The sequence below is a fragment of the Chanodichthys erythropterus genome, chromosome 18, assembly GCF_024489055.1.
Source record: "Chanodichthys erythropterus isolate Z2021 chromosome 18, ASM2448905v1, whole genome shotgun sequence".
In the NCBI taxonomy this organism is placed as follows: Eukaryota; Metazoa; Chordata; class Actinopteri; order Cypriniformes; family Xenocyprididae; genus Chanodichthys; species Chanodichthys erythropterus.
This window is the reverse complement of record NC_090238.1, coordinates 29,777,853-29,849,941: the sequence shown is the minus strand read 5'-3', so window position 1 is coordinate 29,849,941 and position 72,089 is coordinate 29,777,853. Positions and strand designations below refer to the sequence as shown.

General features: G+C 37.9%; 1 protein-coding gene across 3 annotated transcripts; it reads right to left on the bottom strand.

Annotated features, from left to right (window-relative positions):
• Window positions 1-27,058: 27,058 nt before the first annotated feature.
• tmem260 (transmembrane protein 260) lies at window positions 27,059-65,924 on the bottom strand. Of its 3 annotated transcripts, XM_067367731.1 has the most exons (16): window positions 65,473-65,924; window positions 59,887-59,918; window positions 56,867-57,018; window positions 44,432-44,609; window positions 43,910-44,023; window positions 43,167-43,346; window positions 42,055-42,095; window positions 40,545-40,631; window positions 39,008-39,116; window positions 38,756-38,928; window positions 35,312-35,483; window positions 35,081-35,220; window positions 34,059-34,235; window positions 29,408-29,461; window positions 29,201-29,285; window positions 27,059-27,810 (listed from the first exon to the last, which is right to left on the bottom strand). In XM_067367731.1, exons 1-16 carry the CDS (start codon window positions 65,576-65,578, stop codon window positions 27,556-27,558), a joined length of 2,055 nt encoding a protein of 684 aa, XP_067223832.1. In that variant the 5' UTR covers window positions 65,579-65,924; the 3' UTR covers window positions 27,059-27,555. The 3 variants fall into 3 exon arrangements, with proteins under 3 accessions (XP_067223832.1, XP_067223833.1, XP_067223834.1); XM_067367732.1 differs by lacking the exons at window positions 59,887-59,918; window positions 65,473-65,924 and adding an exon at window positions 57,126-57,304; XM_067367733.1 differs by lacking the exons at window positions 34,059-34,235; window positions 35,081-35,220; window positions 35,312-35,483.
• Window positions 65,925-72,089: the final 6,165 nt, after the last annotated feature.

Here is a 72,089-nt window from a genome sequence, read left to right as displayed (position 1 = left end):
CAATTATCGTCCTTGACATTGCCAAATAATCTCCTTTTTCATTCACATCCTCTCTAAAGACAATTTAAAGAATGGTGCGAAAAGATCAAACCTTTTTTAGGAATTTTAGACCGTTTTCAAATGAAATTGGGAATAAATGAAGCTCACTAAATGATTGATATATGTTCGAAGTTTTAGTTTTCTTAATTCTTTTTTTTCTCTCTTCATTTCGTAAAAAAAAAAAAAAAAAAAACCTTAGGCTGTTTTTTACACAGGGTGTCAAACAGCGCGAATTACAAACAGAAAAATGTATATGCACCTGAGGCGTTACACACAACATTGTATATCGATGTGACTAGTCAAACAAATAAACACTAAACAGCGACAAAACGAAGAAAACATCATAGCACGGTGTAAAAAAAACAAAACAAAACAAAAAACTATGCGTTAAAAATTACTATGAAATATCGTTGCCCGTCTGAATGACTAACTATCTTGCAGACTCTTCGTTAGGAAAAACGGTGTTTTTTACAAACACGTTTTGGAAGGATTTTAATAAAACATCATTAATTCACTGACTTATTCATTAATTATTAATGATATATATACATAGATTTAAATAGATATATTTGTATTTTCTTCTAATATAATATATCATATCATATTTAACTATTTTTGTAGAAAAATTATTTGAAGCAGCTTCCTTTTCATACGAACTTTAAAAACTCAACCAAGAGAAATTGATTTTTTACATTAATTTTCTTCGTTTTACCCCCTAACGAATAGAGGCCAAAGTGTTTTTTTTTTTGTTTGTTTGTTTTTTGTTTTGTTTTGTTTTTTGTTTTTGTTTTTAGTCTTTCTTTTTTTTTCTGTTTGATTGTTTATTTTCTCCTCTTTCTGGAACACCGAGGAATACAAGCGCTGGTGTTATCCAGGTTGTCCAGGTGTTTTCCCAAAATAATTAAATAATTAATTATTTTTGACTTCTAAACCAACCTTTACAGATCATCGAGTCCAGTATATTTCTAACACGTGTTAGTCGTCCGTGTTGTTTGAACTTTACAAGATTCACCGTCCAAGACAGTCGATGAACACAGAAGATGATGCAGATATGTGTTTGTTAGCCACGAGAAAATCCTGTCTCTAACTATAGTCTATAATGAAACTTTCTTGAAGATAAAAGATGAAGATGTTAATGGTCAAGTAAACTGACGCAAACGATACTAAAATTAATGCGAATATTAAATAATAGCCTATATGAAATAATATCTCAACGCGTTAACACTAAGTAAAATATCCATCATGTAAAATGCCAATGTAACTGCACAAACAACTGAGAAAAGAGAGTGCGATGAAAAAAAATCAACAATATGTTTGCACCACAATAAATATGTTTCAGGAGTTGCTGCAGCTTAGGCCTACTGAAAAAAAGTAATCGCTTTATATAAGTAGTTATACAAGCTCCTAATATTGTTTTGAATACATACACCCATTTTATAAAAAAAAATAAGCAGAACAGTGAGCAAAAACTAGGTACAAAACATACTCAATAGCCTACATAAACCTACTACATTGCTACATAATGCTATATTGTTGTCCTAAATTACTTAGACTCACATATATCATGATCTGACCATTTCAGGTGAAAGAGAAGTCATATCACATCACATACCAATTTAATCGCACACTTTCTCATACAAAGATATGGGCTTGGTTTTAATAACCCGCATCATAATTCTCATTGACATTTCATCCAACCGTCATACTGTGTCTGTAACCCTTAAATGTGAGAAAATACTTGGGCTAAGTAGGTCAATTATGACAGTTACTGCCATTGTGGCAGACAGACGTGCCAGTTGCAACGACAGTTAATTGAATTTTGAGCTACAGTTACGCGAAACTTTATGCCATGCCACCCACCCCCAACACTCAGGGACACATATTATAACAGGTAAAAAACGAATGCATTGCTCTTTATTGATTTCTGTATAGGTCTGTCACTGTAAATATCCCAGCATCTTAGTAATGCTCTATAAACAGTTCTGTCATAGTTCAGAGTGGCACGCGGCTTTCAGTTGCACAATATAGGCCTATAATAATGAATTATTTTATAGAGATGTAAACAAATTGCATGAGGGACGATATTACGCTAATTTGGACTGGATATTAACAATATTAATATGCATATATTATTAGTATCAAAGAATTAATTAATATGTGCACAATAAGTACAAAGTTATCAGTAGGCATATTAACACATATAATACAGAATTTTCTGGGTTTTCATAGCTTTGCATATCATCAGGTGACACAAGACACAGACAAGAGTTTGACTCCAAAAACATGAAAAATGCTGCCAAAAATGGAAATGCACGTCATATTGGTGGGGCGCTGGAAGTTATTGAACATTTCTGAATTTAATTAAAGAAATGATTGTGGCTTTGGTAAGCCACGGGATTCGGAAATATTGATGCTCAGCTTCATAAAGATTAATGAAAGTGATGAAAGATAAATACATTTAGGCTAATGGGATTTCCCTTGATGCTGATCAATTTAAGGGTTTTTTGTGGCAAGTATTTAGCTTACAGTTTTGCTACTTTCAAACTTAACAGATGCACATAAAAAAAAACATTACGATGACGGACATCAACGGTGAATATATATCGACATTTAGACATTTGTGCTTTCATAGATAATCTGAATTTATCTGAGGTGGAAGAAAAGAGCAATGAGGAGGGGAAGAATGGGCTACAACTGTTTATTTAATTTGTTTAGGCCTAGCCTATTTGTAATAAATAGCCCAAATAAAATATTTTCTTGTGAAATCATTTTTGAGAATAGCCTATATCTTTATCCACTGCAATTAGTTAGGTTACCTTCTTAAGTAGGCACACATAAAGTTAGTATTGTCGCCTGTTATGTAAAATTAGCGTATCACGTGACACAGTGTGCTTATTGTTTAAAATGCGAACCAATAGCCAATCTTTTTATTCTTCGACAGTGTACACTGACTCTCAACCGTCAAAACTATAGCCTATTATTTATTAAATGTCATTTGTCTATGGTAAACTGAAAAAAAGAAGAAAGATTTATCAATTTACACGTGAAGTAGTCCGAGGATCTCGTTAATTTACATATAATTTAGGATACTTCTCTTTGGGACTTTGCGACAATCTTTGAGAAACTCAGTCTATGTTTATGTGGACTATATTAAAAGTTCTGAGCTGAAATATTTATTCCGACTCCGAAAGAAGTCCAAAATAATATTAGGAGGCAAAGTTATTTACATCCTGGCTATAGTGTGGTTATAAACCAGTTTCGTCCGTGATGTTTGGAACGACTCACTGTTTATTTACCGATAAACAGGGCGTGAAGGAAGCCCACAACACGTGCGTACATGGTACTGACTTTTAACAATGCTGTTACAGTCTGTTTCATATGTGTACAGGCATGCTCGACCACACAGTAGGATGCACCCAGGGGTTGTAACTTCGAATAGGGTGTTGTTTTAATAGTGCACAAGTCACTGAAAGATCAGACGCCTTGACGTTCATGAGCAAAACCAAGGGCCTCCATTCCTGCAGAGCGCATCTTTCTTTTTTAATTACGGGCAACGCAGCCCTGAAGTAACATATGGGACGGGCAGACGCCGTTCTAATCCGCACCCCGCGTTGGTCGATGTTAGGCTAAACAATGGGCTCTCTTTAACCATTCACGAGCCAGAGGCTTCTTATGCGCACAGGTTGCCTTGGCGCTTGGGATAGCAAGAGGCAGTCACGGAAGTTTACTGGTCCCTCAACCCTTCCACACTTCCGTGTCTGTCACGACATCCTGCGTGGTTGGACGGCTTGGATATAGGCTATATAGTATTTATAGCAGTGCCCCAACTATCTTATTGCTTAATTTTACCACACCAAACACCACAAAACGAACTTAATTTAGACACATTTTATATTATAGACATTATATTGTATAAATTACAGAAATATTACCATTATGTATTGCATGCTTGTAAATTAGCCAATAAAGTGTTTGATTTACTGTATTAACAAGCATATGATAAAGCTTTTCCCTGATTTACCTTTCAGTTAAAGGCTTTTTAGATTATTAAGATCTACATCTACTACCCTTAAATCGCTTACTTTGATAAATAATGATTATAATAATCAGGCCATCAAGGCTAATCAATTGAGCAGCGGGTTGTCTATTTTGTCCAGCTCATCCAGTCTAAGCTCACTTTTGCACTATTTATTTAAGTTTGTGACATCATCAATGAATCTGATAATCTTGTCAAAGATTAAATTAAAAGGGTTTTGTGCCAGTAATAACAGATTTAGATGTTTTAAAAATGAAGTCTAAAGGGATTGGGTTAAGAGCACCAAAAAGCATGTGATTTTAATTTCTCCGACAGCTCACATAAATCTGTGGATTTGTGGATATATGAAACTGATAATAGTTCTAACAGCCCGACAACTCTGGATGTCTGGTAATGTACAGGCCACACAGAGAGAACAGAACATTCTGCTGGCTTTTTTCCTCTTTAAAATAACAATTTTGCACTCTGGAGGAAATTGTAGAAGGTGGAAACAGCATGCAGAAAGTGTAACTATGCTCTGAGTTCAGTGTGTAGAACCTCAGCCATTGTTATTCCAAGCCTTGGTCTCCTGTTTGGTCTTTGATCCTGGTATTAACTACCACCACAATCCAAGTGAACAAGTAAGATTAAACAGAGCAATATTTGGTCATTTGGAATGGTGTAGAAAAAGAACTAAAACTAAAATGTATAAGCTGATTATGAAGTCTCAACATATGCTGTGGTGAAACTGCGTGTCATAGCAGCGTCTACTGGTCAAGTTAATACCTATTTAGCTAATGCACACCCAAGGTCTGCATTCAGAGTCCATTTACGCCCCCCATGAGACTAAAGTTGTGGATTATGCTGGATGGCACAGCTACCCAACATCTAGCCTATTTCCTCTGTTAGGCCTGTAGCCCATTAATGAAAAATCTCCTTAAAGGGACAAATGGAAATACTTTCACAGCGGATTATTCAGACTCTAATAGGAATGTTTTAAATGTCCTACATGAACAGACAGGGTAAGAGCAAACTGATAATCCCAAACACAAACAGTCATTCCCAGAACATGGTCAACAGGAATCTACAATTCATCTAAACTGCCATGTGTGACGTTCATAAATGTCTATTTAGTGTATTTTATCTAGTGCATCTGGTTTATACTGCTAGCCTGTTGTGCATTTGTTCTTCTTCATTTTGAGTCTTTGTGCTTTACGTTGTCCAGAACTCTTCCTGGTGAGACACTTTGTAGCTCCCTCCACTGCAAACCCTCTGGGGTCCATCATTAGCCCAATTAAGCAGGTGCACAGAGGAGGCCTTACTAATCATTTACACCTTTCCAATGAGCTCTCACTTGCTCTTAATCTCTTACAAATAAGGTGCACTTGTTAGAAAGAGTAATGGAGACCACTAATTAATTAGACGAAAACCAGATTATTGCTTTGAGACTCTCCTGAATGGACTGCACTTGATGCTGAGCCTGTATATTAGTGGAAAAAGACAGGAGAAGGTAGTCAGGAATTGTTATTCAGTCAGTCCCTGCAGGTCAATTCAGACAGCATAAATTGCTTTTTATTTATTCAGCAATAATAATCTAATGAACTATATTTCAGCAAAGCATATTTTTTATTATTATTAATAATTTGTAACTGAACAGTGCTTAGAAGCTGTCAGTAATAATACACCATGTTCACACAGCAGCAAAATACTCTGTCAGTCCTGTTGTTAAGTGCTTAATATGGTTACGCTCAAACACAGTTTGGTTATTTATGTGAATGAACTTCTATAACCTCAGTTCATAATTTTTCAGTAAAAGGCTTTGGTCATGTTTACCAATGCTTGGGGAAATCTAGTATCTAGTCTTACCCTGATTTAATTGAAATCTAAATCTAGTCTTACCCTGATTCACTATGGTAAGTGTTTATATTTTAGACCCAGCGGGATGGTTTTCATGGGAAATTGTGCATGTGTCACGTACATCTCATCATATCCGTAAATAGAGAAACGTTGCTCCGGCTACTTTGATGTGCATCTGGTTTGAGAGTGGCATAGGTTAGTTGTCACAACGAGTGAGAAAGTTTGACATGGAACAGCTAAATCATGAACCTCCAGGGAATCACCCGTTTAAAAAAAACACACACATATTGAATAGAGGCAAAAAGAGAAAAAGAAAAGAGAACACGACAGAACTTGTAATAAAACAAGAATCAACATTGGCTTTCCTTTTTGGACAACTGAGGGATTTATTACTCAATAGGTGAGTAAGGTATTTTACTGAACAGATAAATTGCCATATGTAGCTCTCTAACAGAGTTCATTGTAAAGCATTATCTATTGTTAAGGGTCATATTCATCCAAAACAATGTTCTACTGCAAAATGCATGCAGTTTTGTTGTTGAACTGCATGAGGGGCAAAAGTTACATAGTTCTCTGATGACGTGTTTACTGGCGCGAGAGCTAAACTGTCACTCGCATGAGATTGCAGCAATAGCAAACAATCCAACCCAAACAGCAACATAGTGTCGGCCAAGATTTGGCCTGCATATGGTACGTGTGGATTCAACGTGTGCCAGATGTGAGCCAGATCTGGGCCGACACTGTCACTGTCTAGGAATCAAATCCCAATGGACAGAATCAATCACTCAGATATTTGCACAATAGCTTATTGCAACTCCCGTTTCATGCCGACTTTAAAGGTGCTAAAGAGGATGTTTTGTTTTATACATTTTTGCAATATTACTTGAACTAACTGATAAAAGACTATTTATTAGGTGCACTGAAAGGAATAATATTAATATACATTATCTGTGCACGAGGTAGGGCATTAAAAACATCAGCCAATCGTTTACGTGATCATCTCGTAAACGATTGGCCCTCTGGCTTGTCAATCACTGCCGTGACGTTCCTTGTGAGAGACGAGCGCGGCTGCGCGCTCCAGTAACTTTCCACACTCCACAGGTGCCGCATGCAATGTTTTTGTCAGGAGACAGGAGTAACAACTGCAGATTATGAGTGACCTGCGGTGAGTCCGATATAATGAATCTAAAAAACACGACACAGTGAATGCCGGTGGTAAACACTCGTGTTCCAATACTCGTGCACGAGTTTTGGGAGGCATTCCTTTGAAATGAGCTGTGAAGGAGGGGGGTTGTTCTTACGCATGCGCTCATTTCAGAAACTCAGTAACAGTCTTTGGTTTCTCAGTCGACGAAAAAATCCTCTCTATCACTTTTAAGGGTCAGTACCGATAGACTTTGAGCTTGTGAAAGTTCTTTAGACACTGCAATGAAGTAGATACACAGTCTCGAGACAATTTAATTTTCTATTTCAATTTGATTAAAATTTATATTCATTCATAAAACCTCTTTCTAGTGTTGTCCGTGATACCAAGTTGGTACTGAAATTTAAAAAATGTGACGCCTTGAGCGCTGTTGAGCAGATTCGTAAACACCTGATTGGCAATTGTGTTCACACACTCATCAGATATGTCTGTGATTGGCTGCAGTGATCAACGCTTCAAAAACATGTTCTAAACAGACATCAGTGACGCTCTTTACTGAGCGCTTACACAGATACACATGGGAGATGATCAACGCGCGGGAGCATTTGAAAGCACACAAAAGTGTTTGAATTCAGAAGCGTTTCAAATTAGGCTCTGGTGAGCACGTGAACACAAAAACCAATCAGAGCTATTTATGAATTCGCTCAACAGCGCTCATAGCATCACATTTTTAAGATTTCAGTACTGATTTGGTATCGCGGTTGGTACTGCTCTTGCCCCATATGTTTAGGGATGGACCTTAAAACTTATTTCATACAAATTGTACATTTTCATACGAATCACGTGATCCAACAATGTAAAATACAAAATAGGAAAATAGCCATCATTTATCGTAATATTGGGTTGAACGTTACTCTGTTTCTTCAAGACTGATATCGTTTCCACTACAAATGCAATGTGGTCACATGAGTTTTTTTGTCTATGTCCATATGTGGTTTCAGTGATCTGATTTGATTCAATGGTTCATAGAGTAGTGACCTGAATATAGTCTGTGAAGGCCATGATACACCAAACCGATATCAAAGAACTAGAGGTAGAACAAGTGTGTTGTGTTTTCACCTCACATCGCCTGTGTCTGGGCCAAAAAAATTGAGCTTGAACACTCCGCAAAACTACTAACCAACAAGTATGTACATTCTGCACCTGTGTGGGAGGAAATAACTTTTAGTACTAGCAAGTGGTCTGTAGATTCGTCTTTCAAAAAGGGAAACCGGAACTAGGACTGCAGATATTCAAACTGTAAACAAAGCAGTTTGCATTCACATTTACTTAACATTTTAAATATGAATCATGTTGAGCAGTAAGTCTTCACTTTATTTCAAACGGCCATGTCGTTATGAAAATATTTGCTTATTATAATGCTCATCTGATATTATGTAAAATTAGAAGAACCTTCTGTGTGCCCTCTTGACTTCGTCATCATCTTGGTGTCACAGCCTTAAGCTGTTGTATGAAAAGTTGAGAGTCACACCTGTTATATTGCCTGTTTTCAATCACAAACACTACGTGAATATGGTCAAATTAAAGGATTAGTTCATTTCTAAATGAAAATTACCTGATAATTTACTCACCCCCATGTCATCCAAGATGTTCATGTCTTTCTTTCTTACGTTGAAAAGAAATTAAGGTTTTTGAGGAAAACATTCCAGGATTTTTCTCCATATAATGGACTTCAGTGGGGTTCACCGGGTGGAAGGTCCAAATTGCAGTTTCAGTGCAGCTTCTACACGATCACAGACGAGGAATAAGGGTCTTATCTAGCGAAATGATCTTTCATTTTCTAAAAGAAATTAAAATTTATATACTTTTTAACCACAAATGCTCATCTTGCACTAGCTCTGCGATCCGCACACATTATGTAATCACATTGGAAAGGTCATGCGTGATGTAGGCGGAAGTACCGATCCAGTGTCTAAAAAAAAGAAAGTAACACAACGATATCAGACGATTTTGAAGTGGGAGGAGAAAATTAGATGACTTTTTCACCCTACAGCAGTACTTCCGCCTATGTCAGACGTGACCTTTCAAAGTAATGCGTGGCACATCGCAGAGCAGTGCAAGATGAGCGTTTGTGTTTAAAAAGTATATACTTTTTTCTTTTTTTTTAAATTTTGTTTCGTTAGACAAGACTCGAATCTCAAAGATTCATCTAGGATCGTGTAGAGCCCTTTGAAGAAGCACTGAAACATGCAATTTGGACCTTCAACCCGTTGTACCCCACTGAAGTCCACTATATGGAGAAGAATCCTGGAATGTTTTCCTCTTAAATTTCATTTCGACTGAAGCAAGAAAGACATGAACATCTTGGACGACATGGGAGTAAGTAAATTATCAGGAAATTTTCATTCAGAAGTGAACTAATCCTTTAAAGACAGAAGCAATAGACATTATTTGTATTGTTCAAATCATTTTGCCGCACTAGAATTTAACTTACTATTGCTATAGTTTCCTCTCTTCTTCCATCATCTTCAGGTCCCTTTCCTAAGCAGGGTAATTAGTCCTCCAAGGGCTCCTAATTGTTTGAGGATAAAGAGGTGATTTGCACTTGGGAATACTAAATTATCCTAATCAAAGGCTGGAGAAATCAGAGCACTTGATTGTGCTTGTGAGCTCTCAGTAACTGCTCTGTGAGCGGCTGCACCATTGACCTCAGTGCCACTCAACTTTGCTTCAGGTACTACTGCCCATTGTTTGCATTAATGAATCAGTCATTCAGATTCATTAGTTCATGTAATGGTTGAAAAAAAAGAAAGAAAAGATTTTGCTACCTGCATGTGTATACCTGCAGTGTGACATGGGTGTTCCCTAATTAATTTGTAATATTGTGTCTCTAAAAGCCTGTATTTAGAAAAATAAATAAATAGATAAACGATCTTTTTGGGTAAAATATCTGTATTTTTTTATATCAGTTCATGGCTTTCATCAGAAATGCATTGCTGAAACTTGAAAAAAAAATGCAAATATTAATATTTCTAATATCTGGCTTTAGTTCTTCTTAATATATTTCTCATCGTGACACCACAGTTGTTATGTATTAATGTACTTGTTGAGATGTAGGTACAAATCCCAGTGAGATCACCAGGTGTTGTTTGAAAGTTCAAATGAGCCAATTATGGTTAACCTGCTCTTGGTCACCTTAGCAGTTCCCATAGCAATAAGATACCCATGGGATCTGGGTTAATCTGAAGGAAACAACATAGTAAAGATACAGTACATCTGATCACAAGATTGGCCCTTCTGGGCTGATTATGTCATCTAAGAGTTTCTCAGTAAGCAGGGTGATTGACAGCTTTAACTTCTCCCTGTTTTTGTCCATTTTACATTTTTCCTCTACTTTGCAGCGTCTGTGCCCACCTGTTCAGTGCGCAGAGCACAAAGCGAAGCACGTGCTACACCAGACACTGGTTTTTGTCCCAGTCAGACAAAAGGGCTATTTAGGCTGGGTCACACAACCAAGGGCAGAATGTGGAACTTGAGGGGTGGGGGTAAGGGCATTATGGAGCAAATCTGGTGGGGTTTAGACTCCCTGGCCAGGCCCCTGGGTGAGCTGTGTACTTTGGGGGCAGCTGTTTGGACTTGTTTATTTGTGGGTTATAAGTCTGTGAGTTTTCGAAGGACTTATATCAAAACAAGAGACATTGGTGCAAACGTTGGAATTAAACCTTTATTTAAGAGGTCACTGGCCATATACATGTTCAGATGAGGAAATTAAGTGTTTGTGTGAATACTCAGTGAATTAAGATCAGATCATCTGAACCCATATGTCCTCTAAGACTTTATTGCATAAGCATCTGTTAAAAAAAGAGGCTCTAATTTATTTCTTATACGCCTAGAAAATATATTTTGACTGATGGTGGAAAAAACAGTGTAAATGTACATGGATTGAGTTGATTGTCCACTTGACTACACCATTGTACTCACAATAGCATTTTTATTGACTTCTCACTCCCAGGGGACAAGCAGACGTGGATCATGAGGGTCACACTGGAGTCCCCACGGAGGGAAGTGCTTTTAACCTCTCATGACACCTCACGTCGCAGGCCAGGGTTATGTTATGCTGGACCATATTCTATACCTGTCTTTTTAAGATACTGCATCATCCTGAGAAAAAATGATTTTAAACACAGGATGGATGAACTGAATGTTTAAATTTGATTTGCTTGAAAAAATATATATGTACATAGAGTGCTTTGGTAAATACAAAGTCTGCATTTTATTCAAATTCTATGGTATAATTTAATGATGTATAAAAAAAGACATTCTGAGCAAACATGACACATTGTCTAGACTGTAATACGTCACGATTTTCCGCGTTAGTAAGAGTTGTTTTTGTTTATTGTTTCCTTTGTCGTGGCTTTGGTGCTTCCGCGTCGAGACTGTGACCCACGACGGCCCTTCTGTTTGCCAGCAGTCGTTTGGCCTAGATTCTAACAAACAACGCATCTATTTGCTCTCTTTTCTAGCTGTCATTTTTATGTTAATAAAGAAGGATATATGGAACAGTGGCAATAAGGTTGCTGTTGTAGTTTGGCTTTTGGTGGACAAACAACACTTTTCAATAACAAGGGGTTTAATATTCATTGCAAAATATGTACTAATTCCCAGCTTTAAAAACTCATAGTCACAAAGGTTATGTTTCACCTAATAATATGTGTTATAAGTTTGTATATAGCGCACAGTAATAGGAGAAACTTAACTTGAATCACTTGAAAGAGAAAAATTCAGGTTAAATAAGCAATATATGGACTGGAACAGCCATAAAATTAAGTTAGTTGAATATTAAATGGTTTTTTGACATAATAAATCACAGTCAACTTGTAAGCCGTCAGCTTGAGTGAACAGTTGAGCTCCTCCTGGTAGGACAGTGAAACATAAAACCTCCATAGTTCTCTAATGAGCCTCTAATTAGTAGTTTAGAGGGTGGGGGGTGTTTGTTTGTGAGACTGCTATAGAGGTTTACAGGAGCTTAGTTTCTGAATGTCTCAAGTGAAAAAGGAAAGAAAAGCAATTTATTTGGAATCCGTATTATATTTAAATGGTGAAAGAATTAATTCATTTTACATGTTCCAAGTCCATTTCCTTCTGAATACTGAAAGAACAAAACTTTTATACTAATCCTCTGATGCATGGTGTCCACTACAGTGACAGATATTTAAAAGCCATTTTACTATACATTTAGGGTGCAATGTTTTATCCAAACCACCATGACTTTTAATTCGACATGATATGACCTACAATTCTAACTCTACAAATCCTCTTTATATGTTGACAATATAAATTTTCATTCTCCAAGTCACTTTGTTGATACAAAGTGATACAGGTTTTTTACAGATTATTTGATACAGGTTATTCACTAGTAAAAAAAAAACAAAAAAATATAAAATATACTAAAAAAAAATAAAAATAAAAAAAATAAATAAATAAAAATACTAAAATATAACAAGATCTCAGAGTTAAACTGTCAGAATCAATCTTAATTATATCAGATAACACTATATCAGACACACTCAGGTCAAACTGACTGAATTTTTTTTAATCAATTTTACTAGTAGTCCACTGTATGAATAATTTTTGGGTATAATATGTCAGTTTACTTTATTTTGCTATCCTCACTTATGTAAATGAACTATAGTGTCCTGCACCCACTAGTAAAAATATATCAAAAATATCTAAAATGTCTGAAAAATATTTGGTTTGACTATATATATATATATATATATATATATATATATATATATATATATATAAACACAAATATATATATATATATATACACACATATAAATAAATATACATACACACACATATAAAAAAAATATATATATATATATATATACTTTTCTGTCATTTTCGATCAATTTAATGCATCCTTGATGAATAAAACTACTAATTTATTTCAAAATGTCAGACTTTCTAGAGATAAAACCATGTTTTTTTTAATTTTCCATCTGCGAAAATGTCATTGGCCTCCTCATTCTCTCTAGGTATTGGCAATATTTTAAGGCATTTGCTTTTGTTTTATGGAATATGTGGGTATTAGTTGTTCTGTAATGCTCAGCAGGTGTTTACGTGTACAGGCACACTTCCCGCACATGACCAGCATCAAAAGTGCGTGTGCATGTGTGTTTGGAGAGGTTATGTGGGGCGTTGGACCCCAGATGGGTTAATGGGAAGCTTAGCATCAAGATTACAATGCAACAGTGTCAGCTTCAGATCTGCCAATGATTGCCCCCAAGCCCACGCGCTGGACCACACGTTCAATACGACCCGCCGGGGGAGTGAGGGAGGGGTCAGAGGACAAGAGCAAAAAGCATAATATTAAGAACTGCATGTTGTTCTTCAAATAATACAACAGGCAGACTGCCACGAAATTTCCCAGGCATTTTCTGCATTCAATTAGTTCTTAAACCATCCAACAGCTAAATAAATAATACATATTATAAACTCATCTGCTGTCCTTTTTAGTTGAATAACAGGGACATTTACACACACGCATATGCACATACACTCCCCCCCACCCCAAACACGAGGCCTGTCCATCACAGGCCAAGCTGTTGCTGGAGGAGATTGGATGGTTAAGGGCAGAGACAACAGCCCCACTAATTAAATTCTGCCAGGTTAATCCCTCTGTGTCCCCGCTACTCACTCTCCATCCCAAACCGGGGTGGGGGGAGAGAGACGGATGACAAACAATCAACATTCATCATTAACAATGGCAACAAAAAATAGTAAAACATTTAAAAAACAAAGAGAAATACAGTGGGTGAAATTAAGTCAACAATGGGCCATTGGATTGAGATGCCATTGTTACGAAAACGGAACGCAAAAAACAAACTCGAGGCAGATGATAAAAAAAACACAACAATAGCATACACCTGCTGCTCTAAACAAGTGTACTATTGTTTTAAGCATTAACAGTTGGGACATACACTGAAGGCAGTTCTTCCTTTCTAGTATCAATGGCCTCATGTAATAATAACCTGAATTCAGATTTGAGGTTTATATCTATTTTATTATGAATGCTTTGAATGAAGTTTGATTTTACTGGCCATGAATGCTGATAATTAAATGTATCACAGTCTTGATACACCACAAAAGAGACTATAAAGACCTCCACATAATCAAAAACACTAACATTTCACCTCCAGCACAGCCGGTGGTCTGAGACCCTCCACCCGGCTCAGAGAGAGCGAGGCTGTCAGTCTGTCATTCTCCCAGCATGCACTGCTAATGAACTCACAGAGGTTCATTGCCCTCCGTGCCGTCAAGACCGCCTAGACAGTGAGGAATGGTGTTTTGATGACCTCTTTGACCTTTTACACAATATCTACATGACCCTCTCACTTTATTACATGGCCTACAGCAAAACTTAGCCCATTGGAGTGGGATATTTTAACAGTGCCTAAAATGGGTAAAATGATGGAAGTGTTTTTGTAGCTTAAAGAGTTAGTTCAGCCAAAAATGAAAATTCTGTCATTTATTACTCACCCTCATGTCGTTCCACACCCGTAAGACCTTCGTTCATTTTCAGAACACAAATTAAGATATTTTTGATAAAATCCGACATTGCCAGCAAGATAATAAACACTTTCAGATGCCCAGAAAGCTACTTAAGACATATTTAAAACAGTTCATGTGACTACACTGTTTCAACCTTAATGTTATGAAGTGAAGAGAATACTCAAGAAAACAAAATAACGACTTTATTCAACAATATCTAGTGATGGGCGATTTCAAAACACTGCTTCATGAAGCTTCGAAGCTTTACGAATCTTTTGTTTCGAATCAGTGATTCGGAGCGTGTATCAAACTGCCAAAGTCACGCCCCCTAGTGGTGAACTACTGAAATTTTGAAACACTTATGACATAACAAAGCCTCGTTTACTGAAATCACGTGACTTTGGCAGTTTGATATGCGCTCCGAACCACTGATTCGAAACAAAAGATTTGTAAAGCTTCGAAGCTTCATGAAGCAGTGTTTTGAAATCACCCATCACCCATCACTAAAAGTATTCTCGTCACTTCATAACATTAAGGTTGAACATTAAGGTTTTAGTAGCTTTCTGGGCATCTGAAAGTGTTAATTATCCTGCTGTCAATGGAGGCCTCACTGAGCCATCGGATTTTATCAAAAATATCTTAATTTGCGTTCTGAAGATGAACGAAAGTCTTTTGACATGAAGTTGTGGAACAACATAAGTAAATAATGACAATTTTCATTTTGGGGTAAACTAACCCTTTAAACTGGTGCTAGCAACACCAAAGTTCTGGGTTTGATGTAATGTTAAAGCATATAGTTTCGAAGGATCTAAGGATTCTCAGTAGCAACCTGTGTGCGTTGCTTCAAGGGAGTAGCCATACATCGGTGTTGTGCTTTATTTTTTATTTTTGTATTCATTTATAATCATTTAATCATATTAATTTATCATGTATTCATTTATGTGATTTTTTATGTGTTGTAAAGCAGTATATTTTCATTGCTTTTGATTTGGTATGATGGTATGATGAAGTTCAAATAAAGTAACTAAGATAAATTAATAAATAAACCCTGCTCATCACTTTGTCTCATGTTTCCTATTTCACAGCTCTTGAGTAATTAGTTGTATGACACTAATGGCTCAGGTGATTGGCTTTAAAATAAAATGTTTCTGGAAGAAGTCAGAATGCAGGTTGCACACCTCTGGGACTTCAAGTGTCAGCAGAGCAGCTGCCATTGAGATTATTTCTCTAGTCATTAGAATACTTTCTCCATGTATTAGAGCCCTCATTGGTTTCACACTCGTATACAAACAACAGTAATGTAATATTGTTCATGGAGGACCTTTGAAGCATGTTATTATATACTGATAATGTTTCAGTTTTCATAAAATTAGGACAAGTCATTAAAAGCTAAAGGGTTAGCTCAACCAAAAACAATGTCGTCATTTACTCACCCTCATGTTGTTACAAACTTCTAATTTTCCTTCTTTTGCAGAACACAAGAAAATGTCTTAGTAAAAGCATTGAAAAAATGTCCAATATTGTTTTGTTTTGGACCCCAGTGACTTTCATTATATGGACAAAACAGTTCTTCAAAATCTTCTTTTGTTTTCCGCAAAAGAAAGAAAATCGTAAAGGTTTAGAACAACATTAGCAAATGAGCGAAAGTTTATTTTTGGGTGAACTAAGTATGTCTCTTGAAATGTTAAGGATACTGGAGATTAATATTTTGTAAATAAAGTGGTAAATTATGTTTTTTTTTTTTTTTTTGCGCAAATAAAGCACTTTAGTTGCGTTGAGTCACATGGATTACTTTAATGATGGCTTTATTACCATTCTGGGGCTTGAAAGTGATAGTTGCTTAAGCTGTCACTGGAGGAACAAAAAGCTCTCAGATTTCATTAAAAACATCTTCAGTGTGTTCTGAAGATTAACAAATGTCTGACGGGTTTGGAATGACATGGGGGTGAGTAATTAATTACAGATTTTTCATTTTTTGTGAACTATCATTTTAAGTATTATTGAAGTTAGTCTGCTACAACAGTGAACTCACTGTTTAAATGATGAACTTTGAAGACTCTTTTCCCGTTAGACTATACAGAACCCCAATGGCATTCTTCAGGAAGTATGATGCCATGGCCCAGAATCGCTAAAAATCCAATTCTTTTCTTTGGTTGATTGTTGTTTCCTTCATCATGAGCTCACTCTGAGAGGCCTGTTACAGCATCAGTGCTTGGCGTTTGCGCAGTGTGGTGGGCGTCACTAACACCACAGACGGGTGGGATGCTGGGAAAGTGAGTGAGCGTGAGAGGTTGGCGTGCCTCTTTCGCGGGCATGCTTAGAGGTGTAATGTCTGATTAGGGGATTACAGGGGAAGTGCTTCTTCGCAGTTCTCTGAGAAACAATTATTAACATGTTGGTGTCTCTAATCCTGGATAAATACAGCTTTTCAAGAACAACAGAGAGTCTCTCTCTCTTTCTTCACTCTCTCCTCTTCTCCTTTTAAATCCATCTCTAAACCCCCTTAGTCACTTGAACCCCAAAGCCTAACTAATACCGGTTGAGCAGATAGGGCATTGGTGTGAAACAGTGTCATTAGGAGAATACCTTTTCCAGCATGTGTCGCGGCAGAAACGATCCCTTCACCACAACAGACCAACAGGCAGCGTAGCGGAGAGAGTTTTGCTGTGGGGACGAGATGGAATAAGACTGCATTGTGCTTCAGCAGCCTGGTTAAAGGGCATTGGGCTGAGGATGTCTACAGTCTGTAATCTTTTGTTGGTCTGTACACTTCTTCCATGTAATCTGCTTTGTGGTATTTAGGAAGAGATTCTGTGGAGTGTTGGGAATGGCTGTCCCAGGTGGGACAGAGGCCTGTTGCATTCTGTTACTGTAGAAAGATCTGTTATACAAAATAAATAGAGCTCCTACATTAAGTATTGAACTTTGTTATGTAACTTGTCCTTCACATTTGTGATACGGACATGAACGAGCAAGGAGAGGTGAACTGTTCTGTATGCAATAAAACTTTTACCATAGACTTATATTGAAGAAAGGACTTTTATAGAGCCATATATAGAGCTCAAAATATTGTAAAAACACACTAGCAACACCTTAGCAACCGCATAGTACCATGGTCACTTATAACACCTTAACAACCACATAGCAATTCACTGACAATGACTTATACATCATCTAAGGATGATAGAAGAGAATAGACATTTTATAAAACAAAAAGATCCTTAAAATCAGCATGAAATGGATTCTAAATGCATCTTAATGATCTTATTGTGAACAATTCCTCCAAAAATCTAATTGAATCAATTCAAATATGTCATTCTTTTATTTAATTAATTTTTTTGACCTCATAATTTTTTATCAAATTGTATCAACATGATCTTCTAGTCAGTGAAACTACAGACTTTTCTCTGGTGATGTATGTGGGACTTCTCTAAACATTTTGTCTGCTTAAGCCCGCCACTTACTTATAATCGACAACAATTGATGATGAATAGAAACCAAGACCTGTCAGACATTTTTTTTCTCTCTTTTCTATAATTCGTTTCACTCAAATGTACGTCACAATAGAGAAGAAATTACCGGTTGCTACTTCCGTTACATCACAACTTGTGAAATGTGGACCACAAAACCAGTCATAAGAGTCAATTTTTTTGAAACTGAGATTTATACATCATATTAAAAGCTGAATATATACATTTTCCATTGATGTATGGCAATATTTGGCCGAGATACAACTATTTGAAATCAAAATATTGAGAAAATCGCCTTTAAAGTTGTCCAAATGAAGTCTTTAACAATGCATATCCACTCATAAAAATAAATTTTTGATATATTTATGGTAGGAAACTTACAAAATATCTTCATGGAACGTGATCTTCACTTAATATCCTAATGATTTTTGGCATAAAAGAAAAAAAAAATAGGTATTTTTGCTACAGATATACCCGTGCAACTTATGACTGGTTTTGTGGTCCTCGGTCACAAATATGCAACCTTTTCAACGTTTATCCAATTGATCACATTCTGGCACATAAACGACACCAATGGCATTTAGTTTGGTATGGCACCCATTTGTCCGAACAATGGAAGATAGGGAAACCTGTTTGAAAACAGTAATTTTTTTTAACTTTCATTTGTTCATTAGTGGTGCAGAAATTGTACACTGCAGCTTTAAATAGTTTAAGCTTTTAAAGTAATTGGCAGCTCTGTAAGTGATGACAAGTTGGAAGCAGGTGGTCATCCATGCATCTGATCTAAAATGTGTCTGCCAGACCGATGTTCCACACGCTCTCGAACACACATACACACACATTCCATCTCCTATGGAATTGTAGCCTGCAGCTTTGAAATCAGACACAGACAGGTGATCAAAACAACCCATTAGTGGCCATTGACACACTCTCACCTTCAGACACACTTATGCCTGCTGACTGGGCACACACACATCAAGTACAAGACACTTTGAAGACTTGCACTGCAGTGACTCAACATGCAAGCATGTCTTCTGTTGAATTAATGCATGAAAAAGTAGTAGTGTCTTTACTTTCTCTGATATTTTGATGACATGAATGGTTTTAGAAATGTCCTGTGGTGCGACATTCTAAAACTATATTTAAAACATTTTATTTATTTTTTTATATGCATGCAGATTAACCTCTTATTAATTAGGAGAATATATAGATTGTTTGTATTTTAAAATTCAAGCCAAATGACCATTTAAAGTGAATTAGTGATGTTTATTAAATATGACGAAAAACAAAGAATTGGTGACCAGGACCTAAATATCGATGTTAACAAAAAAATTCCATTGACTTGTTATGCATCATCCACCAAAGTACATGTTAGTATCCGTTTAGTATGTATACAGTATATGTGCTGATATATTTTTAATTTGTATATATTTATGTGCAAGTGAAAACACTGGATTCAGACTGATGTCGCATAGAAATTAAAAAGAAACAATTACAAAAACAGAATGCATTATACAAACACTTTGCAGTACCCAAAAGCAATCAACCCAGCATACACACCTAACCACTGTTAATCCTCTAGACACTAGAAAGCACACACATGCACAAACACACACGCACGCAGACACACACACTCAGCATCACTGTGTTTATCACTCCAACCCAGGCCACCAACACCCGTCAGTCTAATTCCGTTTGTCTGTTTAGATTCGTTTTGCTTTAATCTCTTCTTGTTTGTGCACATCTGCGAGAGAGACTGCACGAGAGAGGGGGAGGGGCCGTCGCTGGTGAAAACGGGTGACAACAAGGGGTAGAAACAGGTATTAGAAGAGAGGGCACACTGTTTGTGCAAGGTACCATTTAATACTATGGGTTTTTTTTACTTATTTTGGGCATGTACGATCGTAATACCATTATTTGAAGTATCAATACCATGGTAACTTAATATAATAATCATTCAGTGCAATGATACTGAATTCTAAGTGTAAAGTTCTCTTTATATGTCATGTTTTTTCCTCATGACAACAAAAATTAAAAAAAACAGCTGATAAAACTGGTGATAAACCAAGTAACTGTGGAATATTTCCTACCATCTTCTTTTGCAGTAGACAGACGGGTAAATGTGCATTTACCATTGCTCTAAATTTTGCAGGCAATTTCCAGTCATGCCAATCGGGAGTTTCGCGTGTGGGCAAAAAAAGTTCCCCACACAGATTTCGTTCATGTGTAACCAATCCTAATTCCACCTCTCAGGGGTGCATTTCCCAAAGCGAACTATGGTCACAAGTTCCGTCGTTACCAATAGAGTTCAATGGGACTTACGACCTGAGCAGGATTCGAACCAGCATCACCAGCATGGGAGGCGGGAGCGCTTACAAGGACGCCAAAGACCGCAGCCTCTAGCGCACCTCTAGAGGCCAGGGTAGTGAGGTTTACACAAACCGCTCTTAATAGCTTGCTTCCGTTACACTTACCCCCCCAAACCTCACTCCCATCCAGGTCACGGAACCAAATGTAACTGATTCTACTCGCACTGCTCCAAGTGGGATTCAAACCGGGCGTGCTAACAAGGACACTAAAGACCACAGCCTATAGCGTCAGTCGCTAGCACGCCTCTAAAGACCAGGGTAGTAAGGTTTACATGCACTGCTGTTAGGGTAGTGAGGCCAGGGTAGTAAGGTTTACACGCACTGCTCTTACTAGCTTGCTTCCGTTACACTCACCCCTAAACCTCACTCCCATCTGGGTCACGGCACCAAATGTAACCGGTCCTACTCGCACTACTCTGAGCAGGATTGGAACCGGCATCACTAGTATGGAAAGCGAGCACGTTAACAAGGACACCAAAGGCCGCAGCCTCTAGTGTCAGTTGCTAGCGCGCCTCTTGAGGCCAAGGTAGTGAGGTTTACACACACAGCTCTTACTAGCTTGCTTTCGTTACACGTTCAAGTTGTTCACCTGAATTTGCTGCGCTAACCAACAGAAAGCTGCTTGTTTTGAAAATGACTTCTGCGAGAGCTGTGGTTTCATATATCTCTACACTACTGACAATGGATCTGTTATTTTCCATGGAAAATTTGCTAAAATTTCTCTGTTACTGCACCATAATTCTTTAAAAAATTGCTATTTTCTTCTAAAAAATATGTATATTAAGGGTTGGAGCAATAGGACAATGGCCCTCCAGAAACTGAATTTGACACCCGTGATCTAATAACCCCACTGTCCCATGGAACCAACACAGTATAGTATTAGAGAAACGAGTGCAAGCGGGACAACAAGTGACACATGGAGAAAGACTGAAAATGTACAGTACAGACTCATTCAGTTCATTTTCTGTTCAAACCCACGTCTGAAACTGAAAAACAGATGGAGAACAGTAGGAACGGATGGGGCAAGAGATCAGAGGAGAGTCCATTCTGTACCACTTCAGCATGCCGAATTCCCTCCTCCTCCAAAAGGGTGAGAAAGACAGATCTTACTAGGAAGAGGTCTCTTGAGGCAGGCGCCGAGAGTCGCAGCCAGGCCTTCGGGCTCTGGAAGTCTCTCCAGTCAGTCACACAACTCATAGCACAGAGGCTTCACCACCAACACAACATTACAGGCCTCTTACACAGCATTACAGCACATCGTATTATCCCGCTCAACTCTCTTCATTAGCCCAATTGGATCCTGGGATTTCCATTTGTAAATGGGGAGCTTTTTAGATTAGCCGGTGTCTGCCCATTATGAAACATTTTCCCAATGTTCCCCCAATGCTGCGATTAGCTCCTGTCTGTCAGGGTGAAAATGTAAACTTTTCAGAATGTGATTCATCCGTTTAAGCCCTTCACAAATATTTTCCACAAGAAATGATGAAAAAGTGTCAACCAAGCAATCCCTGATTAAATGTTTGTTGCAATATGAATTGTAAACCAATGAAACTACAGTATGCAGTAACCTTCTAAGTTAATCCATTGATTGCTCATCAACATGGCTGTAATGAACAAGCTGGACTTGGTGTTTTATTAAAACATGCTGTTTGGATCCAAACACGATTTAATATTCTGAGAGTTCATTTTTTCACCCAAAAATTTAAATTCTACTGAAACTGATCATTCTCCCCACCACCACCCCCCTGTAATTTTTAAATGTTATTCACACTTCTCATATTCAAACTACCACTTGTTATTCAGAGAAATTGCAGTCCATCCTTTACAAAAAGTTATCATGGCCCGTTTCACATTCAAAGCTTAGATTAAGCCAGGAGCAGGCCTTAGTTCAGTTAGGACATTTAAGTAGCTTTTATAAATGTGCCTTAGAAAAAAAAACACATCACTGGTGTGCGTCTTGAGACAAAACAATGGCACTGACATATTTTAAGATATGTCAGTGCAAGTTGCTTTCAGTTAAAACAGCTTAAACATGCATTTTAGTCTGGGATCAGGCCTAAGCCTTGTCTGTGAAACCTGGCATGTATGTCTTAAGACTTACAGCGCTCGTGTTGTATGTACCACCTTTAGACCGCCGTGTCTACACCAGGCATGATCGTTCGTCTAAACTGAATGCCTGCACTGAACACGTCAAAGAGAAAGTTCCAAAACTATTTGGACTGTTGTTGGGAAGTAGGGAAAGCATGTGAAGTATGTAGAAATCAAATGAGGCTTCAAGTTTACTGTCTGTGTCTCGTCGCATTATCAACCAGTAAATTAGAGAAAATATACTTGATATTGCAGCTACATATGAATATTGTTTCTCTTTCTCAGTGGATGGTGGCTGTTTCTCTTCCTCAGGCATGCATTCACAGCCACAGATGTAAGGGGATGCAAGCACATTGAGGCAGCAAATTATGAAAATGTGGCTCTGTGTCCTCAATGGCGTCGCACTCCTTTAATGTGGCACAAAATTAGAACCGGAGGGAGAAGGAAGACAGGTCCGTTTAATTGGAAACACTGCTCTGGGCACACACACAAACACACATCCACTCACTTAGAGCAACTCATCACATGAAAGGTAAGATATCATCTCACCCTTTCTGAGGGTTTCTTTTGTACAATGAGACATCTTTTTTCAGAGCCTACAGGCATTCATAAAGGTGTTTAATTTGTGAGTTTACCTCACCATTATTTAAATAGATCTATACAAGTATCAGAAAATTAGGCTATTCCTGTTAAGCTGCAAAGCTAAGGATCTTTTTTGAAATGGCTGTTGGTCATAGTTTCTTTAGTACCTTTTGAAATTCCAAAAGGATCACAGTGGTCTTATTACAGTGTGGCCTGTTGCTCAGTTGTATAAATGTTTGAGTGTAGACAGATATTACATAGAAATTGGTCTTAAACAGTATGCATGAGTGATATAAGTTACAGCTACGGTCAGACTGCAGGAAAAAGTAGCCCAAATCCAATTTTTTTGCTCATATGTGACTTGGGTCTGTTATTTCCCCCAATTAAAAACAGTGTGAACCGCACAAACCAAATGGAATCTGAGCTTTTTTATTTTGGGCCACTTTTAGGTCCTAAATCAGATACAGGTCTGAAGTTTTGCAATGCAACCTTGGTCTGAACAGTAATATTGGAATGCATGTGTCTGTCACGTCACTCTAGAGTCTAGATCAACATTCATCACAATTCTGTGCTGATGGGAGTCACTCCAAAGATTTTGCATACTGGCAGTTCTTTGGTCACTCTTTTGGCAGCTAAAGCCCTGTTACTAGGACGTCAAAATAAGGGCTTAGTTTTATCCAGGGCTGTTAAATAGTGTTTCTTGAGACTGTTTTTCTTTTCATTTTAGCTCCAACTCTAATCAAACCCACCTGATGTCTTAAGGCTGGAACACACCAAGCCGACGCAGACGAACTAGTGGCGTCGAAAGCAGACTGCGGGGTTGACTCACATCTGCAGTGTCTGTATCCAAAGTTGGCCTGACACACCAAGCCAACGCTAAACAGCCGACAGCCAAGTAGCATGTCAATTCTGCACCTGCGTGAGATAAAATGCCTTTCCGAACCAGCAGGTGGCATTATCTGAACAGCCAATCAGAATGATCAGATGGCCCGACGGACCGGCGAGCTCCGACGCCGATTCAACATTTCAAATAGGACGAAAAAAAGCAGACGAGGACCAACTTCAGCCGATGGTGTGGAACACGCTGAGAAAACTTAGTCGGCCGATGAACGAAAGCTGCCAGACGGCCAAACGTTGGCTTGGTGTGTTCCTGCCTTTAAGGATTAAAAGCAGATTACAAGCAGGTGAGATTGATCAGGGTTGACGTAAACTCTGCATAAAAATGGCCCTCCAGGTGTAGAAGAACTCTGGTCTATTATTTGGTCCCAAAGAGAAGGATCTACCTATAGTACCAATATACAACTTCTGTTCTGGACCCTGAAAATCTATGTCATGGGCCTTTCCTAAATAACTTAGCTAATGGGAGAAACTTACAGTGGAGATAGAATTGATGAATGAGTCAAGATAAGATATACCTTGGTTCTCTACACTATGAAAATTTGGGGGTCTTTGGGAGTTAAATTGGTTGAATGCAGTTGTCACTCCTGGAAATGACCAAACTCTACATGTTCAGAATTAGATTAAGTGTTCATTAAGTGTATCCACAGGCTTTCAAACACACTCACGAATACAGTACACACATTGCCTAAATTGAAATCATCAAAGGGACGCAACCTACTGTCTAGAAGCACTCTAGCCAGTGGATACCATTCATCTATTCCCTCAATAGCTCCTCCATGGCTTTATTCCTATCAGGGCTTTCCAAAGACACTGAGAACACCACAGACATGAGCTGCTCAGTGTCACCCCCAGTACAGCAGCTCATAGTTTTCATCTTTTCCCCCCTCAACCAGCTTCCAACAGCCCACCCGAGGCAGTCAACCACAGCTATGCGGGTCCAAGGCCAGGGATTAAACACAGGTTCAAGAATCAATCCAGAGAAATGGAGACAATCTCTGCCTCAGCCTAATCCCTCACATATCTCCTTCCATTGTTCAGAGGTTTAATGAAAAAAGATATGAGAGGAGATGGAGAAGGCGGACTTTAGGAAAAGGGATGATGGTGAGGCAGATGACAGGTCTTTAGAGTTTGGCCGTGGGGGTCAAAAGCAGAAGGGTTATATTGGAGCTCAGTGAGAAGATGAGGGCCAGGCTCTCTTAGGAGAGGGATGTCCAGTCCTGCACCCGAAGGGCCATCTTCCACCAACCCTAATTTAAACCAAGAAATCAATGTCTTCAGGATTTCTAAAACCTTCCAGGTAGATGCTTTAAAGCAGGTTGAAGCTAAACCCTGCAGGAAGGTGGCTCTACTGGAGCAGAACTGGACACCCCTGCTACCCCAGGTACCTTCATACACAGTCACTGACTGACTGGGCAGCAAGACAGTGGCCTTCGGTTTCAGACACAACCCCAGGAAAGCATGTCTAAACAGAGCGATCTGCCACACTGGACAAGTTTCATTTCCTCGTTTCTGTAATGTGACATGCGCATTATAGCCAATTCCTCATACTGTGTCTCCATCTCTTCCACTGTCCTCCATCCCTACTTCCACTCCCTCAGCAGGAGGAAGTAGAGGAGATTGGCCCCGCAGCTAAAGCCCCCTTTTCAGGCCCGCTGCTGGCGAGGTCTATCGGCAAAGCACAGGGAGCGGAGGTGTCGCTTCTGCTATGGCATTTCGGACAGTATCTACTTCTCTCCGGGTGCGGAGGAGAAAGGAGAAACAGACGGGGTATTATCAGAGAGGGATGAGAGCAGCGAAGGCATTTTTGTCTTTTTATTCCCCTCCTAAGCCTCGGGCTTTGCTCCCAATCCGATTGGTCGATACAGCCAGGGATGTAAATGAAATGCAAAGAGGAATAAGGCTGGCTTCCCATGTTATGTGTGTGTGTGTGTGTGTGCAACGGCACTGCTCTCTTTGGCTCTTTCTCACAGTTTACCATTCGTTGGCCTCTCTCTTACCTTCCCTCTTTTGTCTGCAAGTCCCTGTGCTGCGATTTCATTTCGGTCTTGTCAGTGTCCATTCGCCTCTTTCTAGCACTTCCTATCTAACTCTGTCCTATCGTGCCATATACACCATCCTATGTACTTATTACTTCTCGTTTGCTTGTCTTTGCTCCCTCTCCCTGGCTGGGTTCTCAGCTCTTATCTGCTCAGGCACCCCACATTCCAGTGTTGCCGTGGCTCCCTGCCTGCATCCATGGTCACGGCGATTCCATGGGTTCACACAATCCCTCAGATGAGAGAGAGGCAAAAACAGGGACAGGGAGGGACTGAGAGAAAGCAGCTCAGTGGAAGAAGAGATGAATGTACACAAGAAAGGAAGATGTTATATATGTTGTGATAAGGTGTAGCTGACATCCTGAACTCAGGATGAAACCACTCTTCTAGAATACGAAACCAGCTGATTGTCGCTCCCCTCCCCTTAATAATGTAGATCATTGTTTCTGAAATCGTTCTGTCTTTTACACTGGCCATCAAGTGCTGACACAACACAGTCTCAAAATTGTCCATCTTACAGAATGTAGAGTTTAATGATCGTTTAGTATCAAACAATAGTTGGCGGGCTCCCTAGGGGACATGTCCCCTTTGTTGACGACCTCTGCATTAAATTGAATTTAGAGCTGTTTTGGAAGATGATGGGGTAGACAGAGCAGAAAAAAGAGACAGGGAAAAGGATGCTCCATTTTCAAATCTGTCCCAGATTAATAGGTCATTCTTAATCTCTTATGGTTGTGCCCAAAATTACCCACCACCCCCCTCAATCTCAATCTCAGACCTTTGTGATCCTAAAGTGAGAGAGAGGCATGCATGACAGCAGGGGGCAAAGAATAATTATATAAAAAAGAGAAGAGAGAGAAAGATTGAGAGAGGTGGGATGAGTGGTTCAGGACCTTTGATCATCAACTCAATGAATTTTAACATATTGAAAGTGTGACATTTTATTACAAAAGTAACACAAACATAGCAATTTAGTTCAGAACACAGAGTCCCTTACCTTCACTGTGAAAATTCTTCTTATGTAGGACACAAATTGGCTAAGGTTAAAAATGACAATGAAATAACAGCAGCATACGCTATGAAAAACAATTAGTCTTGGGTGTTTGTGTTTAGCGTGTTGAGGAAATATAATTAATCTCTGTATTTTGTGTAACTGACCAAAATATCATCTTGTTAATGAAATCAGGGCCGTAAACTAAATGAATGGTAAACTCTGGTGTTACAATGATGGATCGCTAGCTCACAATTTAAAAGATCTTAGTATAAAACTCATGTTTTGACATATTAGGTCCATTTTAGCATTTTGAGTTCACTTAACTGAGAGATGAATCACAGTGTTTGTAAAATACACATTAAACATGGTCTTGTATTGTCTCTTTATATTTGTCTCCCTCCCTCTTACCTTCTTGTGCTATTTACACCTATGTGTCACAGGTGTTTTCAGTGTTTTGAAGACTCTCTGTGTTGTTTCAGACAGTTTCTGTCACTTCCTGTCTCAACCCTTCTGTCTGTCTCTGAGTTTGTCCAACTCTTTCCTGAGGTGTGTGATGACGGAGCGGATGGCTTTGCTCTGGGGATCGGTGGGTTCTCTGTGAAGGTAACGACTGAAGTGGTGGATGCTGCGACTCAGGAGGGAATCTAGACTGTAACCTCTGCCCCCTGATTGCAGCAGACGTTCTGCGGCAAGAGCCAGGTTCTTATCCCAATTCGCTGGGTAGTCTACCTGGGCATCCACTATTTGACAGTACAGCTGTTGATAAAAAAAGACCACAAATATTTAAATTAATTAATACTTAATACTTAATAAGATAATGTTGTCTATAATTTATATTAACTGTTGACTCAATGTTGTATTTTAAAACCCTAAATCATATTTGTATAAGACTTAAAAGATTTTTAAAACACAACATTGAGTCAACAGTTAACAAATTATAGAAAAAATACCACCAACTGTCATGTTTTAAAAAACTGCATTTAGTCTACAAATAATCTCACATGACAAATCATGCTGACAAACTACATTTTCATTTTCTTAAGGTAATAGCAGAGCTTGCAAGGTAGCAAAAGAGAAGTGTTAAAGGTTTTAGGTAAGCTTAGGTTTTAGGCTTTGATTCTGTGTATAATGCTGCATTAGTGCTGCTTTGCCGTTGAAATGATGCTCAGTGTGAATCGTTTTCTGTCATTAAAAAAAACATGAAAAAAATTAACATGCAAATTGCTGATAGAATGTTGACTATCCAAAATTCACCTATCAAAATATGCCAAAAGGAGACTTTCAATCTTCAAACTTACATTTCTTAATAAAATGTTTATTTAAAAAAAAAAATGTACACCTAACCATATACTTATCAACTTAAAAAAAATTATCTTTAAACTAAATTTAATTACAAAAACCTGTTAAAGCCGTGCAAAATGGAAGTAGCGACAGATATCGCTTTCATATTGTGATTGTGAACGATTCTGACTTTTTTTCCTCACAATTGCGAGTTTACATCTCGCAATTCAGAATTTTTTCTCAGATTTGTGTGATATATTTCCCCTTATAATTGGATTTGATAACTTGCAATTGCAGCTTTATATCTCAGAATTACAGGATATAAACTCGGAATTGCAAGAAAAGTCAGAATTTCAAGATAAGTCGCAATTACCTTTTTTATTTTGAGTGGCGGAAACAAGCTTCCATATAAAAAAATATTATCAAAAAAGAAAAAATGTAATGATTGGTTCTGTGTATCGGTTGTTGATTGGATTTTGAGATATGGAGGAGTTGCACTCGAAAAAAAGGATGATGAACTCAAGCTTGCAGGGGAAGGGTTTAAATGAATTACATAATTGGAAAAGTCCTACATACATCACCAGAGAGAAGTCATTTTCACTGGAATGTCCAGTTATGACATTTTGATTAAACATTGCAAAACAAACAAACAAACAAAAAAAACATCTGCTTGGATAAATTGTCCACATTAAGACCTATAATATGGATTTAAGGATTTAAGGATAAGGTTTTAATTTCATGCCAAATTTTAAGAAAAAAAAGTTGAATACAATGAAATATTTATATAGTGCTGCTTTGCAAGCACTGTAATTCCATTCAAATATTGTACACTATATATAGTGTATTTAGTGCATTTCCAACTCACATAGTAAGATAGCTCATAGAGACGGGCCTGCTGTTCTCTTTCCATGTTCTCAGCCAGGTCAAACAGGAAGAAAGCTGTCTTCATCCTAAAAAGTGAGTAAAAGCACCTAAGTATAAACATGTAGCTATATACAGAGGTTTGGCGAAGATACAACACAAGACTGAACAATAAAGCTGAGAGCGATGAGGGCAGTAACCCATGCATTACCTGGCCTGCCACATCTCCTCATTGGCAATTCTCTCCCAGGAGCCAGGGTGAAAGCTGATAGGGTGGAATAAAACATCAAATCTTTATTACGTCAAAGCTTCCTCTATATGATACTTTCATAAATATTGATGATATGTAAAGAAAGAAATAATTTTATAAGTGTTATTCCTTTTTTATGTATATTCAGATGGCATCAAAGCAGTCTTGTCAAGTACAGACTTGAAATACAAGTTTTAAACCAGCCAGTAATCCAGCGAATCGTACTCTGCATATCTTCAAACCATACAACAGCTGATCTTCAACCTCGCCTGTCTTTGGAAGCTCTCTCTCTGTGGTGAACGACCCATATATTTCTGCATTTCTTCCTTTCCACTACATCGCTCATAAACGTGCGGCCTCTCCTTCAAAGGAATATTTTAGCGTGTGACTTCCCCGCTAATATTTGGCTGGCAGGCAGGGATGGACACGCTTGTAGTGGGTGAGAGGAGAGTAATGTCACACCATTCAACCCCGATTAACTTGCTGAATACCAGCCGGCTGCAGAGAGCCTCAGTGCTGGAGACTAGAACTAATTTCACTTTATACACAGATATTGACACGCCGCAGTTTAGAAAGTCATTAGGGTGGGGTCAGCGGACTAATAACGACTTTGAAGCTGGAAACGAAGGCTGTCTGCACAGCATGGAGTCAGAGCAGTGTTTAAGTACACTTTAATATCTGTGAGGACCGAAAACACTTCAATGGAGTTGCATTAGGTGTAAGAATTGTGCTGGGGCACACCTGGTAATGATGCTAAGACTAGATATAATCCTGAAGGTAAATTGACTAGTATCATTTATTTATATATGCATTTATTCATTGGGCACATGCTTAATTTTATCAAGTGTGTACCCTTGTAATTGAACCCATAACCCAAGCGTTAATAGCCACAGGACCAGTTCTCTGCAGTACACTGCCCTAAAAAGGCAACAAGCTGAGCTGACACTTGAGTTGAAAAAAAACGGATTCAAAGTTTTAGAACTGAATTTTGATCAACTTCATTTCATTTCATTTTTTTTTTTTTTTTTTTACTAATCTGAGCATAGCTGAGCCAAACCTGGCTGTTTGATAAAATTGACCATCTTGTATGTATAATACTAAACATCCATGACAACTTCAACATATTTATATTCTCTCAATTATCATAATGTTTTTTTTCTCATATTAAATGATTAAAATTGAAGCATGGACTTTAATCACTAATGTTTAATTACCAAAAGTACCATAGCCATGTTTAATTGACATGCGCCATGAAAGTACCAACCTTGGAGTATCGTGTGAATGCCATGGCACATGAAAAAAGTAATTATTTAGTATCATGTATATATCACAGTACCATGCAAATTGTCAACCCATGCTGGAAACATATGACTCTACCTACATTTCTGCTAAACCTGGAATATGATGCTCCAGGTAGTGCTGGGCGGTATACCGGTTCATACCAAATACCGGTATTTATTTTTGTTACGATATGAATTTTGATAATACCGCAATACCGGTATGTGTCGCTTAACCAACGTTCGGCGTAGCGTCACTGTTTGAGAGTGTCCCGTTTCACTGGTGCACTGCAGTGAGAGCACAGCTGAGATCGCATCACAGCCTATGGTAAGTCCGAAATCACCCCCTAAAGCCTCATTCACTATTCCCTACGCTATCCACTTGTATTGTTCACTTGAAAGTGTAAATGAAAACGAGTGAGTGAATTCGGACAGCCGTTGTGTGTACATTGGCTGTACATTCATTATTGCGGTGCAATGTGAGATTGAATGAGTGCACTCAATAACGTCCAATATGGTTTCGGACACCACTACAATTGGCTGTCGCCTCAAATAATGCCCTATTTGAGGTTATAGGGGGTTATTTCGGATTCAGCCCTTGATTACAGCGGAGAATTTAAACTACACGCGGCGCGCGAGATATAGCGGCTTCTGCGCGGAGATTAACAACGTTCTCCAGATGGATTATATCAAAGACTATAGAATAACACAAGACGTGTCACTCGTATTGTTTTGAATGGGAGAAAGTGTAACGCGCAATATGGCGGAATAATTCCCGCCTTCTAAATAAGAGCCAATCGCTGACTGGTAAAGTCATCGCGTCACTTCAGCGGCCGTTAGAAGCACCGGTTTCTATAGAAACAGTCAGACGCGCGTCTCCGAAATGAGGCACAAGAGACGTCCATTTAGGTCTGCGCATGCGCATTAGCTTGATCCAGCCTAAAAATAGTTTTTTTGTCATGATTCGAGCGTTTGGAAAAAAATTGTTGTCAGATTTCATTGGTGATTTCAAATATGAAATTTAATCGAAAGCTTGGCAAACAGCTTTGGAGCTGCATGATGCCCAGGATGCCCGAGAGGCGTTTCAAAGATGGCCGCGAGTGAAATGACTTGTCTTAAAGGGACTTTGATTATATATATTAGATATAAACACGCTCATGGACCTATTTCATATACTCTCGTGCTCTAAACATGAACCAGCAGCTTGTATGCGCACATATTTCATCACGTCTTCTTCAAATGAAATGTAACGTTATGCAAAGGACACTGAACTGTACGTCTGATCACGACCGCGATGACACGATGGGTTATTCTGCTACACAGAAGACGATGCAAGTTAATAAATAGACTGACAATTCAAAGAAGAATGGGCAAAAATTTAACTGCTTCATACTTTCTGTGTTAAACTTATGCGTGTCATTAGTTCAGAGACTTTAGTGCTCTTAAATGGACTGAAAATATCCTTTTTTAAAGTTTAAATGTTGTTCCGTGTTTCTTCCACGTTTTGGCAGTTTGTTGTTATATAGGGTTAGATTTATAAAATGCTTAAGGTGGCCTCAACTCTTTTTCTCCAAGGTCATATTTTAAAATTCATGTGTCTGTAACAAGTGTGTTCTGTCTGTGTTTTAAAGGTTGTTGTCTCCCCACAGCATCATTTTGTGGGGCTTTGTAACCCTGTATTAACTCTAGTGTGGAATTTGTCTACAATATTCACTAATCATGACAGTAAAACAGGGCATTCTAGTCAATCTACTGCAGTATTTCCTCTCTCAATCAGAAGAAAATGTGGTTAATGCCCGATCATGCGTAGGGGAAAAAATACTATCATATACGGTATATGATAGTATTTTTTCCCCTACGCATGATCGGGCATTAACCACACAAACCGCCCAGCACTACAGGTACATTTCGCTGCAATTTTTTTTTAGGTGACACATCCACAACAGGCGCTATAAGCACTATATTTTTTCTCTCCATTGCAGATGAGGGTTTATTGACCACCCTGCCTGCAGGACTTGACATAAACATCACCAACCCGCCAAATGTGGGTGGATTTCAGCGTGTAACGCAGTCACCCCTACTAGCCAATTTAGCAGGTTTTTACATATAATATAGGCTATACATTTTTCAATTGTAGTCTTTTAAAAGAACATCTCAAATAATAAACTAAGTGCAATGTAGTGTTATATACTGAAATATCTGAAATTACTCCCAATACTCCACAGAACAGATACACGATACCAACTTTGCATTCTCGCTCTCTCATCTCTCCGACAGCGAGTTGACACACAAACCCGCCTCCACTCACTCACTCACTCATTTCATTTGCTCTGGATGAATATTGTTGGTGTTATAGGACTTGAATTTCAGCGTGGGATTGCACTTATTGTGCATAATTTTTACTGTGTGCACACGTAAATCCGGCTCTCAGTACTAAATCAAGTTGTTTTTTGCTGCTAGTCTTGGTGAGTATTCACGTAAACACAATCAGTTATGTTTTAAGCAAACATAAATGGTTGAGAAAGAAAAGGCAGGTGTTAACAGTATAATGGATCCGTGCGTCAGGTCTTAAAGTGACAGCAGCCTAATATACCTGCTGCCAAATGAGATAATATTAAAAATGTTCATATGGCAGTTTTTCCCCATGGTATCAATGTCAAAATTGTGGCAGGTGAAAATGCTGAGTAGCTAGTAACTTTGGGAAACCACTAGCCACAGTGGCCGGTGAGCAAAAAAAGTGACTGGCACTGAACTCTCTGACTATGGCAAAGTTTTATTACATTGGTTGTTGTTCGTATCATGGCAGTTTGGAAATTATATGCCTGGTGAGTGGCGCTAAAAGTTAATGCTCTATCATGTTTGAAATCAACAAACCCTACCCTGAAAGTGTTAACAAAAGCAAAGTGATATAAAAATGCTTTTGCTGAATGAACTATGGTGTTTTAACTTGCTTCTGTGATGCTTTGTGCTCTTATGTGGAGTGAGTGTTTCACAAGTGTAAGTGCTCTGCATTGAAAGTGCATTGCTGTACCATGTGAGCAATTGAGCAAGTTTACAACATTAGAAAAGCCATATGGAGCTGTTTATGTGATACAAATGTCAAAATGTATGTTTACAAATCATGCACTTTGGTAAAAGTAGTAGTATTACACAAGGAACTGTACAAATATAAGTCTTTATTTATCAATAATCTGAATAAATTGTTGTCATTTTACTGCATCTAGTGTTCATTTCAGGTGAAAACATCATAGTCTATATATTAACAGAACAAATTTTGGCCTACAAGGTCATAAAGTCATTCCCTAAGTAAACTACAAACAAAAGTGATGTGCTACCTGTCATGTGGCTGGCTCCAGTTGTAAAGGTCAAGTGTTTTTTGGGCCCATTTTTCAGGGTCAAAAGGGGTCTTGACAGGTAATAACTGCTCACAGACGCCCCAGGGCCAACGAGAGAAACTCCTCTCCCAGCTGGGGTCACCCTCAGTTAGACCGATACATACAAACACAGGCCTGCTGTAGACAAACCAGAGCAAAAACTGACCATTAGTCATAGTGACATGGCATCACTCAAAGTGTAGAGTTTTAAATGAGTGGGTAAAACTTTGTAATGATGTTCATTAGTAAACTATAATAACAACACACATTATTACATTATGCTTTACTGATATACAGTTAATGTACATTCAAATTGCAAATTAAGTTGCAATATATATTCATTATTAAAAGCACATAAACCAAAGATCTCTTTATGTGGTATATAATGTAACATTGTGATGTTATAATGTTACCAATAAAATGAAATTAAAATAGATGAAAAAGATACTATAGGAACATAGACTTTTACATGTAATATAAAAATTTGAGTATTTGAACGCAGAACTGAGTAAAAGCTTCTAAGCCTGTCTGTTTTGTTAGAGCCATTAAAGATCTTGAATTATGGGATACACCTGGCAGGAACATAAAAACTGGCTCCCTTAACAAAACAAGCAGGTTGCTGCTTGTTTTTTCTCAAGTATTTATTCCTTATTCTCTCTGTACTGCTTCCCAGGGAAATCACTAGTGTTTATTGCCCCCCACTCAGAGTCCGGGGGCTTTACCAAGGAAATACTGCCGTCTGGTGGAGGGAGGCAGAACAGATTGTGCATTTTCTTTGCTCTCCCAGTCTGGTGTAAGGGCTAATAGAAGATGTGTAATTGGTTTACTAAACTCTAGTGCATTCAGCAAATAGTTCTATGAATATACACAAATTAAAAATATACACAAATTACTATTTAAATGAGAAAAACAGTGCTTTCTCTATAGTAGCATATACACAGATGGCATGAATGTGAACATAGGCCCATGTGTGTTTATCTTACTGCATATTGTGCTTGAGAAACTGCTCAATGCTGAAAGTTTTCTTTTCTGTGGTGTTGACTGGATCCCACCAGCGGCCAGGAAACGTGACTCCGGGTAAATGCTTCCGGAGTTTTGCCACATACCAGCTATATGTCATCATCTGCATAATATAATGTCAGTTTTTACAACTAAATTAAAAAAGCATATTTATGGCTGAAATAATTAGACATGTGTCATGCTGGATTACGGACCTCCTGGTCAACAAGGCTGAGATCTGGTCGGAGACCCTGGCAGTAGTGGACGTAGCGCAGCGTGTTGCCCGGGAGATCACCACGAGTCAGAACCAATGAGCCCTCCGGCAATGACGACACAACCTCACGAGCAAACCTGTCCATGACGTCATTACTGCTCTGATCACACTCTCTGCACACACACACACACACACACACACACACACACACACTTTGAAAATACCTTGTTTAAAATGTAGTATGAAAAAAGTATGTTCAGTTTTGCTTGAGTTGCAGTGAGGGGTTAAGTTGTGTGACAACAGTGTTTTGTATATTTATCTTAATAAATATACAAAATTATATTTATGTATATTAAAATTTTTTAATGCCAAGGACCCCAAATCAGAATTATTATCATTAACTAAAAACAAAAAAAAGCTATGAAGCTTAAATAAAATGAAATATTTGACAGAAAAACTACAAAAATGTAAAACTAAAATAAAAAACTAAAAATAAAAATTGAACTAAACTAAAACCGAAATAAAAATAAATTAAACCTAATTAGTGATGTATTTAAAAAAAAATACAAATGACAAAACAATAAAATTACTAAATATTAAACTAAAATTTTTAAAGATTTAAATATTAGTAAAAACTATAATAGTTTAAATAATACTGCCCTAAATATGATGATCCTTTCTATACAATATAAACCTATATATTTTTATGTATAAAACTGTGATTAAAAACATATTTATACTGTGTGAGAAAAATATGAATGTATTAATTGTAATATTATATAAATATAAATTGCTTTATATATCACATAAGAATGCAATATTGCAAAGAAAACCCAGTTACATATTGCTTCATGAATTAAACATTTGCCTTTTATATTGTTATTGTACTCAAGCAAATTGTTAAAATATTATTATAAACAGGTGAATATGTTAACTTTGACAGCCCTAAAAATGCCACCTAGCACCCCTCTTTTATTTATACATTGTTGCGCATAAATAAATATGATTTAATACAGTTCTTTTAAGAACTAATTTAGGGGAAAACATGTCTGGACTTTTCATTTGTATATTCTTCATAAAAAATATGTGTATATGATCAACAAAAGGGTTTACATAGGGAATTATTACTTTTTTTGTGTGTGATTGTGGAATCGTGTCATAGGGCACATGGGTCACCACCAGATTTTGGTAATTATTGCATCTCCAAAATCCCAATTTTGGCCAATAATGCCTGTTTGTAAAAGTCTTTAGTAAAAAAAAGTTTGTTTGCGAGCTAAAAGTGATCTGAAAGTGATAGAAAAGTTTGTCAGGAGTGTGTAAAAGTACATGCACATTCATTCACAAATACTTCAACCACATGAGCAGTGATGTTTACTTTGAAGAGTTTGCACAAAAATGTAAGGATCCATGACATTATCTTTCTTACAGCTGTTCTGAAGTCAGTTCCTGTGTTTCTCTCTGAGTAGCGAGCAGTGATGAGGTGGAACATCTCTCGGCTGTAATCAGCCTCGGACAGGTGTGATGAGCGCTGACAAGAGCGTCAGTCTCGCCATTGATCAAAGCGGCACAGTTTGTGGCAGCGATGTACCAAACCTCACCGCTCTAATCTACATGACTGCCGTGGCTAGGATGTCTAATCAAGCACAGAACTCGGCTGCTTTAATCTGCATGACTAGCGTGGCCAGGACGGCTAATCAAGCATAGAGTCAAAGCTGCAGAAGAGTGCAAGAGAGCTTTTGCTTTGATGTGTGCTGAAGCATGGAGGAAATGAGGAATTCAGGGAGTGACTGCCATGGTCTGGATGATCGACCACAAATATACAAAAAACTCAAATGTTCAAAGGTTCAATGGCTCTGTGATGTTGCTAAATAATGCAGTAATGCACACTGCAAAATAATTAGTAGTTAGGCAGGAAATAATACCTGATATCTACATTTGTTTGGATATTCTAGAAAATTGATATTTATGCATTTTTATTTTCTGTGCTGATTAATGAGGGGATATTGGTTAAATTCAATGGACATTTAATGGACATAAATATTATAAGTAAGGAATGATCAGTCAGGTGGTCAGTGATACATTAAATAGCACAGATACTGTATGTAGGAAACTTATAGTTGTCAATGATACAATTATATCAACTATTTGACCTGATATTTTAGTCTATGATATGATATTCGATATTCTGAGATCTGGGTGATTTTTTTTTTTTTTTTTTTTTTTTTCTCAAAGGTACCATCATTTGGATCAAACAGCAAACTACCTTACAAACTATTTAATGCAAAAACAAAAGTACAGTAAAAAGTCCAGCCATGTTTCATCCTAAATTTTTAATTGTATATAGGCCTATATACAGTATATATTTATTTATATGTAACAATGTATAAATACATACACCGCCATCTCTTAAGTTCACAAAGGCTGCATTTATTTGGACAAAAATACAGTAAAAAAATACTGTTTTGTAATTTAAATATTTTTTAAAATGTAATTTATTTCTATGAAGCCAAAGTTGAATTTTGCAGCATCATTACTTCAGTCTGCAGTGTCACATGATCCTTCAGAAATCATTCTAATATGCTGATTTTCTGCTCAAGAAATATTTCTTATTATTATCAATGTTAAAAACGGTTTGTGGAAACCATTTTACTTTGGTTTTTTTTTCTTCAGGATTCATAGATGAATGGAAGGTTCAAAAGAATAGTATTTACTTCAAATAGACATCTTTCATTACATAAATGCCATATTTACCTACAGACATAAACAAAACAATTCATCTAAAAAGTCTCCTGGGGACTTTCTGTGAACACATTTGAGTGAGGACAAAAACTAACCATCAGAAACCTCCTCATCTTAACACTGAAATCTCCTATTGTTGTGGCATTCAAAAAATCAGTATAAAAGAAAATGTCTACAGACATGTGTGAAGCTTCCTTAAAGGTGCAGTATGTAATATTTACAGCTAGTGGTCGAACTGGGTACTGCAGTTCAAATTTAAAATATTGGAGAGAGTTGTTTGTCCCGCTTCCTCCTCCTCAGACTCAACGCTCACACGGGTTGCCAGATTGAGGACACTCAACAAAAACAAGTGCAACTGACAATGGAAAGCAACGAGCCTTACACTGTATATTTATCCGCATTTTAAAATGCGTTTTATTATATGGATGCCGAGGCTTTTTAGGTCAGGCAGAATCTGCAATCTCTGAGCCAGTTCATTTGCTGGCTTCCATGCCTGCAATATGCTGTTTTTCGCCAACTTGCAACCCAGGATGTCGAAATACTATGGGGTAAATTTGCAGTGGGCAAGATCACACAGAAACAGGCATTTCAAAGTATAATAACTACCTATAGCATTGTTTTTTTTTTGATATACAAGTTTTGAAAAGTGAATGATGTCTGAATAGTTTTATAGCGTCCATTGGCACCCTGTGTATGAATGGTATACCTGTGGTTTAAGCTGATCATGTGTGAGATGAGGCCTGCAGTGAGTATCCAGGCTCCCGTGTTCCACACCGTCCCCCGGCTCAGACGCCCGTTCAGCCAACACACTGCCCAGCTCAGACCCAGACCAGCCAGAACACACACCCCAGCATCAGCCTGCAGCCAGAAGCGCTCCACCTACATACACACATGCAGTACATACACTGAAGCGCATTTCTTACATTATAGAAGAAATAACTGTAAACTTTAAACTCACCACTCCCAGAAGAAGAGGCTTCTCAATGTTCAGGTTTGCTCTCCAGGCAAAGAACACAGAGTAGATGCTCACCATGGTGACAATCAACCAGACAAAAACAAAGCGAATTCTGGGGGCCACATACAGTATGTGTCATTAATTTAAAAATTATTATGATGATATTGGCTTTGAATACATTGAAACTACATTTTAAACATTATGATAGCAAATCTATTGGTATGCATATTTGTCAGTTGCCTGCTAGTTCTGTTTAAGTAATATCACATGAGCACACGTGAGCACAATATCAGAATGGATGTGATATTTATATTGCTTTAATACAGTTCTAAAAACAAGAACTTAATATCTAGTAATGAACATTTCAAACACAACATGGTTAGCAAATTTTTTGCTATGACAACAATGCAAGAACGTAATAACTAAATCAAGTCAAAATAGTTTTCCACTAAATTAGTTCATGGTAGAATGATAATTTGTTTATATATAACAATATAATAGCACACAATAACAGCAATATTTACCTTCATACACACACTAAAACTTTTTAAAGCCACTTCTCCAATCCGATTACTGGACCAGAATTAGCCATCAAAATTTTGGGGTCAGTAAGATTTTTTTTTAAAGGAATTAATACTAAATTTCAGCAAGGATGCATTAAATTGAGCAAAAGTGATATCATTATACATTTATAATGGTACAAAGGAATTACATTTCTAATAAATTCTGTTCTTCTGTAGTTTCTATTTATCGGAAAAATAAAAACTATCATGGTTTCCACCAAAATATTAAGAAGCACAACTGTTTTCAACATTGATAATAATAAATGTTTCTTAAGCCCCAAATCAGCATATTGATTTCTGAAGGATCATGTGACACTAAAGACTAGAGTAATGATGCTGAAAATTCAGCTTTGGCATCACAGGAGTAAATTACACTTTAAAATATATAAAAAAATGTCGCTGATTGCGCTTCAGGCGACCAAAATTCGAGTCCCGGCTCGGTGACCTTTTCCGATCCCGACCCCTCTTTCTCCTACTTTTCTTTCCGACGATTATCTATACAGATTATCTGTACTGTCCTATCGATAAAGGCAAAAATGCAAAAAATAAATCTTTAAAAAAATGTATCAAAATATAATACAATTATATTCAACTGTAATATTTCACAATATTGCTGTTTTTACTGTATTATTGATCACATAAATGCAGCTTTGGTGAACTTTTTTCTAAAACATTTAAAACTTGTACCAACCCCAAACTTCTTTTTCAATGTCTGTGCCCCAAATGGAATTGCAAAAAAGATTTCAAACAGGTTTAAGACAAATTAGTAGTTCTGCCAGTGGTTAAGCCAAAAGCTGATATGTTGGACTGCTGAAAAAAAAAAAAACAGAGTGATGTTTTGAAGGCTGCACACAGCCACAGTGTTTACATTCACGATGGTCTGGAAAAAACCTAAACTTCAGATTGTGTGGTTTTTCTTCACTTCAGTGGCATTAAACATTAAACTGATGGTCAGATCTCATTCAGCGATGTCTTACCTGCTCCGTATAGACAGCAAAATGCCTAGAACTGCCAGCATAAGTACTGGGGAAGACAGATCATTCACACAGTGATTCCACTGAGCCCTGAGACACAAGAGACACACTTGTCAATACATCCTCTATGTGTGCGTGTGTATGTTCATGTCTTTGTGATGGACAGAGACTCAAACTCAAAGTGCTATGAGTATCTTTTTCAACATTAAGTGCAGTTTTGTGACAGCCTTCCCTTCTATCTGTATCCCAAACCCAGTCAATGGCCAATTTCCCTGCTGAAAGAGATAGTGCCCTGCCTTTGCCTTAATACCCATCTCTCTCTGACAGCTTATTTAAGCGTCGTGTGAAAGCGTGTGTGAGAGAGAGAGTGTTTGAGCTCTTTATGGCAGGTTTATGCAGTGACATGCTTGTTGTGTTCCCCTCTCTCACTCTCACCTGTCCATCATGCTATGTGGCAGCTGTGGGGGGTGATGGGAAATGGCTGATTGGTACTAGCGGGACATAAGCTAAGCTCTCTCTCTGGGGACACCCAAACGTTTGATGAGGGTGGGCTGAGGAGACGACCCGAGTCTCGCATGATGTCTTACACTAGTGTCATCAGAAGCGCTATGAACGTCATTGATCGTTTCAAAGCCAGTGCAACACAACAGATTTGTTATTCCTAGCAGGTTCAGCTTTGCCGCTTTAGAGGGAAGGGGGATCTATGAGTACTAACTACGGAAGGGGTATTAACAGAGTCATTTGTCTTTATTAAAGCTGCCACTTATTATAACACAGAAACATTTTTGCTTGGTTGAATATAAGAAGGTATGGTAAGTTTGTCTATAAATTGTATAAATTAAGGTATTACATTTGAAAATCTAATTTTCACTTGATAGTAGGGCTGCACTGAGTACTAACAATTAACTACATGTATTTACTTTAGGGTTAGTCACATGTAATTATGCATAATTTATGGTTATTACTACAGCAACTTAATGTAATATGTGTTACAAGGACACTGTAAAATAAAGTGTTTCCTAAAGTGCAACAGAATATGGTGAGCTGTTGCCTTGCACAAAAAAAGAATTTTAATATAAAATTATAGTAACATTTTAGTATTAAATTAAAATTAATAATAGCAGTTACAATATAAATGGATATAATCAACAATTATGATTGTTGTGACAATCCTGCAACACTAATTAATAGAGTATATGAAATTCAAAATGTAAGGGAACATTTACATGACAACGATGTACTAAAAACGGAAAAGTGACAACGTTGTCAAAGCGATCCCCATTCGCACGGATCTGCGAAAAAGACTAAAAACGCTGTATTATGCTGCCAGGCCAGTAGTTGGCGATGTCACTTTGTAAAGTGACTACACTACATGCCTACAGACTGAACACGTAATACACATGAGCTATATACTGAACTATGTTTTGTTTACATAATTCCCATACTTCTATTTCCTTCTGGAAATTAAAATCTGGATTAAAGTCATTCATCAAATCAATTTTGTTACACTCACCGTAACATTTTTAGGAGACTCAAATTTTCATCTGTTTTAGCCTGAAGCAAAAGAAATCAACATGAGGTGCATTAGTTTAAAGGTGCCCTAGATTCAAAAATTGAATTTACCTAAATAACAAGAGTTCAGTACATGGAAATGACATACAGTGAGTCTCAAACTCCATTGTTTCCTCCTTAAAATCTCATTTGTTTAAAAGACCTCTGAAGAACAGGCGAATATCAACATAACACCGACTGTTACGTAACGGGGTGTCCACTCCCAATATTTGCATATGCCAGCCTATGTTCCCAACATTATGAAAGGCATTAGACAAGGGAAGCCATTAACGTCTGGATCTGTGAACAGCTGAATCATCAGACTAGGTAAGCAAGCAAGGACAATAGCAAAAAATGGCAGATGGAGCAATAATAACTGACATGATCCATGATAACATGATATTTTTAGTGATATTTGTAAATTGTCTTTCTAAATGTTTCGTTAGCATGTTGCTAATGCACTGTTAAATGTAGTTAAAGTTGACATCGTTTCTTACTGTATTCACGGAGACAAGAGCCGTCGCTATTTTCATTTTTAAACACTTGCAGTCTGTATAATTCATAAACACAACTTCATTCTTTATAAATCTCTCCAACAGTGTAGCATTAGCCGTTAGCCATGGAGCACAGCCTCAAACTCATTCAGAATCAAGTGTAAACATCCAAATAAACACTGTACTTACGCAATTAGACATGCTGCATGACAAACACTTTGTAAAGATCCATTTTGAGGGTTATATTAGCTGTTTGAACTTTTTTTTTATGTCGTTTAAGGCAAGCGCGAGCTCTTGGGGCGTGGAGCACCAGATTTAAAGGGGCCACGTACCCTGAATCGGCTCATTTATAATGATGCCCCAAAATAAGCAGTTAAAAAATGCTGAAACTTCACAGACACATTCAGGGGACACCTTAGACTTATATTACATCTTTTAAAAAAACGTTCTAGGGCACCTTTAAGAAAATGAATACAGCATGAAAACCTCATATCCTAGTACATATATTTAAATCATGAAAACATCTCTTTTTTTTTTTTTTTTTTTTTTTTTTATAAAACACTTATGAATCTGTTGGTACCAGGCTGAAGGTGCCATATTCAGCTCGGAGCAGGTGTGTGAGGAAGCCGTGGAGAGACGTCTGGTCTCCCCAGCTCCAGCGAGCTCTGTTGAGGTAGGAGGAAATGGGCAGGTAGATGTAGGGCACAAAGCCAGCCAGGAAACAAGTCCCCAAAGACACCAGACCAATAAAGGACAAACCCTGTGGGAAATACATGTCACTTGTATATGACAGATTCTTTTCATTGCCAAATGTTCAAATTTGCATGCTAAAACATAATTATAAAACAACAGCATGGACATAACACTTGGACAATGCCACAATCATCTGAGAACAATTTCCTTTACTGCTTTGCACTGCTCTCAGTTGTAAGTACCAGTGTATATATATATATATATATATATATATATATATATATATATATATATATATATATATATATATATATATATATATATATATATATATATATATATATATATAAAATATATATTTGTTTTAAAATACGTAATAATTAATTTATATATTTTTTCCTATTTTTATGGCTTTCAAAATTCTAGCGTAAAACCATACCTTAAAGTACATCTCTCTAGACCTGTTAAAGACTGTATATTTTTAAATGATGTGGCATATGAGTGCATAATATCACCAAATTTGCTCTTTAAAAGGTTTTTAACCTGCACTATTAATTTATTCACCTTTCTGTGAAACGCTGACAAATTATGTGTTGATCCCTGTACCGCTGAGTGATTATCAATACTTACATTATGAGTGTAGAGGTGCAGGAGGGCCCAGGGAATTATGATGACAACATACAAGACCAGCGTGTGCTGATTACACAGGCTCAGCCCACAGAACAGCGCCCCCCACAGAGCAAACTGAGAAAAGTAATAAATAAATACACACATATATATAAGTTAGTTAGTTAGTTAGTAGGGACGCACCGAAATTTCGGCTACTGAAAACTTTTGGCCAAGAAACCCATTCAATGTCCATAAACTTATTAGTCATGAAAAAAAGTTATTACAGTTTATTGTCATTTGAATGATTATATTTTACTAACAAACTGGAGTAGAAACAATACTGTTATTAAAATGTTGAAACCTTATGTGCCTTATGTGCAATTTAAATCTTTGTACTATGAAATATTTTAGCTATTTGAGTGATGATTATAAAAAATGTTTGATTAATTAATTGATTACTAGTTTATTATTAATTTTTGGCTTCGTTTTTTTAGCCAAGTGCATCATGAATTTTCATTTTGGTGCCTTCCTAGTCTGTAGTACCTTTTTCTTCTGCTGAACACTCTTTGCACAGAGGAAACAGGCTGACAGCGAGAAGAGGACGCCCACAAACAAGTTGTTAAGAGAAAAGACTTCAGCCACAACCGACCACTGCCATACCAGCCGGGACACTGCAAACACACCACCAGCCAGGACAGCCCCTGGACCAGGTCCAGCCAACCTGAGCACACAGAAGACAACAGTGAAGGAACAGTGAGATAGAGCATTTACAAAAACACAAATAGTTTTACAACGTTCTCTGACATGACGTAATCTATAGTGTGCACACACTTTTATGCTGCAACATAAACTGGTAAGTAAAGGAAACAAATTCTAAATCCTTTAATGTATATAAAGCAGTAAATCATTTTTGAATCATCAAAAATATGTAATGGTGTGATGCTGTGGGATGCTGCATCACTTGAGTTCAGTTACTTGTTTTTACAAATAATTTCACCAGATAGAGGACAGATCAGTGGATGGATGTGAAAAATCCCTTACAAGATACAAATTTAAAACATTAATCAAAGTCAAGCCACAGTGAAGAACTTCAGATAATTCTGATGAGTCTCATCAGTCAGTGATCTTTAGGAAACATAATGTCCAAATGAAAGTCCAGTAGAATCATTGTGGTATTCAATTCACAGTGCTTAGTTATATCACCTGCAAAATGTTAATACATCCACACCAATAGGTGTCAGTACAGAGTCCAAATCCACTGGTACTATTGGGACAATTAGGGACCAGTCAAACGTAAACAAAAACAGACTGAGTGCATCTTTAAAGCTACACTTGGGAGCTTTTGTCCCTCTAGCAGATTGCATACATCTTGGGGAAGAACATTGTTTTGGTTTTGCTCTTCTGAGTGAATATTTGTGGTCTGAGACATTGTATACATGGATCCAGGATATATCAGAGTATATCATTTATCAAGAGAGGATGGACAAAAAAATTGGTTTCTTCGTTTTTATAACCAGAGATTTTGCAGATGTTCGTCACTATGAATGATCCATGGTCATTTTTTCTCGTTTGCTGTGACAAACTTTTATCTTCATGCTAACCACAGCCAGAGCTACTGTATTTTTCCTCTGAGTACGAATATGACATCACACACATGTGTGAATGACGCATGTATGCAATTTCCTGCAATCTGTCCCAAAAGCCCTACAATAGCCTATAAATCGTTATTGTAGGTTTGTAAAATTTTATTTGGGTGCAGTTGGAGACTTTAAAGTAAACTATACGACTAGTTTATTACAACTAGTGTCGTAAACTATAGTAGTATATAAAATGTAAACAATACTATCACCCAGCTCTAGTTTAAGATATTAAAATATTTATATTTATTATATTCATATTTATATTTATATTAAAATGTATATTAATATTTATATTAAAACATTAACATCATCGTAAAGCTGCTTTAAAAACGATATGTATTGTGAACATCACATACATTTTAATTGACTTGACTTTACTTATAAGTACTGTGTAATATTAAAGGGTTAGTTCACCCAAAAATAATGTCATTTATTACTCACCCTCATGTCGTTCTACAGCCGTAAGACCTTCGTTCATCTTCGGAACACAAATTAAGATGTTTTGATTAAATCCGATGGCTCCGTGAGGCCTGCATAGACAAACATATTTAAAACAGTTCATGTGAGTTCAGTGGTTCTACCTAATATTATTAAGTGACGAGAATACTTTTTGTGCGACTAACTCAATGCCGACTTTTCATTAATATAGTGATGGGCTGATTTCAAAACACTTTACGAATTGAATCAGTGTTTCGAGCGCCAAAGTCACGTGATTTCAGCAGTTTAGCCGTTTGATAGGAGATCCGAATCACTGATTCGATTCGTAAAGCTCCAGAGCAGTGTTTTGAAATCAGCCCATCACTATATTGTTGAAAAGTCGTTATTTTGTTTTTTGGCGCACAAAAAGTATTCTCATCACTTTATAATATTAAGGTAGAACCACTGAACTCACATGAACTGTTTTAAATATGTTTTTAGTACCTTTATGGATCTTGAGATTTTCAATGTCATTGCTGTCTATAGAGGCCTCACTGAGACATCGGATTTCATCAAAATATCTTAATTTGTGTTCTGAAGATGAATGAAGGTCTTACTGGTGTAGAACGACATGGAGGTGAGTAATACATGACATTATTTTAATTTTTGGGTGAACTAACCCTTTAATTAAAAACATGTACTTAGTATAGGGTAAGTTGCTTGTAATTATGCATAATTTACTGTTATTACTATAGTAAGCACATGTAACACCTAACAACAAAGTTACAGTGTTATTTTTTATTAAAAAAAATCTATAAAAAGTTTCAAAGTTGCTTTTATGTAGAAATTTACCACATAAAGCTGGCTAGAAGGTATGCTTCAAATTGTAAACATAGATGCAGAACTCTGGTTACCATAGTTACTTGTTAATTTATTATGGGGGGAAATCTCTGCATGTACAGATTGACCTGCAATGCATATAAAATTTGGACTTGACTTCGACTTGTGACAAAAGACTTGAGACTTGACTTGGACTCCTGCTGAGAAGAAAGAGATGGGACAAAAGGCCAGGCTAAGTAAAAAGAAGCGATGGACGAAAGGATGAACGAGTGGGGTCAGCCTTGTCTGTTTGATACCAGAGAAGACAGAAATGAAGGAAAAGAAGAAAAATAAAAAAGTTGGGAAGACGTAAGAGAGAGAGAGTGGCAGAGAGAAAAAAAAACTCAGCCCAGTCTCCAGCACACTGGCTTGGAAAAATTTTAGCGGGCTTGACAATTAAAGGGGGGTGGTGGTGGGGGGGGGAGCGAGGCAGTATGGCCCTCTCCTCATTGTGCCGAGTGGCTTAGAGTCCTCATCAGCCTATCAGCTAAGTGACAGGCGGAGAGCTGCTCTATTCAGCGGCACAGATACACGCCGCGGGCCAAGCGGCTGCCAGCTCCCTCCTGACCCCGCAATCCCTCGCCGCTGACAGCTTCAAGCTCCATGGCAAATTAGGCGCTCTCACATTACAATCGCACAAGACAGATTCCATTAACGGTATCTGAAATTGAGTAGAGAGCAGGGCCCTCGCCTTATCAGACCTGACTCATAAGCAGCGGCGGCACCGCCGAAGCTCGCGCGCTTAATCACGAGCCATGATACCATTTAGACGTTTCCAGCGCGCCTCTGCCTGCCGCTGTGATAGTCGGCCACAAAAGAGGCTGATGAGACTTAGGGGAAGGGGAACAATGGAGCTTTCGCAGGGAAAGCAAAGTAAGTCAGGAAAAAGGGGAGCGGAGAGAAGGATACGGATGGAAGAAAGGAGGAAGGATGGTGTGTGCGGAACTCGCGCTTGCTGACTACTTCTCTTTTCTCTTCTCCCGCTTTTTTGCACACTACTTGCCTTTCCTCTCTTTTCTTTTCCTGTCTCGTACGAGACGAGGCCGCGCGTGTGTGCGTGCGGTTGGACTAATAGCTTGTCAAAAGCAGGCGGGGGGATTCTTGGTGATATCAGCTTCTCTCTAGCCCTCTTTACTACTCATGCACGCTTCGGAGGGGGGCGAGGAAGACGAAGCTCGGTGAAGGTGCGGACCCCCCGCACCCTCGATTCTGCTCCCGCTGAGAGCCAATTAACCCCCAGCACACGTCGGAGGAAGGGGGCCGCGGCTGGGTTATAGCAGGGGTGCTATCTGGAGGTAGGGGTCCTCGGTGAGAAATATCACATCCTCCCGTCATTGCTTCAGTGAGGCGGCCTGACAGTCGCTTGCCGTCGTCCTCCTCCTGTCTTTATTCCTCTGAGGGGGCTTGACACAGACCTCTTTAGGAGTGTCTGTCTGTTTGAAGGAAGGCATGTGACACTTCCTTCATTCCAGAACATGTAGGACCACCTGGGTCTCCTTCTCTCTCTCTCTCTCTCTCTCTGTCTCTCTCGTCAATGATTAGGTGAGATAGTGACACATGTTTGTAGCATCACAGGCTTGTTTGCTGTGTAGGATACTGCTGTGTTAGTGTCCCTGTAGTACTTCAGTTTATGACAGATACAGTAGGTGACTCCAAAATAAACGCTGCAATGCTTGACTGCATTATTTCATAGAAAATTAAATGCGCTGCTTATCTAACTTCTTTCTTTTAAATAAATAAAAATTAGGACTGTCAACATAATTTACTGTTAATTTGGTAAAATGAACACATTTAGATATGGCCTATGACAATTATGTAAATTCTCTGAATTTTAGGAACATTTTAAAACTGTATCCATGTAACAGGAAGTTTTACCTCATTACAAGCAACTAACTCTATAGTAAGTACATGCTGTTAATTAATGTTAGTTTGTTTTTAGCAAATATTGATGTATGCAATTAACTGTGGTCAATTTGATTAATTAATCAGTACATCATTTAAATTATTCCGTTAAAAATTCACAAAAAGTATTCAAATATTATTAGTTTTATTAGGAATATAATAATTATAATGGTCGTATAAGAAGAATTAGAAATTGGAATAATTATTATTAATACTATTAGGGTGCTTTCACGCTTCGTTCGATTGCCTGGTCCGAACCCAAGTTCGATTGCTCCCCCTTCCCCCGCTTGATTGTGTTCACATTATATTATTTGGGTCCAGACCACAGTGCTTTGCATTATCAAAGCAGCAGCAGTTTACCTCTTTTTCTTGGTAACGACGATGGAGGAGAAGTCGGGAAATCACAGCATTGCTCATCATCATTGCTTTGTTATTTGTTCTTTTGAACCTTTGGTTTTACTTTCAAAGCATTAGCAATGGCACTTGCATCTGAAAACCTTAGGGTGTGTTCACACTTGTAATTTGGTTATGTAGGTTCTTATGGTCCAGGCCAAAAAAAGTCTTTTTTAAGAACAAACCTAAAGATACAAGGAAAAATAGTGTTTTGCGAAGGAACTTTACAGACATCCAAAACAATGCTGTGTTCTGGGCTAAATGTGCTTATTGTATGTGCACATATATGATTGTATTTTGACTAGCTGAGAACTAATTAAGTGTTTATAAAATGTGTAAAGGTGTCTGTAACAGTTCGTAAATATGGGAAGAAGGAGGCAGGAACCGGTGAACATTCAACAAAACTAATTCCAAAATAAACAAAGAACAAAACGAAAGTAATGCCGACAGACCCTCGCGGACGTCTGCCGGCCACACAAACATAATAAAACATAAAATAATATCAAGGCCTGGTCCTCTCTCGTCCTTCACTGTCGTCGCTCCTCCTTTTATGCTCCCGGAGCTCCTCTGTGAGAGACTCAAGGCCAGTGCGCCTCCCAGGTGTAGCTTGTTAACTCTCACGCCACCAGCCTTGCGCCGTTCCCGTTCCCGCCGTTCCCACGGCTCTCACCCACCCTGGTCGCCACATACCCCAATCGCCCCTCGCAGGCCGGGGGATACTCCCGAGACTGCGCTCTTCTCCCCCCCGGGGCCTGTCTCGGCGGCCGCAGCACCTGGGGGTAAGGACAGACGAGACGAGAGAAAGGAGACAGAAGCAAGGGGAGCGACAGGATGAGAGAGGAAAAAGAAAATTCTGGGTCCGACTACCAGACACTCTGCCGCCGGTCCTCAGCCTGCCGAGCGGCTTTTCTTCACGGTGCCATGCGATGGCACTGGACGCTTGGTGGACGGCCCGATCCTCGACCACCTCCTGGCGGCCGGCAATGGGTCCTCCGGCTGAGGGCAGCCGGCAGCGAGTCCCCGGTCCCCTGCTCCTCCACTTCATGGCGGACGACAGCAGGCTCCGACCCACGGCGGACAGCGGCAACTCCTCCACTCCCTCCTGGACGGCAGCCATCCCACCTCGTCCCAGGAGCACGGCATCCGGGTCTCTGTCCCACCTTTCACAAGGCTCCAGCACCACCGCCTCGGGCAACCTCTCATGGTCTTCACTCCCACACTGCCCGAACTCCGCAGCACCGCGATCCTCCTCAGCAGCGAGGGCTTTCCGACAGCATGTCCCTCCTACCTCCCGGGTTTCGGCACCAATGTAACACAGTTCGTAAATATGGGAAGAAGGAGGCGGGAACCAGCAAACATTCAACAAAACTTTAATTCCAAAATAAAGAAAGAACAAAACGAAAGTAATGCCGACAGACCCTCACGGACGTCTGCCGGCCACACAAACATAATAAAACATAAAATAATATCCAGGCCTGGTCCTCTCTCATCCTTCACTGTCGTCGCTCCTCCTTTTATGCTCCCGGAGCTCCTCTGTGAGAGACTCAAGGCCGGTGCGCCTCCCAGGTGTAGCTCGTTAACTCTCGCGCCACCGGCCTCGTGCCATTCCCTTACGGCTCTCGCCCGTCCTGGCCGCCACAGTGTCAAAACAGTGGCAGGAATTCATCGGTTGCACAAAAATGAAGATCTGACGATGGTCGTTTCTGATGCCTGTACCGAACTGTAATGGGAAACGTAGCTCCTATGACGAGAACAAACAGCATTCTGTCCTTTTTAAGGTGTTTTTGGTTTGTTTGGATGTCTTTGGTCCATGATGTGTTCATATTTCACTCGAACCGCACCAAAGTTCATTTGGAAGTGACCGAGACAGACCTTTTCAGGGGTCTCAGCCTGCTTGTTTTGTGCGCACCAGGGTTCGGATTGGCGGCGTTCACATTTAATCAAATGAACAGCACTAACAGAGCAAATCGCACCAGAGTTCGTTTTAATCAAAACAAACCTGCCAAGAGTGAACACACTCTCATTAGGAATGAATAATGCATTCATGACTATGGAGTGCAGCAGTCGGGCTATAAATATTCAATTTGTTTTCAATTCTATAGAGGAATTGATTTTAAACAATAACTTTTACAGACAGACCTACTGTGATATACAAGATTGTTAATTGATAGTATTTGGTTTTGTATAGCCACCAGCCACAAATTCTTTTTTGCTTTAAATCAAAGTTTGTAATGTTGTGATTCACCATGCAGCTCGTTGGTTTGGTTCATGGCTTATACTTAGACTTTTAAAATCCCTATGGGAAAAATGAATGGGATAAATACTTTCAATGAAAAAGTGGGCAGGCACTATTGATCTCTATTAGTACTAGTCAATTTTCCCAATCATATTTTTATCAATGATCATTATCAGTGGAATCAGATCATTTCAGGGCTTATTTATTTTTTCCAATTCAAATTATATATTATACATTAAAATCTTTACAGTATATTAAGCATTATAGTCCTGCCCCAAACTCATGTCATTGGTTGAGACAATTTTGCTCAATCGTTTTGATAGTGCAACAGAATGTTTAGGAAATTCTGAACTTTTAGTTTCTATCTTATGTCAGTTATCTTATGTGACAAAAGTTTGGCCCAGCTGAGCGCTTATCTAGGCCGTCTTATGTTTATCATAATGTGAGGTCTTATTATCGTTAAGAAATGTGGTGAGGATACTGTGCATAGTCTGTGATGAATTCAAATTGAATTCTAGGTGGAAGCTGTGCAAAATATGACTGCCATACAATCTCCAGTAGAATTACTGTGTGCATGTATTTTACATATAGTCAGTGTTCTGCTGGGCTCAGACATCCCTCTCCACAGGACAGTGCATGTTAAAAACTAATAACTCCAATCCACCTCAAACAATACAGCCAATGGCACAACAATTCCACCCAATTCCATCTTAATCCCCCACTGCATGTTATGTGGACATAATAGACAAAATAAATTGTGTATATCATTCAGCAAATATGCATTATTGTACTATTACTGTATTATTATTTTAATCAAGTCATTAATCAAATGTAGTATTATGTGGCCTTATGGTATACATGCATTTCGGGAGAGGCTGATCCTCTCCTTGCATGACTCCCATTAAAAACCGCCTGTGGAGACAGTTTGGGAAATGTAATATTACAGCAATATTGACTTCCGATGTAACAGACACAATCTTAGGCCTTCAGGCACAGGGAAATTAAAGTGAAGGCATAGCACAGTGAAATGGCCCTATTTCCCCCATTCTGAATGGGGTAATGAGGGTTTGGACGTCTTCATTAAACATCTGTTAAGGAAATATTACTGCACATCTTTAAATGGTGCCATTGGTCATGCTGAGTTGTAGAATAAGAGGCCTGTAGTGCATGGAGATGTTTAAAGAAACCTTCCAGGTTAAATAAGGATTAAGCTCTATCGAAAGCATCCGAGTTTATATAAAAACAATTAATTGGTAATGCAGTTACAATAGAGGTATTTGGGGTGATTATGAAATGTGAACAATGAATTTAATACATTTATGTGAATTATTCAGTCATTATTTCCTTAATTGAAAAAAAATATTGACCTATAAAGTTGTCCAACACAAACAATGTTGTGGCAAAAATTGTAAAAAAAAATTTTGTAACATTTTGTTATGATTTGATGCTTATTCTGCCGTCGTACAACCACCCAATAGACTTCTACTATAACTGCATTACTGAATGCTTGTTTGTTATTTCAAACTAACTGACAAGTTTATATTATTGTCGGTGGTAATCAACAGCAGCTGTCGATAGGGTTTAAGTTGTGTTTAATCTAGAATAATCCTTTATATTTCAAGATATAATGGTTTTTGGCATGAAAAACAAAGGGTGGGTGTCACATCTAAAGAGGAAATATATTTACCCAAAATCGAATGGCTGCAAACCAGAGCGTTTAGAGATTAGACTGGCTAATAAAGCATATGCTTAAGCTGCCAGGAGCTGTTGTTTCTGGGTCGATGATTTACCTGACAACAGAGGTATGCAGGAGGGGGCAGCCAAGGGACGTGGGAAATGACAGCTTTTTTTCTTAGTCTTAAACAGAAACAAATACACAGACAGACATATTGAGCTTGAGTTATGAAATCCACACTGTATAAGTGTCAATACAGCACATAACAAAATATTTAACATCAGGGCCTGAATAAACATTTTTTAATTTTCAAAAAATGAAAATTATGTCATTATTTACTCACTCTTAAGTCGTTTCGAACCTCTATGACTTTCTTCTGTGGAACATAAAAGAAAATATTTCGAAAATATAACCAAAACTTAAAATATCGTTTTGTGTGTTCCACAAAAAAAAAAAAAAAAAAAAAAAGAAACAAAATGAGGGTGAGTAGATAAATGACATAACTTTTGGGTAAACTATGCCTTTAAATGCTCATATTTGCATAGGCTTTCACATTCTAACACAGGTACTTCTCTCTCGAAGCAACCATCTTGCTAATAAGCACAGCTCACCACAGAGAGCCATAGGGTGACTAAGAGCGAGTCGAGGGTCCAGTGAGGAAAGCACAGTCATGACCATATGGTAAAGTGCCTTATATGGACACAAATCACCGAGACAGGTGGGCATCGGCCCGGTCAGCTGAGCTGTTGCATGCAGAACTGGACCCGTCTGCTCTTGGCTGGTGTGCACCCTCACAGGTGCGGTGGACCCGGGACTGAGGGGGATGGGTGAAGTCACCTTCAGTGGCCGCATGGCCATTTCTATTACATAATCAACATCATGAACATACAGAAAATGCTAAGTAAACATTCTGTTATGCGATCAAAATGTTTTCTTAATAGTGGTTGACCGATATTGATTTTTTTGATGGCCGATGGCGATATCTTAGAGAGCAGGGTGGCCAATATAAAGCCTATGAACACACACACACACATGCATGACATCTGTCTTTTACTTAATATTTACTGAATTTGAAATAAATCATTTGAAAATTAATTATATGAAACAATAATTTGAACATAACAAAAAATAAAAAACACTCAAAAAAAAAAAAAACTGGTGTGCAGTCAAAATAAAAGTACCGCTCTAAACACTGTGGCCAAACAGAGAAACTTATCGGCCAATGCTGATAACTACAAAAAATGTAAAATATCAGGTAATATATTGGCCATTGCGATATATCAGTCGACGAACTAGATCTTAGCAGTATTTTAGACGTACTGCACAACTAGAATGGTGGGAATTTTTAAGCACAATCGATCGCATTTTAATGGTGAGACTTTTGTTTTTGTAATCAGGCTCTGGGTTCAGATTTATCGTTTCAAATATAAAGAATTATTGGTTATTGTATCGGCCAAAATGTTCATATCGGTGCATCCCTAGTATCCATCCATCCATCAATCAAGTTGTGTGCAACACAAATAAATGAATAAATAAGTTTGTTAAAAGATTATATCAACTACTTAAGGTTTTCTTTTTAAAACCCCCCAACAAGAATGTTTTCATAGAAGAAATGTATGTATTTCTGTCATTGCATATAAATTTATGTATTTTTTTTTTAAAATAAATTAATCGATCCAGACAAAAAAAAATAGCATCATGTCATCGACCCACATACTGCACATTAAAGTCAGGAAAGAATAATATATGTAACAAGCAATAACAAAACAGTCATTCAAGCCTTTATGCACTAAAATTCCTCAAATCTAAAGATGGCAGATAATGTATAGGGCAGTCGCAAAAAGGTGTTGGGTGCCAGGGTAGCAGCCTGGGGACAGGCCTGTCCGGTAGTGTTCCTACTGGGTGTGGCACGCCACCTCAGCATTACCACTGGGCACGGGCGAAGCACCTAAGGACCCCAATGCCAACCCAGAAGGGAGTCCCAGACTGTGCCGGAAACTCTGAAACCCCTAAAACATTCCCTCCTCCCAGTCCTGGCATCTCAGCTACTGCTCTGAGCCCAACAGACATGCATGAGTCCAAACCCCAGCCTAAGCCCAGACAGATAACCATCAAAACCTATTACGCTTATGTTTTCAATTGAAAACATAGATTATATACTGAAACTTAAGAGTTAAGAGTGTTTGTGTGTGTGTGTGTGTGTGTGTGTGTGTGTGTGTGTGTGTGTGTGTGTGTGTGTGTGTGTGTGTGTGTGTGTGTGTGTGTGTGTGTGTGTGTGTGTGTGTGCGTGTGTGTGTGTGTGTGTGTGTGTGTGTGTATGCAACCAAATCCCCACTGCCATCAGCCACAGGAGGATGGGTTGTGAGGTTGTGGGGGCCAAAGGAAATGACTTTTTTGGTTGTTGTAATCCAAAATTGGATCTAAATCCTTTGAGGCTTAAGAGCAGAGGTTGCATTGGACATGTAACTGCAGCCAAATCTCTGGTCAGCTTGGCTCGCAAACCCAGCTGAGTGAGGGCATGCGTTTGCAAAAGTCACGTGTAGACATTAAAATATATGCAGCAGTTACTGCCTGTGTTTAGACCCATTTTCTGCTTACTGAACTGAAAGTCTAGGATGGCAGTTAATGTCAGGAAATTTTAACTTGATCACAAAATAAGGGGGTTAGTTTACTGGGGGAGCCAAATTTCCATTTTGTACTACAGTGTGAAATAAAAAAGTATATATAAATAAATAAATAGTTAAGACTTTTAGTTAAGACAAATTTACAAAAAAAATTCTATTAAAAATTGTTATTTTGAACTTCTTTTGAAAAAAAGTATCAGTTTCCATAAAAATATTAAGCAGCACAACTGTTTCTTGAGCAATAAATCAGCATATTAGAATGATTTCTGTGGAATCATGTGACAATGAAAACTGGATTAATTATGCTGTTAATTTAAAATATAATAATATTTCACAATATTAATATTTTTACTGTATTAATTTTTGATTAAATAAATGCATTGGTGACCATATAAGCTTATGAATAGGTAGTGTATTTATGTACCCAGGTGAAAAAAACATACACTTCTATAATGTACTTAAAGTGCTCTATTTTCGCACACTAATTTTGTTTTTTTTTAAAAGAGTTTGAGAATAAGAATCCATTTCAGTATCAATGAAAACGAGAAATGATAACGATATTGTTAGGGTCCACACAGCTGACATATTTACTTGTTGTAGTAGGCTATATCCATGCTGTGTGCATGAAACAGACGCTGGCTTTCTGCACTTTTACTTGACACATCTCCGCCGTTTTCTGTCTCTCTCATGCTGGAGCCTTCTTTTTTGTTAGCAGGTTTTCTGTCAGCATTGGTGTTCGACAGAGATGATGACTGTTTGAAAGTCTAATGCGGAAAGCTGATCCTCACTTTCCCCGTGTGTTATTTTTCCACTCAAACTCAATGAGGTTTTTTCCACTAAAACTTGAATGTGCATCATTTCATTTTATTACATCAACACAACACCAGTGGCGATCTCAGTACAAATATCACTCGCAGATTAATATTTTTGGAAGATTTTTGCAAATGCTACTGCTTTAGGTGCAGTCTGGAACCCTGTAATATAAAATAGGCCTAATATTTAACTTACCTGAAATACTTTACAATTTGCAATGCATATTATAGACGAAATGCATCATGGATTTAAAGCAAACCCATTTGAAACTACTAAAAACCTTGAGCAGCATGTGTTCTTTGAGTATGTGTAGTAGAATAGAGCAGAGTAGACTCCTCATATATGGTAGCTATTGATGTATTTCTAAAACTTTGGTCTAATGGTCTGAGATTGGCCTACCTGCAGACAGTGAAGCAGAGGCCTCCACTAGCCCCGGCCCCAAAGACAGCACACAGGACATTGATACTGTGTGCCGGAGAACTGAGAGGCAGCAGCAAGAGCAGCAGAGAAGACAACATGGTGAACAGAGGGTATCCTGGAGGATGGGCCACCTGAGGGAAAACATAGCTGTAACTCACTCGCAGAACTGATAACAGCAACAGAATCAAAAAAATCCCCCATACAACCATACAGTTCAGCTTTCAAAGGCAGACCTTACTTTTGTGGGTTACAGCATCACACTGTCCTCCCCCTCCCTTAAAGTCTGATCTCCTGTCTCCTTGCCTTCCCAGCAATTAGGCACTAAGTCCCCTAAGGAGCGATAAGGACTAGAGCTATTAAAGGCTGTCTCACTCCTACTGGCCTGATAACACACACACAGGCACAGCAGGCTGAGAAACACTGCACTAGAGCGAAGAGCAAGGAAACGTCTCTGAGAAGAGGTTGTTTGAGGGATGGATTGGAAATTCGGTGGACAAGTGGGTGTCTAAAAGCTAGTGTTAGTTCAAGATCAAAGCAGGAAAGAGGGTCCCATTCAACTGATCCCTCTAAACAATTTCGGCTGAAGTCCTTGTCAGTCAGATTTGTGGAACTGTGTTTAGTCAGTGTTGGGGGGTAAATAACCAAAAGTAACGTAAACTACATATTATTGACAAAACAAACAAACAAACAAACAAACAAACAGTGTACTTTGCATTCATAAACATGGATTCATTGACTAGTCCAGGGGTTTGCAAATTGGGGTGGTGGACCCTAGGGGGCTGCAGGAGGGTTCTAGAAACCTTAAATATAGAGAAAAAAGGATTTTAGGAAACAGTTCAATTGTATATTAATGTATGTAACTGGCATATATAGCTTATGGAACAAAAAAAAATATTTTAATTTATACTTATTTTTTATCTTTAAAAAGTGCTATTCAACTGAAACTGAAGACATTTTAATATATATATATATATATATATATATATGTTATATATATTCTATGGAAGCCTGTTTCTGTCATGGAATGAAAAAATAAAAAGTGTAACTAGCTTTTTATTTCACAATTTTTACTTTGTTTCTCATAATTTTGAGTTAATATCTTGCAATTCTGAAAAAAGTCAGAATTGCATGTTTATATCTTGCATCTGAAGATGAGGCAAACAACAGCATTGTAAGTCAATATTTACTATAAATCTAATATTAAATGCGAAATTCAGAAATCACTTGGTGAATTAGCAGGTAGTAATATAAAGTAATAATAAATAAGTAAATAAATAAATGAAAATGAACGGGGCAGCAAAGTAAATCCGTCACGTTCTTTTGATGCCTCCGATGGCCAATCTGAGACTTGTGACCTGCCTAATTTGTGGGTGAAAGAGTCTGTCTGGATCACAAAACACATTTCCTAAATGAAATATGAATTTCTAGAAAGTAATAAGAATATGAAATGGAATGTACAAAAACATTTTGTGATCCAGACAGGCCCTTTCATCCATAAAACGGGGATATAAACAGAGGAAAAAAGTCAGAAGATATACTGCGAGATATAAAATCTCAATCGAGAGATAAAGTCAGATTTGTGAGATTTTTTCAAGACAAATTTGAAAATGCAAGATGTAAATCATTACGTTTTATTAACTCACACAACTCAAGAAACAAAAGTTGACTCAAAATTGCGAAATATAAACATGGAATTGTAAGAAATAAAGTATATTTTAGGAAGTGGGCCCCTTACTATAGGTTATATTTGGGGAAACCCCTTATACATCAACTATTGGTCGACTACTAAAAATGGGAAGTCGTGCAGACCCTACTCTCTTGTATTAAGCATGGGGACGTCAGATTTACTTTTGTGAATTCATTCATTTGTACAATTAACTGAACTGAACCGGTAAAAAAAAAAGATTCACAAAATCCCCATATAATATAATGTTGTTAGCTACTTAGCATGTAGCATAGCTTAGCTTCTTTTTCAGCAGGGCAGCTTGACTGTAGCCGATCCACTTTAAATTATGAGCATAATCAATCGTAAAGTAGCTTCCCCAACATGGCTCAATATCTGAATCGAAATGTAGAATAAAGATGCAAATTCAATGAGAGGAAAGAACAGACAGCTTGAAGACAAGAAAGAGAGGTCAAGGCAGAGATGAACAGAGAGGCTTGGAAGGGGGCACAGAGACAGGACAAAAGAAAGAGAGAGACAGTATGGCAAACAGATGGCAGGGGCACGAAGGGCACGCTTGGAAGTGCCAGCAAGGTGTGTGTAACTGCGCAAGTGATGTGTGACGCGTGTGGCAGAAATGCCTGCACTGGTGCCACGCGAGGCCGACGGCATGGAAAGCAACGGAGAGGCGTCGCCGGGTCTGAAAGCGTGTGTGGTATGGCGGAAAAGGAGGGAACGCACGGTAGGGGGCAGTCCTGCTACGAGGAGTTTAAAGGAGAAAGGATCCACGGCTCCAGGGAGCAGGAAGGGAGGGCCGGCGGCCTGCGGCCCGGAGAGAGCCCTCCGACCCTGGGGAGAGCCGCAGACAGGCAGGCCACACGGACAGAGGGAGGGATTACTGGCATAGTGACACCGCCACAGCCTCCCTAAAAGGATCGCGACGGCGTAATAAACTTTATTAAATAATAAAACTTATTATAACTGTTAACCCGATTTAGTTCATTCTTTGCGGCTTACACACGCGCACACACGCATTCACAAAAAGGAGAGGGGTTGAGTATAATAAGCCTTATACCGTACATAAGGCGAAGCTTACAAAAGCCATCGCCTAACCATTCAGTCTAATTGGATTTGAAGAACAGGGTTGCAAATTATAGCATTCTCTAGTCCTAACTTAGTCAAAAAAAGAAGTGCATAGAAAAGAAGAGAGGATAAAAAACCTGTGGCCTGAAAAGTAAATTAATCATCTTTCTTCTCCCCCCATACTTAATTAAACTTCCTTAATGCTTATAAGAGTTAATGAGTGGATTGATTAAACAATGCAGCTAATGCTTACCCCCAGCTCACAAGCAGCAGTGATCAGCTCTCCTGTGGTAGAAAAACAGAGAGGGAAATTAATGTAAACCCAATAATTATTATTAAGAGACAAGTCCGCTCCTGAAAGTTTTCCCAAATCAAATACTTGCACTGGGTTTTGCATTAATTTGCCCGGATCAAAACCTGCAAAATCTTCCCAGTGTGACATTTCCTAAGCGACACGCTCATTCTCTTCCATCGCACACGGCTCCCCTGATCCCCGAGCAGACAGACGCACACATACACAGGCAAATCTATTCACTCTTTCCATATTCCGTGACTCGAGGTGCATGTGCAGAGCCTCATCCGTCGCTGTATGGCGTACACGAACGTAAACGACTGCGAGTCCCTTTGCGTAGAGCCACACGCATACAAAAAAAGCTCCCTCTGAAACTCGACGAGTGACTGATCTTTTTAAGAACTTCTGTGTTTCCACTCACAACTATTATACACATATCTAGGCCTGTAAACCCATCAACATATTATAAACCTATCAGGGTTCCCACACTTTCTGACCAATCAGTTTCCTGGACCTTTCTAGGCGTTCATGATTACCTAACAGTTCAGTGTATTTCCGGTTAAAGACCCTTAAAGGGGTCATGACATGAGAAATATTTTGATCTTTTGACATATAAGAGTTTTTTGTATCATTAAAACATCCTGCAAGTTTCAGAGCTTAAAACAAAGCATTTATTTAATCAAGTTCCAAAACGGCTCGTTGTGGGATTTGCAACGTCACACGCACAAAAATGTTTGCATATGCCCGCCTACAGAGCAAGACATCGACGAATAGTAAGACATAATCGCACTATAGGCCCCGCCCACTGGCATTCAGTCGCTTAACAGCTGACATTTACCTAGACTGGATCAAAAGTAAATAGAACCCATTAAGGTCAGTAACAAATGGATCGTTTATTTTTAATGATCGCGTCAGAGGATATGTTTGTTCGGAGAATTTGACTGCAGATAGTTTTGCAAACAAAGCACAGTGTCATGGAGAGCTCACAAAGAAACTTTTGTTTACAGATGAAGCAGTCAACTGTACTGGATCTGACAGCAGCTACATCGCAAACCCTAAGTAAATTATTTTATAATGCTTTGTCTGTAAATGAAGGTTTTATATGGATAATGTTCTCTCACGTGTACTAGCGAGTGGCCATTGGCACTCTTTTCCTATGCAATGTTGGTAGCCAATCATAACAGTGCCTTAAAGGAGCCAAAAACAGAATGAGGGTTAAAAATAATCGCCAGCCGATTAAATAGGACTATATTGTCTCGGATATGTTTTGCTAAAGGACCAAGAATTTACATCAATTGGTGGCCCAACATAGAACTAAAATTAAAATGAAATGTCAAGGTGTATTTTCTTTTGCCATGCTCATGTTGGCAACTACCTAATTTAGGTATGGCTTGAACTAAGCCATAGATGAATTTGCACCAAAGCACCAAAATAGAGTTCAACTGGCCACTGAATTTTGGTTTACGACCCACCAATTGAGATTCAAGTTTAAAACCATTTCACATTTATATACATTTCAAATATATTATTAAAGGGGTGGTTGATTGTGACTTTACTTTTTAACTTTAGTTAGTGTGTAATGTTGCTGTTTGAGCAAAAACAACATTTGAAAAGTTATGATGCTCAAAGTTCAATGCAAAGGGGGATATTGTCTTTTAAAGAATTTTCTGTTTAAAGACTACAACAAAAAGATGGTATGGACTACAACGAGCTTCTTCCTGGGTTAGTGACATCACTAACCCTAAAATTTATATAAATCCTGCCCCCGAGAACATGCAACAAAGGGGGTGAGGCCTTGTTGGGCTGCTTTACAGAAGAGGAAGAGGTGTTGTTGCCATGCCGTCATTTTACGCTGGACTGCTGAGGGTCAATTCAATGTTGGATTTGAACAAAAGATTAACATGACAGTACATGCTAGTCGATGAGTTGAATCAAGTCCACAGCAACTATAAAAATGTATCAACTATCCATTCCGAAACGTCCAGTTGCTTTCTAAAAGTTGTAACTTCTTCCTGAGTCTCTCCTAGTGATGGACGATTTCGAAACACTGGTTCATGAAGCTTCGAAACCTTTACGAATCTTTTGTTTCGAATCATTGGTTCTGAGCTTGTTTGAAACTGTCAAAGTCATGTGATTTCAGTAAACGAGGCTTCATTACGTCATAACTGTTTCGAAACGTTTCAAAATTTCAATGGTTCACCACTGGGGGCGATCTCTGTGAACCCATGAATCATGCAGATTCACTGAGATCGCCCCCTAGCAGCGAATCATTGAACAAGTGTCTGTCTATTACCTGAGTATTAAGTGTCTAAAAGTGTCTATTACCTGATCTCTGATGAGTTTTACACATTTGAAGATGTCTTAATGAGGTATTTGTATAATTAAAATAATCTATTTGGCTGTTTGAGATTCTCCAGCTTTGTTGTTGTTGTGCAACCGAAGCGTGAGCTGTTAAAGCTCCGCCCTCTTCTGGAAAGCCACGGGAGCAGCAGCTCATTTGCATTTAAAGGTACACACACACAAAAATTTTGTTTTTGCTCACACCCAAATAGGGGCAAATTTGACAAACTATAATAAATAATCTGTGTTTATGAGCTGACACTTCACAGACACATTCTGGGGACATCAGAGACTTATATTACATCTTGTAAAACGGGCATTATAGGACCCCTTTAATTCATCATTTATATTTAAATAAATTACATTTACACTACAATTCAAAAATTTGGGGTCAGTAATTTTTTTTAAAGAAATTAATACTTTTATTCAACAAGGGTGCATTAAATTGATCAAAAGTGACAGTAGAGACATTTCTAATTCTAATAAATGCTTTTATTTTGAACAACTTTCTTTTTATCAAAGAGTCCTGAAATAAATGCAGTCTTGGCGAGCATAAGAGACTTCAAAAATATTTTAAGAATCTTACCAACTCCAAACTTTAAATAGTACTGTATATCCATGACTTCAAATTTCATTCCTTTTCCAAGCCTAGAAATGAACTTTTTAAAATTCAAAGATGTTTATAGAATTTCCATGACTGTGGAAACCCTGCTCATTACAGTATCAATATAGAGGGGTTTAGGGGGGAAAGTGTAGCAACAATCAAAATCTAGAAACCTACAAACAAACAAACAAACAAAAATCTGTATTTAAACTGCAGTTCAGAGATTAATGGGCAAAAAGTCCTTTCGCCTACTAATCCCAAATGTTTTTGCCCTGTTGTATAAATCTAAGCAATGCTGCCTGACGCAATACTTGCCTAAACACTGTAAAATCCTATAATCTGTGCTCTCTGATGCAATATAAAATGTTCAGTGCATCACAAAATTTTGAAATTGTTAGCTGGCACTTCCTGCGTATCACTAGCGGTCGTCTGTTTTCGTTGTCATGTTGGAAGTCCTCTATCTGTAGGTGCAGACCCCTCACACTTCAGCGGCTGAATTTTCTCTGCTTTCACAGTCTCATTTAGAATAGAAATAAACACACCGGCGGTGAGGCCAGGTCTACCGCATTTCAAAGCATGTGGATCTCCTTGTAATCAAAATTTCTCATGTTATACGTCGCAATTTCATTCATAGCAGTGCAGTGCTGTGTCTAGACCCCAAAAGAGAGCCCAGTCCCATAGAGGGAGGGCTAAACAGAGAAAGGGGCACAAACGCAGTTGAGCGCAGGACAGCGGCGGAAGACGCGAAGTGTCTCTGTGATAGCACACCATCGGGCACCCACAGCAGCCTTTTTCCCCCATAATCCCCATCATTTCCACACTCGCATTCCTAGACAACAGCGGTCCCGCGGGGCGCCCGCTCAGCCTCTCCGGGGCGCAGCACACCTAAAGGGATTAGGACTGCGAGACGGAGACCTGGAGAATTTCTGCCGAGCATTCAGCTGGCGCTATCACGCCAGCATCCTGCAATGTCCCTAAACGCCACGCTTAAGGGGTTGGCTGTTTTTTTTTCTCTCTCTCTCTGTAAGCCCCAAACAGCTTCTTACACCCCGCCGCCTCCCCCCAAAAAGCCTCCAAAAGCCACCCTGCCCGTGCACATGCTGAAAGCTCACAGAACAGCAGCTTGTTGTTTGCACCACCCCAGAAGAAAAAACATTTATTTTTGAATTCCAATTAGTGAATCTGGCTGTTTATGGGGCAACTTTTTAAAAAGCTTTGTGCAAGAGTGCATCCATGGGTCAATGACAAAAAGGAGTGTATAAATAAAACACAATAAAGAAATACTTTGGTTGTACTTTTTTGTATTCTTGCTGGCTTCATATGGTTTTGAAAATATTTTATACCTTTAGAAAAATAATAATAATTGAACGACTCTAATAATGTCATGTGGTCGAACTATCAATCAAAATTTGTAAATTATTTTGAATGCATGTTAATCTTGAATACATTTTAATCATTATTTTCAAACAATAGTTTTAATATATTTCTCATGAGTTATTAAATATTACAAATAAATACTATTATTATTTTTTTTTTGGGGGGGGGGGGGTTACACCACATGACATTTGCAATCTAACCTTGTCTCGTCATAAAAAGGTCAAATGATCTGATATTTTAAAGGACTCTCTGACTTTCTGAGGTCCTTGTTATGATATAATTTAGTCTTATTTTTTATGCATGTTTAACTTTGCACCACATGACTTTGTTCGTCACACCATGGGACAAAAAGGTTTTTCATATTAATAAGCAGTTTTTTTGTCCGAAATAAAATTAAAAATTTAAATATTAAAAATTTTGAATTTTTTTTAATGAAGCATTTTCTTCATTATGATATCTGGATACTGACGTATCCCAAAATAAAAAACAGTAGCTACAACTGCCAGAGTAACTTTACATTAATAAGATTTCTCATAAGAAATAAATAGCATTAAATAACTGTTCTTTATGGAATTTCTTGGGGTAATGAAGATGGCTAACATAAAGAAAATCAAAAAAACATTTAAATGGTAAAATGCAGACTATTTTAATTAAATTCTTTCATTACATGAGACACGTTACATAAAAGCAGAACGTTGCATGTTTTCACTAATTCTGCAGTGCCTTAATATCATCATGTACAGTATTTCTCTCTCTCTCTCTCTTGTGATTAATGGCCTGACGTCACTCCAGAGGGATTATTTCTGTTCTCTCGACAGCTTTGAGAGGGACACAGTCTAGTCTGACCCAGCAGTAAATAACATTCCCATTTGTTCACACATTCTCAAAAACAACTTTTCTGAGCCAGTTTCAACTGCAACCAGAAAGTTCAATACTTTTTTAAAAATAACAAACGCTGTGCTTTAAAATAAACATCACTTGGTTCAATATAACGTGATGATATTCATACATTTTTGGTGTGGTTTGAGTTTCCAAATAAATTTTGGGTTCCACTGTAGGTGATGGAATTAGACAGGCGTCTAGAAAGATGAATAATAATAGGTCTCATGCTATTCATATTTCCAAAAGCTTCATGTCATACGGCGAATGTGATAATACCATATGCTGTTCTGTGATAGGCTGCATGTGATACAAACACAAACACATGTGACTGACTGGAGTCCTACCTGAGTCTCCACCGGGCACAGCGCGCGGAGCAGAGGCGACATACACCGCTAAAACACACGCCACTGTCGCTCCCGTCAGTGTCCACGTCAACTTGTCCGACGACATTTTTTAAGGTTTGAAGATAGTGTTAATTATTTGAAACTTAATGTATGTTACATGTTTATTCAACGTGTCTCGAGAACCATTCATTTTGCGCATCTAGTTTGCAAACCGAAAATACATGTTTGAATTTGAGCGTCAATAAACGGAAGCTGTATTGTCGAGGTAAGGTGTTAAAATAACTAAGTTATCGTTTAAGGCTATCCCCTGCCAGCACTTATGTAGATAGCATTGCAAATGTTGCTCTTAACAGCGGCGTCAGCGCCAATTCAAGCTTATAAAGATCGCGTCATTATGCGTTTTAATCTTCGCAGAAGCACAATCGGGACTGCATCTCACTGACTGCATTTACATCTGCACTGTTGATCTATTGACTTTTTCCGCCTGGACGCGAGGATACTAGCGCTGGATTTCACTTCCTGGTTGGGAGGGGTTTGTAATAGCGCTTGCAAAAATTACCAAAGTAACCGTAGTTTTCGCCGAAGTTGCAGCAGTTCTTGTGATTACTGCAACATTTTAATAAATAAACACGGGATCTTCATTAAACATTGTAATGAGCTTTCAGAAACTTTTTAATCTATCTTTAATGACTATAGCTAATGCTAAGTTACCACAGTTTTCATGTTAACTAACTGTAATAACCATATATGGTTACCATGTTTTGTTTCTCTTTCTATTTTTTGCCCTTCTGGATGCGGCGCCATCGTTTCAGGCTTTAATCCCATTATAATCTGGTGATGTGTAAACTCAGTGCCTACTATTATGATTTCTAATGACTTCTTTACTATAAACATACTTACCTTAGAAAAAGTGTTACTTTAACTGTTACTACAATAAAACATGCTATCATCCATTAATATCATCATCATCAAAAAAAAAAAAAAAATTAAAGTGGAAAAAAACTTATGCTGTTTAAAGGAAATCACATATTCTTTTATTATGGTTTAATAATAATAACAGCTTGTAACTAGGGTTACTATGATCAATTTAATAGTCAAGGTCGGCATATAGATTGCATTGTTTTGTAACTTGATGTGGATCATTAAAGGTGCTAAAGAGGATGTTTTGTTTTATACATTTTTGCAATATTACTTGATTACTCTTTACTAACTGATAAAAGACTATTTATTAGGTGCACTGAAAGTAATAATATTAATATACACAGGGCTGGAAATGGCTAAGATTCACTGGGGGGACTCTATATGGGAAAGATTTTTTTTTGTTCGTTTGTTTGTTTTTTTTACCTTCAATGACTTTTCAGATGTATTTAAATATAAAATATTATACAATTATATAATCTGCTAACATTAAAAAGGCCTATTCATGTTTCCTCCAAACAATATTTTCTTAATTATCAAGCAAGCACATTGAAAGGTCAATGAACAACATTTATGAATTGTGTGTGGCACAAACATGTTCATTCAACAGAATCTTTGCTTGGAGAAAATAACTGATAATTGATTTTGAATAATTGATTTTGGCCAAATTAAAGATACATTGTCTAGGAATTTGCATATGTGGTGCATACTGAATTGAACAGGTCAAAAACATTTTAAATACATTTGTCCTCAGGTTAAAGAAAACTGAATGTTTTGGGTGGTTACCACTCAGTATACTTTGAAAATCAACAATTACACATTTAAAGGGGAATCCAGTTTTAATGCAAAAGAAAGCTGATGTGCATTCTAAAAAGCAAAATAATTTGGATAATAATGTAAATATAATAATATTCACTCATCCCTTTTCTTAAACAATGGTTAAAAGGGTTGAAATGTAATGTTTATCATTTTATAAAACTTTTTGTTTTGAGGATGTTACCATAGAGGTTTTTTAAAAAAAAACAAATAAAAACATTGCTACCTGAGCATACAGTTTTATTCTAATATTCGCTGAAATAATTTCAACTGCTGATTTTTACTCAATAAGCTGCAAGATTCTGGAAATTGAGAATCACATTTTTTTTTTAAATAGTGTTCACAATTCTCCCATGATTCTGAATAGACAACTAAAAAAAAAAATAATGTAATTTACTGATTCTGACATCATGTTAGTTACTGCAGTCTATTTACAAAAAACATTAATTATTTGAATGAATTATTATTGTATAAAAATCGGTTTGAATAAATGATTCAATGACTCAATTATAAAGATGTCAATTGTTCCATAGATGAATCAACGTTTTGAACAATTCTTTGTAATGAATGAATCAATGACAAATAAATTTTTCACAATCATTTGTCACCACCTACTGGTGTAACGATGTAATTGATGCAATCTTTATTTGAAGTATCAAGTTACTTTCAAAGGGTAATTTACTCTATTTTGTTCACTTCCGTTTGGGATGGGGGACTGGTTGTCTTCCTTGGTTGCGAGGAGTTTGGGTTTGCTCCCTCAGGTTTATTTATTTGTTTGTTGCTTTATTTTTGCAGAACACATTTTACACATAAGGAAAATTAATGTTTAATCAATAATTCAAGAAGATCCATGATTCTAGCTTGTACTTGGCCTTATGAAAAAGTAGTTCTTGTAATTGTTTAACCATAGCATTTGTTACAATAAAGATATAAAGCTAGACGGTTGATGGCTCCTCATTGCATGCTTAGGGCAATGTTAACTTTTTTCTCTCTCTTTTTAAATCTATTGCCTTAATAGATTATATATTATAAATTCTTGAACAATTTAGTTAAAATGTACCACAATAAATACAATAGAACGTGATAAATTCTAGGAAAGGTGGTCATGAGAAGTTTAAAAAGTTTGCAGGATCATCATCATGTTTTCCCCTCTTTTTAGTGGCTGTTTTTAGATCATGATGACTTTCTCCTAACGTTTTATTACATTCTGAATAGAATTCAAATGAAACCCATCTGAATTCTATTGAGAATGTTCTATTTTATCATAGGAACGGTTCGCGCAAATCTAATCACACTTTTGGAGCGCGCTGGTGAACTCGCCTTGCGGTGATTCGCGTGCGATGCGCCACTCATGCTTATAAAAGCTCCGAATACGCGATAATAAAATTAATTAACAGCCTGATTCTATGTTTCGGTGTGGTGGTTAGATCGAGTATACGGGCAACATGGGAGAAGTGCCGGTATGCAAGACAAAGCGTCAGATTAAAGTACCGGTGCGTACCGGCCCACTTCGAGCACTGAGTAAGATCGCGTGGGTGTTTGAATTCAGATTGCGATCTTTTTATGAATAATCATGCTATTTTATTGTGCTATGTTTTTACGCTGAATCGGTTTCATTTTCGTAGGCTATTGAGTGTAAATACAGAAATCCCTTCATTTCTATAAAAAAATGAAACCAATTTTGAACTGGAACGGCGTCCCCCCTTGAAATTCACTCCGGGGACGCCGTCCCCCCTGTGTTACCCCCCATTTCCACCCCTGAATATACATCATCTGTGCACCGATCATCGCGTAAACGATTGGCTCTCTGGCTTGTCAATCACTGCCGTGACGTTCCTTGTGAGAGACGCGCGCAACTGCGCGCTCCAGTAACTTTCCACACTCTACAGGCGCAGCACGCAATGTTTTTGTCAGGAGACAGGAGTAACAACTGCAGATTATGAGTTACCTGCGGCGAGTCCGACATAATGAATCCACTACACGACACAGTGAATGCCGGTGATAAACACTCGTGTTCCAATACTCGTGCACTAGTTTTAGGAGGCGTTCCTTTGAAATGAGCTGTGAAGGAGGGGGGTTGTTCTTATGCATGCGCTCATTTCAGAAACTCACTAACAGTCTTTGGATTCTCAGTCGACGAAAAATCCTCTCTATCACCTTTAAGTATATACAGTATATGTTGAAAATATTTTCCCAAACACTGAACAAACATCTTTAAATTAGACGTGGACCATAAACGTTTATTCCGCACAGCCTTATTTTATTTTGTGCCAAATTAAATGACATCTGCCCTAACTAAAATCCTTGTGAACACTTTTAATTACCTTTAATTACACTGTAAAAAAAAATCCTGTTGTTTCTACGGAAAAATACCGGTAGCTGTGGTTACCAGAACAATACTGTAAAAATGACATCAAACCGTAAACATACTTACGGAGTTACATGTGAATTTTACATTTTAAATATGTATATTTAACATAGGATTTCAGTACACTTTAAAAAAAAAATCCCAGTAAAATTTACGGTAAAATAACGTATTTCATTAACTGATATAATGTTAATTTACCAACCTAATGAAGTACTAATATCTGTTTTGTATCTTTATAATACACTGACAGTCACCAAACACAGTGGTGATAAGAGTCACATGATGAATCAAAGTTCATCACAAGCAGCTTTTCCACAAGCTGAGGAGGACAATACTAATATATAGAAGGTGCACACGGTGTCATTCACACACACACTAAACACCATCATGGTAACATGCATGAAATTTTAAAAATGCAATAAACATTAATTTAACAACATTAGATGTAACATAAAACCCTAATGTACATAACTGATTAGAAAAAAATGAGAAAAACTAAGAAGAAACAGAGTTATTTCAACAAAAATATATCAAATGTGAAGTGTCACGCAGGGAATTGTGGGAATGTCAATTTACGTTTTTTCACTGTAAATTTTACAATGAATTGTTATTTTTCACTTTCAAAAACTGTGAATTTAACGGTATTTTACCGTAAAATTACATTAAATGTACCTTTAGATCTATTACAGTTATTCACCGTATATAGTACGGAAACTTTCTGTAAACCAATTAACAGTTTTTCACCGCAGCGTTTTTTACTGTTAAAATCACGGTAATTTTTTACAGTGTAGTCTTTTCAGTGTATTTTTCTAAGTGTGTGTGCGTTTTTGTGACATATCAGGACACAAATGTGTATAATGACATGGGTATGACATAGGTATTACAAGGAGAGGGTGACTTATGAGGACATTACCCATGTCCCCACTTTTCAAAAGACTTATAAATGATACAGAATGAGTTTTTGTGTGAAACTAAAAGTGTGCACAGTTTCCTGTGATGGGTAGTGTAAGGGGACAGAAAATACAGTTTGTACAATATAAAAATCATTACGCCTATGGAATGTCCCCACAATTCACAAAATGAACAAGTGTGTGTGTGTGAGAGAGAGAGAAAGAGAGAGAGAGACTCATTCAATCAGGCTTCAGCACTGAAATTATTTGTCTTATAGTTTTTATAATTAGATGCAGTAAAATTCTGGTGGCAGTTGCGAGATGTAGATGTAATATGAGACCCTTCGGTGCCTGACGAGTGGAAGGGGTTACCCTCATAAAAATGTCATGCTAGACTGATCATTAATCCTCCACTATCTAAACTGAGTCTGATCCTTGACTAAATTGAGAGCTCTGAGAGGTAGAGATGTGTCAGCACCTCAGAGTTCATAATCCTCCACACTCCCCTCCTCCCTTTACTACTGTCCCTACTGTCTAATCACTGTTTCAACCATCTACCTGACACACACACACACGCTATCTGTCTTCCTTTTTCTTATACACTTCCACAAACCTCTTTCCCCAAAGCAAAATATATTCATTACTCTTTGGAAAATGTAAAATCTTTTCTAGGACAATATGTGTTATGAAAGTGATACTGTATCATAATATAAAAATGTTCTTAAATAATACATAACCCAGTTATTTTACTTTAAATGTAAAACCAATATAAAACAACACAAAAAGTATTGTTTTCTGAAAATATAGTTTTTTCTCTAAGCCTATGAATATAATAGAGCACAACAGTGCCCACGCACTTTTTCAGCAGCGCTGATTCCAGAAGTATTTTTTCTATTCATTTTTTCCCATAGGGATTTAACCAAGCCAATCAGCTAGGTGAATTGTAACATTGCCAGCTTTTTTGAAAATCTGTATAAAACTACTAATTTACAAATGTTGATTATATAATATATATAAACAATATAATTTGTTTATTGCAAAATATCCATATATATATATGCCATCTGAAATATTCTTCTAAAATGAACGTTTAGGTTCAGTAATTTCACTTTAATGGCAGTTGATAAGTCTTTTTCATTGCCATTAAAGTGAAATAACTGAACATAAACATAGGAGCCTGATAAAAATGATAATTTTAGAAGAAAATTTCAAATGGAACTTTTTTTTGCAATGGAACACTTCATACATTATATATATATATATATATATATATATATAAGTTTTTAAGAGCATAGAAAGCTCAACTCGATTATGTCATGGGAGTAGGTGGAGCTAAACAGCTCTTTTGGTGCATTTTTGCTTTTTTAACTCTGATTAGTGGAATTTTCTATACATTGTCATGGGCAATGTAGTTTTTCCTCCACGAATTCTGCTGTTAAACCTGATTATTTTAAAAAATAAGTTGAAATAATGCGGGATGACAGCTTGTAAATACCATCGATTAAGAACCACATAGCTCATAGGTCTTTAAAGGTGTACAAGTTATCTTTAAATATCAGTTTCCCTATGGAGAAAATGGTAAGAGATTTTACTTTCGAAACCCGACTGTTGCACTCTATACAATT

Coding starts and splice junctions, on each gene's coding strand:
- tmem260 (XM_067367731.1), bottom strand. CDS start 65,578: ATGTCGTCGGACAAGTTGACGTGGACACTGACGGGAGCGACAGTGGCG. Junction 59,919..65,472: donor TGTGCCCGGTGGAGACTCAG/GTAGGACTCCAG, acceptor TTTCTACCACAG/GAGAGCTGATCACTGCTGCT. Junction 39,117..40,544: donor TTGCTGTCTATACGGAGCAG/GTAAGACATCGC, acceptor TGTGGCCCCCAG/AATTCGCTTTGTTTTTGTCT.